The following is a 60,948-nucleotide window of genomic DNA, read 5'->3' as shown; positions in this document are numbered from 1 at the left end:
TTCAGAACTAAATCTCTGCAGCTTTGAGAGGAATCTGCACATTGATTCAAGCCTCCGTCCCAAACACTAGCTTACTGCTATGGACTTTATGTAAAGATGTACGGGGGCACCAAAGGAGCTTTTACAGCTCCTGCAAACTGCAGCATCCGCTCAGTAGGAGGAACAGTTGGATCTTTAGGATCCACCATGCATCACTTCAGATGCAGAGGTCTTACACAGCTGCAAATCCAGCTGTGACAAGGATTACTTATTAGCTGAAGCTTATTTCTTACCTTCAGCTGTGAATGGTGTCAGGGGATAGGAGAAGACAAGGCTGAGTCAAACCCTATTTTTGGTAAAATGAACTAAAGAACAAATGTGCTTTGTGGCTGTGCCATAAGTAGCAGAGACTGGCATGAAGAAGCAGCCCTTGGTCACGGAAGGATGACCAAGCTGAGGCTTTTCTCAACCCAATGGTGTCTCTCCTTGCCTAACCCTTGCATTTCCTGGAGCCTTGTTTGCACTTCCAGATGCTTTTTGCGTTTGTTGCCGGTTGAATTTCAAGAGCAGGAGGAATTGTGGTGTCTGAGTTGGTCAAACAGCTGCTGAGGATTGTTCTGGTCGAATGCCGTCATCCTGAGGAGAGTCATAAGCCCAATTTCTGTGGCCATCTTCATAAACCTCTTATGGGTAACTAATCAGCAAAGCAGCTTCTCTTTACAGACCATCGCACAGACTGAGACATCAGTGGGGTCCCCTTGGAAATGCTGAAGGTTCAGAGTTGTAACGCTGCATGTTAAAACTGGTTTTGGCAGAGGGAACGGGTTTTTCTTCATCTTGGCTTTAAGGAAAGGCTCTGCCTGTCTCAGGGGTACACATTTAAGAGTCAAATGCTGTGGGTTTGAATAAAAAGCATTTAGATGACAAAATACTTGAGCAAGTTCCTGAGAGAGCACCTGCTTACCTGTATGCGAGAGTAGGGATCACTTGACTTCTTAGTGCCCAAGCCTAAGGGATAATGGAATTAAAACAACTGTGTCGTGTTACTTAAACTTTCCCTTTAATCTACATCTGGAGAAATGTGACAAAATTCCCTGTGGACCTAAATAGTAGTTGGGGCTTTTCATTAACAAAACAAGAACTTTTTTATAGATCCTAGATAAGAAAATTAAAATGCTGCGCTCCTGTTTGTGTGGTTTCAGCAGTTCAGCTCTGAGCTGTGTTAAGGTTAATAACTCAGACACTTGATGCCTCCTGTTGTACATCAGGGTGAAGCAGCACAAACCAGACTTGCGTTTGCCAAAGCATAAAGGAATATTATTTAGAAGAATGGGTTTTGAGGCTGTGAAGGGCTGTTGTTAGTGCAGACTGGGAGGGATGGGTAGAACACGCAAGAGTTTTCTTTCCCCCTTCTATGTCCTTTATGCAAGTACTAATTACAATAACATTTGCAGCCGGAGGTTTTGATGTCTTAATTCAGGAGTAGATGCGCTGCTGGTGATGATCCAGAAAGCATCTGTGTGTCTGGAAGCTCAGGAACAGCTCCAAGGTGGATTTGACAGATAGGTCAGCAGCCAACATCTGGTAACGCGAAGTCCATGCTGCACGTGTTCTGGGGAGGATCCACACAGCCTCCAGGGTTTAACACAGTGTTGATGGGTTTTGTACTCCACTGCTACAGACAGTGATGGTCATGGAGTAGCCACCATCTGATATTGCAGCTTACTTCATTCCACTGCGTCTTTTGAGCTGAAGGCATCTCCCACCAGCCTTGTGTCTCTGCAGGTCGCTGGCTGCGTCTGTCCTCAACGGAACCAACCTCTGACACCACAGTGGCCTCATGCGAGCGCCTTCCACACCTCCGTGGGCTCTTTATTGTTCATCCATGGCTGTTGAGGGTGCACCATGATGCGTTCCGAGGCACCTTCACGGCTGGCACGGGCCGGGCCGCCTCCCAGCATGGTGGTGGGTGCGAGGAGCGTGGCGGTGGGTGCAAGGAGGGCGGCGGTGGGTGCGAGGGTGGCGGCGGTGGGTGCGAGGAGCGCGGCGGTGGGTGCGAGGGTGGCGGTGGGTGCGAGGGGGGCGGCGGTGGGTGCGAGGGTGGCGGTGGGTGCGAGGAGGGCGGCGGTGGGTGCGAGGGGGGCGGCGGTGGGTGTGAGGGCGGCGGTGGGTGCGAGGAGCGCGGCGGTGGGTGCGAGGGTGGTGTTGGGAGCCCGCTGGTACCGGGCAGTGCCGTGGGGCGGGCGCTGACCCGGCTCCCTCGCAGGGGCCGCGCCGCGCACACTTTTGTCTCGCCTCATGTGCGGATGAGCCAATCGCAGCCCACCTGAGATGAGCGACGGGGCTCCTGCCAATCACCAACAAAAGGCGCCGCCGCCCAGGCCCAGCCAATCACCGCAGAGCAGACGTAGTGCTTCACCAATGGGTTTTTCCCGGTGAGGCAAGGAGCCTCGGTAGAGACGGGGAGGCGGGCCATAGGGCAGAGTGGCAGGATGCTGTCGAATAGGAGCTCGGGAGTGCTTTTGAACCGTCCAATGAAGCGGCGGCTGGAGGGCGGGCCTTAACGCGGGGATAAAATGCGCGGCCGGTGCGGGCGGCGGCCGCAGTTGTCACCGGCAGCAGCAGGGTGAGGCCGGGCGGGGAAAGGAGGGGAGCTCCGTTCCCGGGACTGTCACCGCCCGCTGGCCGCTCCACGGAGCCCTTTCCTCGGCGTCCATCTCCAGCGTCCCCGCCGCCATGACCACCACCACCACCTTCTCGGGCATGGACCCCAGTGGCAGGAACAGCTCCAGGTCCGGCGGGGGCCTTTGGGACCGTTAGGGCGGCGGGGCTGAGGGCGTTCGCGGCGGGGCCGGCACTCCGCCTCCCCTCAGGGCCCGGCCCGCTGTGGAGGGGGCTCCATGGAGCGGCTCTGAGGGGCGCGGAGCCGGCCCGGGGGGGGGGGTGCAGCGGATGCCGGCCGGGTCGGGGGTCGGGGTGTGCGGTTCTTCCTCGCCGTTTCCCGGGTGGGAGGCGGCGGCCGCACCCACCCGGGTGCCTTGGGCTGCCGGTAGGCTCGGCTCGGCTCGGCTCGTCAGCTGCGCTGCCGGTGGCGGGGGGGGGGCCCAGGCCGGGACCGGAGCTGTGCCCTGCCGCAGCTGCTCGGGAGAGGTGGGTGTGGGAGCTGCGGGGAGGGAGCTGGCGAGACCCACCCCGGGTGCTCGGGCGTGCGCCCCTGCCTCTCCCGAACAAAGAAGGGAGGCGACTCCCTGCGCGGCCGCGCTCCGCACCGCGGGGGTTGGGATGGGGGGGGGCTCGGCACCCGGCTGCCCTCCGCTGCCTTCCTCTGCCCGCCGCTCTCCCCTCCGTGCGGCTGCCAGCGCCGTTCTTAGCCCTCGGCCTGGCGGAGCAGCCGCCTTCTGGGTGGGGCCGAGCGGGCTCCATTGTCTGCTTCCCCCGGCCTCCCCACCTGCCCGCTTCGGCGGGGGCCGGCCGGGGCCGCTCCTAGCGGCCGGAGGTGGCCGCTCCGTTGTTTGACCGTCGGCGGGCAGGGTCCGTGCTCGGGCCTGGGGGGGGGGTGCCTCTTCCCCGGCCCTGCGGTGGCAAACGGGGGCTGGGGAGCTGCGGGAAAGGGGGGGGGTCGGGGAGCTGTAGCCTGTCTGAAGACAAAGAAAACTTGACAGGTAGGTCTGGAAGAGATGCTCGGCACTGTGAGGCACCCGCGTTCCTGCAGCAGGAGCAGCTGGCGTGGGGAGGACCGTGTCGTGTGTTTCTATGAGGTTTTTGGCCTGATAAAGCAGCTGCTTCCTGTTTGCTTCTGGCTTTTTGGGGTGCGTTGTAAGACAAAGCAAACCCTGTATAAGAGTGTGCTTCCTGGATGGAGCTGCGGTGAATCTGCAGTAAACATCACTGGGTATCAGGTGCAATTTTAAGAGCGGCTCATTGCTTGAAGTGTTAGATGTGGCTTTGACCAAACGTGTTGCAATGTCTCGAGGCTGTGAGCGGCTCCTAATAAAACCTGTGAGCCTTTCGCTGAGGTTGGCAAGAGGGATTATTCCTTTTTAACAGCTTGAGTGATGGCTTTCTTCCTTCAATTGCCTCTTCTGTTAATTTCATTAAGGCTGTCAGTGGAAACTTGTGCTGTTAAGAGAGTACAGGTTTCACTGCTCTGGTAAAATAAAGGTGATCTGAGATGTGGAAACAATCCCTTTGAATAGTCTGTTCTTTGAATTACTACAACAGATGTCACTGAGAAAATAAACCTGCATGGGGACTTTTTCTTTGGGGAGAAAAAAAGATAAAGAAGCTTCAAGACCATTGCATTGTGTCTCTGCAGTCAGAAGGAAGACAAAGCAAGGCATAAAAACCCGTTCTGGATTCTCAATACATGCTCCACAATCTCCTGGGATCTTCCCATTAACAGCTGAGCATTACTGGACCTTTGGAGAAGAATTTTGTTAGGAACAGTAGCGTGCTGGTTAAGTAACACTAAATACCCACACCACACACCTGTGTCAATTGAGCTTTGTGATCTCTGTAGGCTGGAGAAGTGTTGCGTTGCATCTGGGATGCAATAGGCACTAAGTCTCAAAAGAGCTAAACCTTTTGACTGATGGTGATGACGTGGTGAAATCAGACATGTTCTTTGTGTGCAGTTCCTGGGTTTGGTGCATTGACAAACTCTGCACTGTTCTCTGCTGCAAAGTTCTAGCTTGATTTTATGTACGCCATCCCAAGTGTGTTCTGGGCTTCATTTCAGAGCACTGGGTGTCTTAAAGCCCAGTTCTGTTGATGTACTCACATCTGTCCGAGGCTTGTGGCAATTTTCCTTATGTGTTTTTATGCTCCTAGCTATTGTCTGGCTTCTCCAGCTAACACAACATCTCATGCTTAAGAAAATAAGATCTGAAGGAGTTTACATTTAAAGATGTGTTTTACTGCTCCTGTTGTTTGGGTTGATGTCTGCACGTTGAAAAGCAGACCACAGTATAGCTCACAAAGTACCAGGCAGGCTTCTTTTGTGTCTGTCTAATAGCAGGATTGCTAGATTTAGGTTATATACCTGGAGCTTCATATATGTGTGTCTCTTAATAATAGTTTAGCATAAGACTGTTTAATAGCCCCTTTTAAGTCTAGTCCAGCAGCGTACTGCAGACTTAAGGGTTTTTCCAATGGAACAAATGTGGATAAAGGCTGCAGCCCCCAGTTATCAGTGATACAACCAGTACTTTGGCTCCTGTCTTTGCTGTGCTGCCAGTTAGAAGATTAATGTTGGAGTTCTCAGGGCTCAAAGTGTTGCTGACGAGACAAGTAGTGGAGTTACAGTGTCTGGCTTGAGTGCTGGCAGGCAGCTTGCCTTTAGAGCTGAAATCCTGCACTGAAGACACGACACCCTGTGTCATTTGTTAAAAGGCAGTGCTTAATACAGTCATCTCGCACGGTTTCTGTCTGGACACAGTACTGTCTGGACAGTCTGACTGCCTGGTACAAGAGCCAACTATGATCTCTTGGCTTATGAGTCTTGTTTTACATGTTGGACTGCACTCAGTAATGGTCCCTGCAGGGTTGTAAAGCTGCCTCTTTCTCTCCCTAGAGTGCTGCGTCCTCCTGGAGGTGGGTCCAACTTTTCCCTGGGTTTTGATGAACCAAAAGAGCAACCTGTGAGAAGGAACAAAATGGAATCCCACATCTTTGGAACTCCTGAAGAAAATCCACCTTCCTGGGCTAAATCATCGGGTACGAACGTAGGGCTTTGTTCCCAGAGCTGCTGACATGTGCCAGTTCCAGTTTCTGAATGGGCCTGAAGCTGTTGGTGGCTTAGTGTAGAAACCAGAGTTTGCTTCCCACATGGGAGCTGAGGGCTATAAATGATGTCTGCTTGCATGAGACTCTTTATTTCTCATTTTGAATTGCTTCCAGAGTTTTGCTTGGCTGGGAATTCTTTTATGCAAGTCATGGGCATAGGTGTTGCAAGCAGGGAATTGTATTTGGGATGCAATTTCTCCAAGTCACAATAAGGTGAACTTGTGTCTTAGTGGCACTGGTTGGTCTTGGATATTCAGAGGAAGTGTAACTTTGTGGGATTAAGCTTCCATCTCTGCAGAGCACTGCCAGTATGGGCGGCTCTGGGACCCCAGTTTCCATCTGTTTAAAGAATACCCTTAACTGCGTAATGCTATTGTAAGACTGTGAGTTACTATTGAAAGGTCCAGGAAGGGTAAACCAACCCCCAGTGATGTACTTTCCCAGGAAGTTTATCTTGCAGCCTGATTAGCATCAATCTCTGCTTGTAGGGACTAAGCCAGGTGAAAGCGGAGAAAACTGTGAATCAGCTGGGCCACAAAGAAGAAACTCGACTGATGCAAACTGTGGAGACTCTGTAGATCCCAAGGTCAGTACGTTAACTAGGAGGGCCCTGATAACGGGACAATTCATGCTCTGTGTGGGATGGCTTTATCACTGTGTTCACACAGTTGGAAACATTGGAGGATGTGAAGCCTCAGATCTGTTCTGTTCCTGAAGGTTCACTTTTCCATGTGATAGTCTTACAGCATAAGCTGATGAAGGGCTGGATTTTTCTAACAGGACCACTTCCTACAGCTCTCAGCTCTCATTGATGAGCCAGTAATGAAGTGGAGTGAAATCAGCTTCAGACATGTGTAATGGTGTTTTTAATAGACTTTACAAACAGTAGTTACCTACAACAGGCTGGATCTGACAAAGGACTTGGTTTCACCTCCCAGCAAGCACTTAGCTCAGTAGCATGAATGCTTGTTTTATTTCTGTTACTGTCATCAGGTGTGTTCTTGGCTGAGATAAACTGTACTTGGTGGCAATATGGAGCATGATTTTAGTGTTAACATGGGATTCACTTGAGGTATGATTATATTTAATGGGAAAAACAAAACCAGGCTGAAGTGCAGCAATTCCTCCAAATTTAGGAAAACAGGAACCAGGATGGGCTGCACTTGCCTGAATAAATTCTAGAGGTGGGGAAAGAAGAAACCTTGTTCTTTACAGCTCTCCAGCTTTAGGTTTTCTGGAAAGAGCTGGGCAGGTAAATTGTGGATCTCAGCTGTTGCAGCAGAACCTTTACGCTCATGGATGCTAAAGAGCAAGTTTCAGTTTGATAACTGGCATCAATCACAACCCATTTCTTGTAGCTTTTTGTAACAATAAGCACTTTGAGCCACAAAACGGTTCTTGCAGGAAATAGATTGTTCCAGTTAGCAAATATAAGTAAGATTAAATTTATAGCTGCTAACCACTGAAAACACAAACTGTTGAGTGTATTTTCTATTTAATTGTATTCAGTACTGTGGTTCTCAGCTTTGCAGATAGTTCCAATGTGGGATACTTTAACTTTGTACAGTAGATACAGCTGCAAACAGCAGAAGCTGGAGCTAGTGCTTTGTAGCCCCATCTGAGATTTAACTTGGTATATTTCTATGAGTCTCTGCGTATTTTATATCCTGATGACTGCAGTTCTACTGTGTAATAAACAATGTTAAATCTATGGAAGTTGCTGAAACCTCCTGCTATTGGGGAGCCTTGGCCGCTGCTGGAAGACTTTTCTGTATCTTTGTGGCAAGTTGCAGCCTGTGAAGAGATGCAGCATGAAAGGAATGGGTTTAGCTGTAGTGAAGAGAACCTTATCAGTAACCTTGCAAAGAACTGATCTGTATTTCACAAAGGGATGGAAGAAATGCTCTTGGCCTTGCTAACAGATAAGTATTTGGTGTTGGAAAGAGTTGCTTAGTGGAAGGGAGGGGACACTGAACTGCTGTGAATTGCTTACCTTATTAATTCCTTGTCACTACTGCTCAGCAGTTACAGTGCCCTGGTTACTGTCTGCTGCCTCATGGAGGGTGATGTCTGTAATAAGTGTGTCCTTGCCCACCTATGTCCTTCACAGTGTGAGAACAAGTACAATGCCACATGTTAGAGGCAATCAGTAGTATCTTTCTGCTTAAACATTAAGAAGTATACCAGATAAATAAACAGCTGATGAAGTTCTATTAGTCATTCTGTAAGAATTGGGGCTTACAAACCCATAATATCTGCAGAAATACGTATGCAGAACCCACCACTCTGGTATCTGTCCCTAAGAGCCTATTGTTGGTCTGCAAGTGCTTCACTGAGTCTGTCACTTGGAAGGTGTTGCCCAACCACCATGGTCATAATGTGGGGTACTGAGTTACCCTCTTTGATGGAAGGGGAAAACACATTGTGAAGTGTGAGATTTAATATGTTTCTCTCTCTTCTAGGGAGAAATTGGTGGTGGTGAAACTTCTGGTGAGTAACTCCTTCAGACTCCTCTAGTAAAAGCCTTTTGCAGTTGGGGACTTCTGAAACAGAAGAGGACATAGGATATATAAATGGTCATGTGTTAGGATTGTTCCTGGAATCCATCAAATCGGTAAAGTCAGCTGGCTGCTTTAGTGGCTGTGGGATGAAATGCTGGAGTGCCTGGTAGCCATCAGGTTAACAGTGAGAACAGTCCTGTGCATTTCTTTTGCCAGCAGCAGTTGGTGTCCAGATTTGTACAGGCACTAGAAGGTGAGGTGGGTACCATCCTGCAGAGAGCTCAGTGATTGAGACTCCACTGCTCTTCTAGTAGTTTATAATTCAATAGTACAGTCAACCAGTTTTAGTTTAACAGTGCAGTTTCCTGTTGTCTCCTGCAGCAAACACTACATTCACATAAATAATCAAACCCAGCACCTGCATCTGGAAGTGTCTGCACTTACTGGCTTTTAAGGTGCTGTGCTTTTTAAATGCTGATTTCTGTCAGGGAAGTTCATATGCATACTGCAAACGTGGTGTAAACGGCCATTTCCCCTTGCAGCATGCGTGGTAACCTTGAAGTGTTTTCTCTAGCTCTGAGGCTGGAAATCTCTCTTTTTGTAAGTCTGACCTTAAGAATAGCTTACTTCCTGACCAGAGGAATGCGCATGTTGACTGTTGCTTTCCAAGTGCTGCTTTCAACACCTAGGAGTTGTGGGAGATCACTAAAGCCATTAGCAGCTCCCTGTCCTGAAAAGACTTCTGCTGGGAGGGGGAAGAGTATTCTCTGAATGTTTTACCTACCTCTAAGTGGTATCTGTGCCCAAAATTAGTCTTGCTGCTTCTAATCAAACTGTACAGGCTTCTTTAGTGTTTCTTTCCCATGTCTGTCCTATCTTAATTAGCACTGTAGGCAGCTGGAGTTTCTGTTTCAAGTAGGAGGATGTGGTTTGCTAATAGAAGTAAACTGATCTGAGGGCTCTGCTGCTTCTCCTGGTATTTAATGAGCTCACATGGGGTCGGATGAGAGCCCGCGAGCAGTGGTAAGGCAAGTAGAGAAGGGAAGGGAGGAAGCAGACGCAGGGCTGCGTTACTGGCCAGTGACTGGGGTGTTTGCTGTTGTAGCCATGGCTCAAATTGCATTTCTGTAGATGTGTAAGATGAAATAAAAATGACAGGCAGAGGTTTGAATGTTAAACTTCCACAGATGGTGCTTAGGAAGGAGTAGAAAGTGGAAACGGTGACTGGCAGATACCTGAGAACCTTGGTGGATTGTGAAGTTAATTTCTACCGTTGATAGCTTCAGGTATCAAGAGCTTAATGGAGCGCAGCATCTTGCTGAGCTGGCTGTGTCACTGCACTTGATGTTCCTGCTGTGTGAGATGGCAAGCATGAGCTGGTGAACATCCCACCTGTGGCACTTGTCTCTGGGCTGAATGAATACACCTCCAAGGCAAGACAGTTCAGTGCATAACCAGATTCTTAATGGGTTCCCATCATTAAAACAAAGTGGTTATTCTGTTGAATTTGGAAATGATTTTCTGTGTGTAACTGATTGTAAAACCCCAAGTAGGTGTCAGGTGTGTGCATCTTTATTAATCATGCCTGTCTAGGGGAAGAAAACCTGTTCCTTTTTGCATCAGTGTTCTTGCTGCTTGTTCCTTTCTGTGCATCAGTTTCCGATGGTTTGCAGTATACTCAGGAGGAAGCTGTTTGAGAGCTCATACCTTTTCTGATAAGGGAGGAACTTCAACATTTGATCTGATCCTGTTGCATTTACTACTCTAGTTATTAGGTTGAACTGATCTACACCTCGATTATGTGGGAAGCACTAATGTGTACCTCAGCTGGCCAAGTGAGCCTCTAAATGCTGTAGAAACTTCCCCCAAAGCCTCCTGTGACAGTAGTTCTGGTTTCTTTTGTGATTCAGTTAGCACTGTGTGCCTAATGAACGTGACTAGCTAAGGAGAACCAGCCAGCCCTCGATTGACTGTCACCAATGACTGACTCTACATGATGATACACAGGAAGGTGGAGTCTGGCATTTGGTGGACAGATCATCATTGGGAGTGCTGCACAGTACTTGGACTGTCTGCTGAAGGTGCAGACAATGGAGCATTCAGCTTTAAGTGAGCAGTGGGGATAGCCTGAGCTGTTCTCAGCTTGCTGAGTAAGCAGGCAGTGGTACACATGAGCTGCAGAGCTTCAAGCTTCATAGTAACTGTGGTGTTCAGATGTGGGTTAATGAATACAGCAGAGAATCTGTCTTGGAGATTGGTTCTGATTCATGGAGACTATACTAAGCTGCAGGAGCTCTTTGAGATTATTAGAAGCATGGATACAGGGGGGTCAGTGCTGCTGGTAAAATTCTGCATCAGAGATGCCATAGGATTGAAGGAAAACGGCTCCTTTAGATAGGAAGGCAGCTAAAGCTTAGGGGGCAAAGGGTAGTAAGGCTTAGTGCTTCCTTTTCATGTTGGAAAAATGAGCCATGGGAAGTGATGCTGGGGCTGGTTTTATTCAGTGCCTTCTTCTGTGACCTGGAAAAGGTAATGAACTGTGAAGTCTCCAATCCTGTTGGTGACATGAGTTCTTTCAAGTAGCCAAATTGTGCTGACAGTGAGAAAATCTCACTGTCAGGAGAACTCAACTCAATAAGGCAGGTAGTTTAAAAGGTGGCAGGATAGTTTTTGTGTAAGTAAGTATAAAGTAATGCATTGGGGGGGAGAACCCAACACCTAAATGATGCCAGCCTTGGGTTCAGCTCTGCAGCAGTTAACTCCCAGGATCTGCCTTGAGTCCTGTTCCTGAACTTCTGTGACACTCTGAAATGCTCTCAAGGAGAGGATGGGGAACAAGCCGTCGTTTTGCCTCTGTAAACAATGATATACCCACGTCTTGAATCATGTGTGCAGTTCTGGACATATAAAGAGCAGAGTGGAGTGGAGGTAAAAAAGGGGCAGAGGAATGTAAGGGGAAATGTAAAGGGATGCAGCAGCTGCTTTGTAAGAGGAGACTAAAATGGCTTCAGTTGCAAAAGGGAGAGGGAATAGGATCAAGATTTACTGAATCGTGAAGGTGAATCCTCCAAACCAAGAACTAGTGATACGATGAAACTAAAAGGGGTCTCTTAAATTCATCTTGACAGAGCTGATGGTGAAACTGCATTCCCTTCATCCCCCCCGAGTATCAGGGGCTGCTTGGTGCTGATTTGGGCCTTTGGCTCATACCTGATTGTGTTCATTTATGAAAACATGAGCTGCTGATGTGTTTGATGTGTTCCTTAATGAATTGTCAGTGGAGCAGATCCATTAGTTACTTGCTACAGTATCTAAAGTGCTTCCTATGAAGATTCCTCCTGTGTCCTGTCTTCACCTGTGGTCGTTCAGAAGCATTTAAATAGATTAAAGCTATTGTGTGCTTCCCAGGGGGTGTACAACTGGAGCCTCCCCATGCATGGCTGTTCCCTGGTCTGTCTCTGTGAAGCCTCAGAAGTGTGTGGCAGATGCTCTTCCCTCTAGTTCATGATATTGGGAATGTAGTTTGAGCTCTTGCTTCCAAGTCCTGGTGCCTCCGTGACTTGGTTTCCAGCACCTGCTCGGATTTGGGTTACAATTGGCACAGTCATACACTAATAACATGGACAAGACTTAAGCTGCTTGTCTTTAAAATATATATATATATGAAAAATTGATGGGTTCCTTAATAGCAGCCGTCTGAATGTGGCTCTTGAATGCCTGAAGCCGAACCTTAAGGCATCAGAGTACATCTGAAACACCTCAGAGGGCTGCAGCCTGTCCTGCCAGCAGGTTCCAGCAGCGCTCTGTGTGTCAGCCTGAAGCAGACTTAGAGGAGTTGATCTTCTGTCTAAGTCACGAACCATGGTTTCATCATCCACATCAGACACTTTAAAAGCTTCTTTTCTTCTAGAAATCACTGAGGCTGATGTAGAAGCTGCCCCAGGTCAGAGTGAAGAGAAATCCCTGCCTGCTGCACCTGTTCCTAGCCCAGTAGCACCAGCACCATCCAGGAGAAATCCACCCGGTGGCAAGTCCAGCCTAGTCCTCGGTTAAACCTTTCCCTTCCTGACTGTTTTGAACTCGTGTCTTGTTTCTTTCTCCACCCCCCACCCCCCCCATGCTTGTGAACTGCACAACTTGAGCCTGACTGTACATCTCCAATTCCTTTCATTAAAAAGAAGCACTTTATGTACTCCCATCTTTTGTTGAGATCAAGGGTTGGTTTTATTTTCTCCCCACTTCTGTCCTGTGTTTTCCCCTCCCCAGATCTACTGGAAGTGACATGAGTGTTTTCTAGTGATAGACTTGAGGGAAAGCTTTATGAAGTATTGTCATTGTAACTCAAAGGAGAGTAGATTGGTTCCAAGTGTGCTTAGAGGGTTTTTGTACCGAGGTTTTTTTAGAACCCCTTTAGCTTTACAAGGGTCTAGAATCCTGGTTAAAGAGGCCAGCAACCAATCAGCAAGAGCAGTCCCTTCCTCCACCCGCAGGATTTGGGGACCCTAAAGGGCTTCATTGACTGCATGGGGTTAAATGCCTTGAGCCCTGCTGTGCCATATGAACCCTGAAGTGGTTAGTGTACACCGTGCTGCCTTTAAAATATACTATAGAATCAAACACTTGATACTGGACTACTATGAAGCAGGGTATGTGCCAAATAGGGCTGACGAGCAGAGCCGCCTGGCCTGATGCTAGGAGGGGAATTCAGACTTGATTCAGTGAAGTGGAGTGGATCAGTGAAATCAATACAAATGACAGGGCCTTTTTTTTTTTACAACTGACTCAATGCTGTGCATGATCATGCTGGTGCTTGACCATGAGGTGGAAAAAACTCATCCTTTCAAGTGTGTGTTGTTATCTCACAAAGCTGGACTGTTGCTTACGAGTAAATAATATAGAAGTTTTGAAGCAGCGTTTCCTGTGTGGGTTTTATTTCAACTCTGGTCTCAGTCGGCCTTGGCTCAGCCTCTGACAGAGGTGGGATGCAGCGGAGGAGGAGTGTTTGTGTACCTCGTTTGGAGTTGCCATCTTCCTCTAAAGGCTGTGTCTGACTTGCCTCTATCTTCTAGGTCAGAGAAGTGTGGGGTATGGCGTGTTCTCTGTAACCTGCTTTATCCAAATGCTTGCTTCTATCAAGAAAATAGAGGGAAGTTTATTCTCACCATGAAAATTAGACCCTAACAGGGGAGGGGAGACCAAGCCATGGAGGTCTCTGTTGTCCTGGAAGGGGATCTGCTGCACAATAAGCCAAAGCAGTGGATCTGCACAGAGCTGGTGTGTGTGCTCCATTTCCACCCTTCCCCGTGAAGAACCAGTGCTCAAAAATACCCTGGCTTTCCAGTTCACTTCCTGGGAAGGCCCAGCCATGGGTGCTTAACCTATAAAACCGGATTTGCTCTAACCCGCTCCTCCCCTGCTGCAGCTGGGGGTGCTGTTCCTCGGGGCTGCTTAAACGCGGTGTGGCTCGCAATGTAAATCGTGCCCCCTTGTTTTCTGCCCTGGGAGGAGGAAAACAACCAAACCCCATTTCCTCTGCGAGCCCCACAACCTGCAGAACGCGTTAACGCTCCTTTGAGCAGTTGCTGAGCCTTCAGCCGAGCGGGGCTGCTCCTCCATCCGCTGCCCTCTTTGTCTCGGTTGGAGCCTGGCAATGGGGGCCGAGAAGCCCGGAGCGGCTCTCGCTCTGCTTTGCACCCTCAGCGAGCAACCCCAGACACCGGTGTGGGGCCAGGGGCTCCCTTAATGCGCGCCTTCCCCGCCCCATTGCTCATGCATATTCGGGCCGCGCCGCCCCGCACGGCTCTCGCCGGGTAGCACGGGGCGCCATGGCCGGCGCGCTGCGGGTGCTGGTGGACATGGACGGCGTCGTGGCCGACTTCGAGGGCGCGGTGCTGCGAGGCTTCAGCGCCCGCTTCCCCGCGGAGCCACGCGTGGAGCTGGCGGCGAGGAGCGGCTTCTCGGTGCGGGAGCAGTACCGCGGCCTGCGCCCGGAGCTGGCGGTGAGCGGCGGGCGGGGGGAGCAGCGCCTCTTCCCTTGTATCCTGCTGAGAGCAGGGGGAATCTCTTCCTACCCGCTGTGGGTATGCAAAGCAGGGGGGGGGGGCTGTCACAGTGCTACAAAGGGTTGTTTCTGCCTTCATTTGCATGGAAATAATTAGCGAGTTCTTCCAGGAGGATTTCCTGCCCTTCACAGGGATGTGTGTGTGGGAATCGGTTGGCAAAGCCCGATTCTCTCTTCGAAGTAACTGCATGAAGCTGTTTGCTGAGGCATCGGCTTGTTCTGTACCTACTCGTGAACCCCTCGGTGGTATGCAGTAATAACTTAATAATATTAGTATTATTAAAAAGTAATATTAACATTATTGAGATAATAATAAGGTGAGTAATAACTGAAAGCTGAGCGCTCTGTAAGTACTAATGCACCTCTAGCAGGATGAGAAACAGGAATACTCTCTATGTGTTTGCATAGTTAATGAAACCCCACACCTAGATCATGCCCTCTGACAAGCAAAGTGTGTGGTATTTAAACCATGGAGAGCCATGTAAAATGCTGGTGGTACCCCCCCATCCCTGCAAATGGTTTCTGTTTTGAGTGTTTGCTAATGAGTGAGTGAACATCAGAGACATTTGCAAGGCAAAGTTAGTGTGAATGCAGACTTCAGGCTTCCTACTGGGTACCTCAGGACACTCGGGGACTGTAAGAAGATGGAACGGATGCGGATCCAGGCTGCGGATCCAGGCTGTGCTTTCATTGCTCATTTTAAGATGCTGTCCTGGGCCTTTAGAGGTTTTTTTACTGCTGAAAAATGACAACTCACAATCAATTCCTTCCCGTTCCATGGCAAGGTTCAGGCCCCTGCACCTACAGGAGTGCTGGCTCCAAAGTGACCGAGCTCTAATGGATGACTATTGATGCTCAAAACTTCCTGACCCTGGAATTTGTATAGATGGGGAATGGGCATGAATTGTTTATCATTTATAGAACCAAACATGATTTATTGCTTACGTAAGGATTCCTTAAGTGAATCCCATTACAGGGACCCAAAAAAGAGGCAGGTAATTTAAGGGATCGTGGCTTTTTATTTGCTCTTGTTTGGAAGGGCTACAATCTGATCTGTCCTGAAAGGCACATCCTGTTCTATTTCTGGCATTCCCATTCCCTAATTTGGTTCATGCTCATCCTGTTCCTTCCCAGACCTTTAGGTGTGTCAATGAAATAACCACGTAGCTGGTTTGAATCCCATGCAGATCAGCAGTGGCACAAAGCTCTTACCTGCCTTCCTAAGGAAATGAGGTGTATGTGGTGGTGTCCGGCTCCTTCAGTCACCTCCGCATCTCTGGGCTGGTTTAGGTGCATTTGGCACAACTATACAGTTTTAAAGCTCCTTTATGTGAATCCTGTGGCTGTAAATAGAGACCTCAGTTCTGCCAGGCTGGTGCAGGAGCATCCCTGCAGAGCATCGCTCTGTTAGGAGGAAACCTACAGCAACGATGGCATGAGAAAGAGTTGTCGCATTTTTGGGTGGGTAAAACGGTTTTTTGGTTCTAAAATTCATCAGTTCCAGTTTTGTTCTCCAGCAAAGCCAGACTTGCTGGTGACACGCTGGAAACTGGCCCGTTTCTGGTGCCTTGTGTTGTGTAAAAGAGCTTTCAGATACAAGCCCTGGTCCTGTAATTGAGTCTCCTCGGGAAGAGCTCCAGGGAATTGTTGCTGAAATCAATGAGGCCCTGCCTGGAAGCAGGGATCGGAGCAGGTCTGATCCCCACGTCTTCACCTTCGCTCTTCTGCTCTGCATGAGGAATCAGGCAGCGCTTTCACGTGTCTGCCTGTTGAGTTATGAGTAGTGGTAAATTATGATAGCTGAGGGAGCACCCTGGTCCAGGAGACTTGTTTAATGCTGACTCCTCATTGCTGCTTAATTGAAATGGGCTTTATGTCTACGCTCCACTGGTGAAATAGAGCAAGGAGCCCATCAGCTGGACTATAAAGCAGCCTGGTACAGTTCCTAAGCGAAGCTGCCAGGTTGAAGAATACTCACAGAGAACTAAGATTTCCAAACTGGGGGAATGTCTGACTTGAAGCTAATGGAAAATGCTGCCTTGACACCGCTGGAGCTCACCGTGACCCCAGGGAAGGCGAGATTCACATGTTTTAGGGTTCTCTGTTTGAGAATGAAGCTTAGGTCTGGATTCAGCCCTTTTCACGCTGCTGGGATGTGGCTGCTGCCCACTCAGCCCTGCCAGATTCCTGAGCCACCAGCACATTCCAGTCAGATGGGACAGAGGAGCAGGAACCTTGAACTGGTTCCTTTGATGCCTCACAAGAGGCAGTAGAGACCTGCTGGGAAGGGGTGAGCCGTGAGCTCCCCTGTACCAGGCATCAGCCAGCCGAGCTGTAGGTCAGAGCTGGGTCTGTGGTGCTGTGCAAGGTCGGGACCAGCTCTGCCTCCTCACTCCAGACAAGCCACCAGAGAGGAACTTCTCCTTCTTGTGTGCCTGAGCCGGAACCTGGAAGGTGAGAAACGCTATAATGGCCTCTTGTTGTGCAGCATTACTGCCCTTTGATGGCTGTTACACCCGGGGTAAGGGGACAACTGTGATGCTCAGAGCTCGGACACAGGCACGGGTGGGCTTTGCTGACTGTCCTCCTGTCTCTTGCAGGCTAAGGTAGCCAGTGTCTATGAATCACCTGGCTTCTTTCTAGGGTTGGATCCCATTCCAGGAGCCCTGGAAGCTCTGCAGGAGATGATCCGCATGCAGGAGTAAGGATGCTTTGCACTCCGTAGCCCTTTTCCATTATCTTATGCACCTTCCCCTGCCTGCTAAGGAATGTATAATGTATAATAAATAATGCTGTTTCTTTTCAGCACTGAAGTCTTTATTTGCACAAGTCCTCTCCGGAATTACGAGCACTGCGTCCTGGAAAAGGTGGGAGAGAACTTGGTTTAGTGGGGTTTATTTTGCTGCTTTTGCAAGGCATCGCCCAAGTCAGAATAATTCATTTACAAAGGCAGTGGCTGGCTCAAGCTCCCAGGCTTCCCTGGATCTCTCTGTCTGAGGGGCAGCTTCCCAGCCCCAGGACGGTAGCACAGGAATCTCGGAGTGCCACATGGTGCCAGTGTCCTTACTGTGGGGCACGTGCGCCCTGTGCTCGCAGAGCTGGCATGATGTGAGCCTGCTGCTCCAGCTGTGCTGGCAGGTGATAGCGGAGGAACCGTTGTAGAATGGCCCCTAGGGGTGGGATATTCCCAGGGGATTCCACACTGGAGAATCCTCTACCCAGCCTCAATCCTTATTCTGTCTAAATGCAGAGCCTGAGACACCCCATGTCCTGAAGGAGGCCAGTGCTGAGTTAAGAGGAGGCTTCAGCATTGGAATTGGTCCTGTTTGCCACTGCATTAGAACAGAGAGGGGGACCTTAATCACTGGAATGACTTGGATGGGCACAGCCCACGTGCTCTGGTGAGCAGCCAGTGCTGCTTGCAAACTCGATAGTGATTAGGTATGGGAAGGCCAGTGCTGCTGATAGAAAACAGGTTGAATCAGTGTCCTGGGCCATGGCCAGTCTCTGCGGTGAGGATTCACGGACACAGATGTCGGTCTGCAGGGGAGAAGCTGCTCTGCTGGGGCTGATGTGACTGGAGCTGAAGCACAGCAGCGTCTTCTCTCATTTCTTACCTCTGCAGTATAAGTGGGTAGAGAAACACCTGGGACCCGAGTTTGTGGAGCGGATTATTCTAACCCGCGATAAGACCGTCGTGTCTGCGGACTTGCTGTTTGACGACAAGGACACCATTACAGGTTAGGAAAGCGCTTCCATTGCTGTTAGCCAGGAAGGAAACCCCTGCCTGAGCCCAGCTCTCCTCCGTTGCCCACAGGCGCAGAGCCGAACCCGAGCTGGGAGCACATCCTCTTTACCTGCTGCCACAACAGGCACATCCAGCTGCAGGCCCCGCGCAGGCGGCTGCTGTCCTGGGCGGATGACTGGAAGGGCATCTTGGAAAGCAAGCGCAGGCAGTAGTGCGCAGAAGGGGTGCTCTTCCCACTGCCAGGAACGCATCCATGGGCAGGGAATCCCATTCCCAGGAGGCAGTGAGTGCCCTCATCCAGGCAGAGGCACTCGGGGAGCAGTTGTAACAAGAGCTGCCTTTGTTAGACACGCTGCAGAGCTGCTGCTGCTGCTGCTCCACGTGTCTGGAAGATCGCTCTGCAGTTATGTCTGTAGGGTTTGGGGTGTTTGCTGCTGGTGAAACGATAAAATACAAGCAGCTGTGGGTTGTATTTGTGTGTGCGTGTTCTTAACCTCAGTCCTGTTTGGTTTGGGCCCATTGGGGGTGGAATGGAACTAAAAAGAGGAAGCTCTGAAACTTGAGCAGACACAGCAAGGATGCCCATCAGTGAACACTGCAACAGCCAGAGCCTGCTGATGTTATGGATTTAGCCACCCTGGCTTTCGGGTTACCTTTTGCAGCGCTGGCTGATGAAGAAAGGACACGAAGCTGGCTTCCATTTCTGGCCCATGTGCGTGAGTAAGAGTGGGCGAAGGCTGGGCTGCAAGTGCTGGAGAGAAGTATTTATGAGCTTATACCACACTGTTTACACAGCGTTGAAGTTAATGTTTTATTAGGAGAAGGTTTTACAGGACAGCTGCTCTCATGAGCCAGGCTGCCATGGGCCCTCCTTTTAATCTTCTCCTTTCTCACCAGTGCTAATGAAAGAAAATCAGCTTTTCACTTCCCCATTTACAGGATACACACTGTCCCGTGTAGTGATTTACCAGTCTGTGCCACGATGACATATGGCACAGTTACTACCAAAGGCAGGCATACAGATTGCAAACTGCCAGGGCAGGGAAACACCTTTCTTCTGCAGGAGGAACAATGTTTATGAGACATTTAAAGTCCTTTGAGTTGACACTGGAGAGCTGCAGCCCCACCAGGCAGGAACTGGGATATAAGGCACCCAGTAACCCAAGCAGAACCCCCCCCCGTCATTGCTGGGAAGGGTTCTTTGTGCAGGCTGGGTGCTGGGCTGCACGTGGCACCCTGCTCTCCAACGGCCATGACCTGTGCTATTATAAGTATCTGCTTTCCGTTTTAGCTGTGTGCTTGGCCTCCCTGTCGGGGCAGTACTATCCATCCTCTTTAGTAACTAAATCCAGTGCTACTGCGACCAGTTTCACTCTTTGATGTTCTTGACACAATTCTGCTGAGCAGAAAGCGTCTCCCTCTTTTTTCCCCAAGAAAGAGGTGGAATCACCCTCAAAAAACCATGCAGACGAAGCCCTCAGTGCCATGGGTTAGTGGTGGCCTGGGCAGTGCTGGGGAATGGGTGGACTGGCTGAGCTGAAAGGTCTCTTCCAGCCTGGCTGATGCTATGATCTGCACTGTCCTGCCTACACAGGATCAGTCCTTGGGGAGAGGAATGCCCACGGCAGTGTGTTTGCTCAGGCTCCGGGCCTCCTCCACCTGCAGAGGGGTGCAGTAATCCTGCAGGAACACGGTGGCCAGGTTGCTCAGCCTTCTGCTGGCCGAGAGGGAGAAGCGGAGCATGCACTCCACCACGGGCAGCGCCGTGGTCTGCTGCCGCGACTGCGGTGTCGTCAGGTACATGAGCGTCGTGACCGCCGACATGACGGTCTCCTCGTTGGCACTGGAGAGGCAGTTGATGATGGGCTCTACCCCGTTCGCCTCCAGGATGTAGTCTTTGTTCGTTTTATCCAGGCACAGGTTGCACAGACCCCCTGCAACACCAAGAGAAAGCATCTGACACGTGCAAGACAAGCGCTTCACCCCTTCATGCTGTGATGCAGGTTCATTGATGAGCCTGGTTTCTAACACAGGAATAAGAATCCAGATTCTCTGTGAGGTTTGGATGGCTCCTGGGCAACGTTTTCCACACGTTTTCCAGCAGAACGTTCCTTCTCCTTTATGTCATTAGAGGGCACTGTTACTGCTGGGCATAACCTCTACCGCAGAACTCCAGGATTACTTAACCCTAACAGAGGCTAAAGCCTGGAGTTCACTGCAGGTGTTACAGGAAAACAGAATGGAGGCAACAGCACAAGGCAAGAGGTGCAGAATGCTCGAACGTGGCTCTTTAAGAGGCAGCCATGTCCCGGTGTAGCTCAGCCACAAACCTTAAACATCAGATATATTTACTGTCAGCTCATGGCAGCACTCACAATCGGGATCTGGCCCTTTAGTTTCTGTTTGGACCACACTGAGTCAGTGTAAGGCAGTTGCTTAGAGGACTTATTACAAGATTTCAGGTAAGTGCTGGAATTTGGTTGTCACCAATTTCACTAAAATGTCATTAAAATTCACTAAAATTTCACTAAATTTCACTAAAATTCACTAAAATTTCACTAAATTTCACTAAAATTCACTAAAATTTCACTAAAATTTCACTAAAATTGAGAGCAGTTTCAGTAGAAACTCACTCACCCGGTGTTCAGTTCGAGTTTGGGGCTAACGAACCCATCCTGCCGCACAGCAGCCCTACGAGGATGAAGGGGCGATGCTTCCATCCCCGCTCTCCCCCATTCCGCTCATCCCCACCAAACCCGGCAGTACCCGAGGGGCCGTTCACGCCTCACGCTCCTCTCTGCCCCTCGGGAGGGACAGGAGCCCCAGTCCGCAGCATCACCCCCGCTGTGCCCTGCCCCGTCAGCCGCTCTCGGGGATGCTGCTGGCCCCGTCCCTCACCCATGGCGAACTCCACGAGGGTGTCGCTGCTCTCGCCGAGCATGTCGAGGAACAGGTCCAGGACCTGGAGCCGCCGCAGGTGCTCGTAGTTGCGAGGGTCGTAGGCGAAGTTGGCCAGGTTGGCCAGCACCTGCTCCTTGGCCTCTGCAACACGGAAACGGCGCTGAGCGCGGGGCGGCTCCGCACGGGGCTGCGGGGCGGCCGCGGCCGCGGTACCTGCGCTCTCCGTCGCCTGGAACTCGGTGACCAGGGCCTGCAGGTACTCCAGCCGGCCCAGCTCCATCCCGCGCCGGGTCCCGGCAGCTCACGGTGCCCGGGAGAGCCTTCCCCTGAGCGCCGGGAGGGCCGTGCTCAGGGCCGGGCAACGGCGTGGAGCCGAGCCGCCGGCGGAGGGGCCTCCTCAGCACCGAGCCAGGCCCGGCGCGGCCGCCGCCATCTTCGGGGCGTGGAGAGGAGGCTCCTCCTCCTGCGTTCCTTTCCCTTCTCTTTCCCTTCTTTTTCCCTTCCTTTTCCCTTTTTTTTCCCTTCTTTTCCTTTTTTTTCTTTTTTTTTTTCTTTTTTCCTTCTTTTTTTCCTTCTCTTTCTCTTCTCTTTCTCTTCTCTTCCTTTCTCTTCCTTTCTCTCCTCTTTCTCTTCCTTTCTCTCCTCTTTCTCTTCTTCTCTTCTCTTCTCTTCTCTTCTCTTCTCTTCTCTTCTCTTCTCTTCTCTTCTCTTCCTCTTCCTCTTCCTCTTCCTCTTCCTCTTCCTCTTCTCTTTTTTCTTTTCTCTTCCTTTCTCTTTTCTCTTCCTTTCTCTTTCTCTTCCTTTCTCTTTCTCTTCCTTTCTCTTCCCTTCTCTCCCCCTTCTCTTTCTTTCCCTTCTCTTTCCTTTCTTCCCCTCTATTCATTTTTTCCCCTTTCCCCATTTTTTCTCTGTATTTCTTTTTCCCTCTTTCTCCTTTCCCCCCTTTTTCTCCTTTTTTCTTCCATTTTCCCATTTCTCCTCTTTTCCGTTTCCTTTTTTCCCCTTTCCCTTTTTCCCTCTTCTTCTTTCCCCCCTATATTTCTTTTTCCCTCTTTTCCAACTTTTTTTCCTTTTTTCCCTTTCCCCCCATTCCTTCCCCCCTTTCCCTCCTCTCTTTCCCCATGGACCCTGTAACCTGTTCACCACCACAATAAACGAGCGTGCCCGAGGTTCTTGTATCTCGGTGTACGGCCAAGCCCTGCTGTTTAAACACCCTGCTCCGGTAAGCAGCTTAACCTTGCCTCCCTCACTGTTCCCTATCCGCTAAACTTCCCTGTGCGCCATAGGATACACTAAAGGGAAAGAAATCCGGAGGCAAGGAATGAATGAAGGCAGCAGCGGGTAACGCCATCCTGGTTGTGCGATGCCCTGGTCTAGGCACGGAGCAGAGCGGTTCCATGAGCCTGAGCCAGCCCAGCGCCAGTGACACCGCGAGTGGATTTGTGTGGTTCATGTGCTATAAATAGGTAAGGTAAAGGTACCCAAACTCAGCAGAAATCAGTGCTGCTTTTATTGGAGCAGTTAAACACATGGAGGTTCTTGGGCAGATAAGGAGGGAACAGGTTGTCTTTTGTGTTATCTCATAGGAAGCAAATTGAAGCTGGCAGAATACACTGATTACGTGGCGCCGGTGGCAAGTGTGTTGGGCTGCTAATCCCCTGTTATACAGCTGGGTGCAGTCACCCATGCCCATGTGCAATAGAAGGATGAGCAGAGGACCTACGGTGAGTGCAGGGTTGCTAAAGCTTGTAACACTGCAGTGCTGTGGGAAGGCAGAGAATGGGAAAGGGAAGGTGTTTGTTTATAACTGGTATAAAGATTTAAGCCAGGCCTGTGCAAGCAACTTCAACTCTCTCAAGTTGGTGTGTGTGTATATATATATATGTGTGTGTATATATATATATGCATATAGAATCATAGAATGGTTTGGGTTGGAAAGGACCTTAAGATCATCCAGTTCCAACCCCCTGCCATGGGCAGGGACACCTCACACTAAACCAGGGCACCCAAGGCTCTGTCCAGCCTGGCCTTGAACACTGCCAGGGATGGAGCATCCACAACCTGCCTGGGCAACCCATTCCAGTGCCTCACCACCCTCACAGTAAAGAACTTCTTCCTTAGATCCAATCTAAACTTCCCCTGTTTAAGTTTGAACCCATTCCCCCTTGTCCTTTCACTACAGTCCCTAATAAAGAGTCCCTCCCCAGCATCCTTATAGGCCCATGTGTATATTTATCTGTATGTGTATATATATATATGTATGGGTATATATAGGTATGTCTATATATGTGTGTATATATGTGTGTGTATATCTATCTGTGTGTGTATATCTGTGTGTGTATATACATGTATGTGTATATATAGGTATGTCTATATATGTGTGTATATATATGTGTGTGTATATCTATCTGTATGTGTGCATATATATAGGTATGTGTATATATAGGTATGTCTATACATGTGTTTGTATGTGTGTATATGCGTATATACATGAAAGCAGCCACAAAGGTGCTCCAGACAGCTCCTATATCAGAATGCTTTGCTAGTGTATTAACAACCCCTTAATGTATGCCTGTGTAAGTGGCAGGTGTTGACACACTTTAGAGCCACATCCGTCATTACACGGAAAGCGAATGACTAATGGGAGAAAGCAGGGGAAGAGAAAGCAAACACAGCACAAAGAGAGGCGATTAAGGATGCTGTGCTTGACTAATAAGGGGTGAAACCCTGTGTTTAAAGAAGGAAAATGCAATGACTCGTGTCTGTCAGGATTATTTTGCATGCACAGGAGGAACTTTGTCCCCTGGCATGGTTTCACAGGCAGTGGTGCTTAGGAAAGGCTGGTGTCTGTCTGTTCCAGGTGACACATCTCCAGGTCACACTATTCGGTGCATGGCAAGAGGTAACCAGGAGAGAGGAACATCCTGGGGACTGCGAGCTGAGCTCCTTCCAGCCTTTGTCTGGCATTGGGGTTCACCAAGGCTGGCTGGGAGATGGGAGGGATGCTTTATGTTTCCTTTGCTGTGTCGCAGCTGCCTCCGGGAGGAGAGGTTGACAGCAGAGGCTCTGCAGAGCCAACAGCTCACGCTAGTCCTCACCACCCAACCTGCTCTGCTGCTGGCACTGTGCTGCTTGTCTTTGTGCTGACTTACTATGGGGAGTCTGGCCAGATCATCCAGACAGGTCACTTGGCAGTAGCAGGAGTTGGCCGTTCACTCACCCAATACTGTCCCATATGTCTAATGGACATGGAACTGCTGGAACAAGTCCAGAGGAGGCCACGAGGATGATCAGGGACTGGAGCACCTCCTGTATGGAGACAGGCTGAGAAAGTTGGGGCTGTTCAGCCTGGAGAAGGAGCGTGGAGACCTCATAGCAGCCTTCCAGTGTCTGAAGGGGGCCTATAGGGATGCTGGGGAGGGACTCTTCATTAGGGACTGCAGTGACAGGGCAAGGGGTAATGGGTTCAAACTTAAAGGGGAAGTTTAGATTGGATATAAGGAGGAAATTCTTTCCTGTTAGGGTGGTGAGGCACTGGAATGGGTTGCCCAGGGAGGTTGTGAATGCTCCATCCCTGGCAGTGTTCAAGGCCAGGTTGGACAGAGCCTTGGGTGCCCTGGTTTAGTGTGAGGTGTCCCTGCCCATGGCAGGGGGTTGGAACTTGATGATCTTAAGGTCCTTTCCAACCCAACCCAAACCATTCTATGATTCTCTTCTATGTTTAATCCTCTGAGTGCTCCAAGCACTTGCTATTTGCCAGAAGAGTTAGTGCAGAATGACTGCTATAGCTCCAGGGGCTGATCTACAGTGACATTGCAAGGTAGGATTCAATAGAAGCACTACTGCTCCTAGTAGTTATGTTTCCCTTCTTGCAGCCACTAACCAGGTCTGCAGGCAGGATGCCAAGCTCTTCATTTCGGGGCTTTTGCCCTTCTGAGGTGTTTCAGAGCGTGTAAGTTCACCGTGACCTTCCTTTGGGTTTGTATTAAACTTTTCCGAGCCCTACTTTGGCTCTGAAGGACCATGATCCTGCACCAGTTCGGTGTGAGCTTCCTGGTGAATGTTTCATTGCAGTAAGGAAAGGTGCTCGGTGCAGAAATGCTTACCTTGCAAGGTTAATGATACCTTAAATGATAAAGGGAGCAAGAGGGGACGTGGGGAGCTTGGGACATTTAATTCTGGCCAAGTTGTGTTGTTCTCAGAGGTTTATAACCTGGTTGAGGTATAAGTGCTTGTCCATTCTTAGAGCCGGGGTTATTTTGCTGTCTATAGGTGTTAAACAAACCCTGCTTCAGGGGGCTTTGGCTTTGCATAATGGGACAACCTTAAACTAACGAAAGGAGCTTTTATTGCTTTCTTTTCCTTTTGGGCCTCGAGATTCTGAAGGACTGAGCATTATTGCTCCTGTGTGATAGCTCTGAGGGGTGTTGTTATTCTAGTGTGCATGTTTGTTATGCACGGCCCCTTCAGTTATGCTTCACAAGCTCCTGCTCAAGGCAGCTTGGAGTTGAGGTTGAAAAGGGAGCTAGGAGAGGTGGGCAGATGGAGGAGGGGGGTAATTTCCTCTATCGTGGGAGCTCAGACATCTGATTTGCCTGTGGAAACACAGCCTCAAGTGTTCCCTCTTCCCTCTGCAAGCTTTATTCCCAACCTGTGGGTTGTGGATGACTTCTAAAGGGTCTGTGGGATGGAACCAGCCCTCTTTGGAGGCAGCTCACGTTCTGTAAGGCCGGTAGAAAGTTTACAGTAAACGAGTTGAGGACATTACAGTAGTGGATTTCCTTTGGTTTGCTTCCCAGAAACATCCCTGCTTTACCTGCAGCTAAACCCCAGTGACCCCGGTATTGAGTCTGGGAGCATTGGATCTACAAAGCACTCTCCTAACTTCCCATCCTAAATTATCCTCCAGTGCTGCGCACAGCTAGGAAACAATGAGAGCACATCTCTGGGCCGTGCTGCAGGAGGAGCTGGTCTCCGTGTGCCAGCTTCAGCGGGTGAGTACTTCTTTTCCTTCCTTATATCTCACAAGCATGCATTAGACAACACATTACCTTGCTTGTGAACCAGCTCTAGGACTAAAGCATTGCAGATGGAGTGGTTGGCTCCACAAAGATGTGTTCCGTTGCGCCTCCAACTAACCTTTGTTTTGCTGGGATAAACTGATGGGTTGGGGCTTACACCATCTTTTACCTGTTTTGCCCATGGTATCTGTAGGACATAGGAGATGTGGGACAATATAACCCCATATTTCTGGAAGAAAACGGGGTGTAGAAAGGTGAACAGAACTTAAAACGTAAGAATTACACACAGGAGAGCAGCAATCTGTTCAGCAGCGTGGCTCTTTTATTTGCAATAGCCAGGAAAGGTTTGGGACTTCACCCTTGTCATTGCTCTTTTGGGGAGGAAGGAAGAAAGCCCTGTCTTTATCCTAGGAATGTACAGCAGGTATTGTTTCCGTAAGCTGAGAAGCACCAGTCGCTCTTTGCTTTGCACTTACGGACCATGTAAGCATTACACAAGTTAATAAACACATGTGACAAGAGATTAGATGTGTATGGTCTCCCACTGGTTGTTTTATGTAAGTATATGTTTGATCAGGAAGTGCAAAGCCTGCTGGTTCAGTAATCCCAGAGCGGCACTGAAGAGGATGCTGAGCGGTGGGAGCAGTGACCCCTCTGAAGGGCTGATACCTCTTCCATCTCACCCCTGTGTTACACTTCTGTCTCTCTGCTGGTTCTGATGTGTTGAGCAGTCTTCATCCGCAGTGCTTTGTGAGCTGTATGAGCAGTGTGTGCACAGGCAGCCAAGAAGCCCCCTGGCCTGTACCAGCAGCAGTGTGGCAGCAGGAGCAGGGCAGGGATTGTGCCCCTGCACTGGGCACTGGTGAAGCTGCACCTCCAATCCTGTGTTCAGCTCTGGGCCCCTCACTGCAAGAGAGACATTGAGGTGCTGGAGCGGGGCCAGAGAAGGGAATGGAGCTGGTGCAGGGCCTGGAGCACAAGTGTGATGGGGAAGGGCTGAGGGACCTGGGGGGTTCAGTGTGGAGAAGAGAAGGCTCAGGAGGGACCTGATGGCTCCCTACAAGTGCCTGACAGGAGGATGGAGCCAGGAGGGGCTGGGCTCTGCTCCCAAGGAACAAGGGATGGGACAAGAGGAAATGGCCTCAAGTTGCTCCAGGGGAGGTTTAGGTTGGAAAGGGTTGTTAAGCATTGGAACAGGCTGCCAGGGCAGCGATGGAGCCACCATCCCTGGAGGGATTTGAAAGCTGTGGCACTGAGAGATGTGGTTTAGTGGTGGACTGGGCAGCGCTGGGTTAACAGTTGGACTCAAATGATCTTAAAGGTCTTTTCCAACCTAATCAATTTTGTGATTGTATTATCTGTTCCTGTCAGATAAGGAATGATAGAGAATATAAACATTGTGCAACCCAAGCTGGTGCTGAGGGAGGTTAGAGGCTGATGCAGCTCTCGGTTATAATTCCCAGCAGTGCAGCAAGAAGAGCTATTACAGTCAATGCTGTATGGGTATGGAAGTCAGTGACATTGACTTTTCCCAATATACTTTTACCAACAGATTCCTTTGTAAGTTATGCTTGTGCTTACAAGAAATGTAGTTACGCTTGTGCAAGCACTCTGTAATATAGAGAATGCTGGTGTCATGAGTCTAAGCTAAATTCATTTACACAAAGGCTTTGTGCACTACAAATTCACTTACTGCAGTGGCTTTGAATCTGTCCCTCTCTAAGGATGCATACACTTGTTCTAGTGACACCTTTGCTACCACTCCCCCCCTGCAATGGGTCCCAGTTCACCCTGAAAAGAAGTGTATACACACCAGCCCCAAATCCTGTTTCTGGTATATCAAGAAGCACTCGAGATGTCACTGGTTACACAGAGCAGGCGCTCTAAGGTTGGTTGGGTTGTTTCTTTTGGATGCTCTGGAGCTGAACCTTGAAGGCTTTGGAAACATCCTTGGCATGAAGCCCTTGTGTATGCGCCTTGTAGGAGAAAATATTTGCCCTTACTAGAGGCTTGGCTGAGTTCTGCAGCAGCTTCCATGTAATATTTAGAGATGTGGAAAACAGCAACAGCCTTCCTGGGGAAGCTGCCACCCACAACATGGGAAGCAACCAGGAAACTCTATATTCTGCACCACATCATGTGTTCGGATGAGGCAATAATACTTCTTTGTGGAAGAATGACCGTTGTGCATAGCCATCAATGCGTATTATCCAGTGTTACCCACTGGAATGTGCATGTGAGATTCCAGTGACTTAAAGGCACTGACTTACACCAATTGAACTGACACGGCTTTTGTATCTCGGCGCTGGTTACCATGGCTGTTATCCCAGGGTTTGCTTTGGGGAAGCACAGTTCTCTTTGTCCTTCATCTCTTTGGCTGGCGCTGGGTTCTGGGCTCAGCCCGTGGTCCAGAGCACTCACTTGGAGTCTGACACGGCCCCATAGAGAAGGGGGATGGCAGTTGTGGAAAGCAGCCACTTGTTTTCTCATCTGCCATCAGCGCTGGGCCGTGTGGAGCTTTGTACAGGCCACATAATCCTTTGTGTTCCTCTTTATTTGTCCTCTTGCTTTTCATATGCTTGTGATGTACACGACTGCTGGAGGGGGCTGACTCTCAGGCTGTGATTCAGTTGGCATTTCACTGTACTGATACCTGGAAGGATTATCCCCCGGGGCTTTGGAGGCCTCTTTCAATTTGGCTTTCTTCTCCAGAGCACAGAAGGTGAGTGCCATGAACAACGCAGCCGAGATGAGGAAGAAGCTGGAGTTGTAGAAGACGTAGTGGAAGTCATTAGTTACATCTACCAGGAGACCTGAAATGGAAGCCACAGCTTAGTCAAAGAGAAGATGGACACCAAAGGCAACAGGGTGACGTTAGCACAGATGTTAAACCTGAATCAGTCAGCAAACTGCCATATATGAAAGATGAGCATTCACAGATGAGTTGAATTCTCTCCTCTAGCTCGCAGGGGTTGGCTGTGTTTTATAGTCACGACTCAAGTGATGGTTCTGCTTTCGTACCAGGTATATCATAACACACAGGGGAGCCAAGGGAAGAAAGGAAACTGAGTTTTCCCCAGTGTGCTGATTCATTTTGTTCACTCAGCAGAAGACCCTGTGCCAAGCACTGGATTTTGGACCGAGGGACCCTGTTATATACCAGGTCAGAAAACAGAACAAGTAAATAGAGAAACCTCTCCTGGATGGACGGGTTAGAGCCTCTATTAGTGTGTAACCAGGGAGAAGAACATTCACAGCACAGCAAGGATTATGCCTAACATTAAGTGCCTTCAGTATAAAACATTTAATGTGAGACATACCAAATGAGTAACTTTACACTAATGTTGGAGACGGAAAGGTGATACCCAGGTCAAGCAGATGATGCTTTCTGTAGGCTACTTATTTAAATGGAAGTACTGGAATGTATTACAACAACTGCTGTTTGCTTGCTTGTATTCTTCAGTAAAGATTGGTGATGTTTCTTTTCCTGGTGCACTTTTCCTTAGCAGATTTTCAGGCTACAAATGGAACTGGTGCTGCTGTTACTGGCCTTTGTTTTGCCCATCTGCCGTTCCTTTGAGAGATGTCAAGGAAAGATCTTTTTGGCCCCCTCAGAAAAGTGGCTGACCCACTAACACCAGGGAATACCATGCAGTATGGTGCATGGTATCATCTGTCCTTAGAACAGACAGTACTTTCCTACTGGGTGGCACACAGCTCATTGTCTGGAGAACACAACTAAAGCCTGCTTCATGCTCAGGCTTATGTTTCTTGTTTGTTAGCCTTTTGGATTCGCTGCTGTGCTGCAGGAACAGGTACGTGCAGGAGTGAACTGTGACATCTGTGAATCATTGATTGGCTTTGGGTTCATATCTAGCTCCTTTCTTGTCCCCAGAGTAAAATTAATACCCTCTAGAGCTTGGAAAGCAGAGTGAACGGAAGCTGTTGCTGTGCGGCTCTTGAGTTGTGTAGGGCTGGTGTGAATTGTGATAGGAGTTTGTTTGTTTAATGTGATATGCACAAGTCCTTGAGACTTCACAGATGAAACAGTGCGAACTGGCAAAGCAGTGAAAGAGTTCAGAGACAGCAGGATCCTACCACAGTAACTCCTCTCTGTGTATTGCTGCTCACTGGAACAAAGCTCTTATCAATCACACCCGTGCCTATCAAACTGCTGCAGTGACACTTGGGCAGCCGCAGAAAGGACCCTCCTTCAGCTCTGAGAAAGGGTTTGTCCTTCCTCTCCGATTCTCCCTTTTATACCACTCCCTTTGCGTAACTCACCTCCCTGCATGGGTTTGGAATCTCCCTTCTTTCTCTTCTTAAGCTCCCAAACACTTCCCACCGGTGTCTAAACAACCCAGCCTGTTTAACAGCCTCTCACCTGTGAGAGGGGGTCCGATGAGGAGCGTGATGCTCTCCAGGATGGTGAAGAGCCCCAGAGCGCTCGAGAACCGGTCCATCTCCACCACGTCCATCAGCACCTGGAAGGTGAGTGCCCCGATGCCGCTCATGGCTATGCTGAGGATGACGCAGTAGACGATGAGCACGCTGAACTCAGCCGAGACCACGCAGATGAAGTTGCTCAGCCCGCAGAGGAGCACGGCCAGGCTGAACAGGTAGATTCGTCTCCCTGAGAAGAGTCTGTGTCCCGAGAGCAGCCCCGTGAAGGGCCGTATGAAGATGTTGATGAACCCAATGACAGAGATGAGGAGGGCTGCCCTGCGCTCCTCCACCCCATTCTGGATGGCGTAAGGCACAAGGTAGATGTGGGGTAACGCAAACCCCATCATCATCCAGGTCACGCCAATAGTGTAAATCTGGTAACCTTTGTTTTGACAGAAGATGTCAAAAGCCAGGTACTTCTGCAGCACACGGAAGCATGCAGTCCTTCTGCTTTGCTTCTGGAGCTCGTGGTGGGGAGAAGATGCTCCATTGGACAGCTGTGTCTCTTCTGCTCTTCTCCTCAGCTCCTCTCCAGGCTGGGGCAACTGTAGTAGTGACCCTGAAGTGAGCTGAACTGGTCTCATGATGGCTCCGCAGACACAGCAGTTCAATAGTATTCCTCCAAAGATAAGGAAAGTGTTTCTCCAGCCCATCTCATCCAGCAGGTATTGAGAAAGCAGTGGCCACAGAGTGAAACCCAGAGAGACGCCAGTGGATGCCATGGCATTGGCCAGTGTTCGCCACCGTACAAAGTAATATCCCAGTGCAGTCACTCCTGCCTGGAAGCTGAAACACGACCCCAGGCCTAAAGGTAAGAATAAAAGAGCAAATGACAGCACATGATCCATCTGTGTTGCCTTAAAGAGCCTAAATCCAGGGTTTACACACAGGTGAGGGAGGCCAAGGGGAATGCCTTGAACCTGCCAGGAGACTGAGATGAGCTCTTAGGCAGAAGCTCTTCCCTGTGAGGGTGCTGAGGCGCTGGCACAGGGTGCCCAGAGAAGCTGTGGCTGCCCCATCCCTGGCAGTGTTCAAGGGCAGGTTGGACACAGGGGCTTGGAGCAAGCTGCTCTAGTGGAAGGTGTCCCTGCCCGTGGCAGGGGTTGGAGCTGGATGAGCTTTAAGGTCCCTTCCAACCCAAACCAGGCTGTGAGCCTCACGACCCGCTGTGATTCACACTCACAAACCCCACAGAAGTGATTTTTTGCATAAATTAAACTACCTGTGTTCTATACGAAGTAAACTGATCCAAGCTGACATTTGCCTGGGGCAGGCTGCTATTCCTAAAATTGTCATGGAATTGTTCCTTAGAAACTGTTTATACTGACTGCTTTCCTGACACTTCCATCAGGGCTCAGGGAGTTACCTGGTTTTTCTCTCTGTGCAATGGACACCATTTAGTTTGCAAGATCCAATGGGATTAGTCCCAGAGCAGCCTGGCTGAAGAAATGAATCTCTTTGTGTTAGAAAAACCCAAAGAGCTGATCAGTCACAGAGGAGAAATATTTGGAAAGGAGAAGCTCCCATCCGTTGCTTCTGTTCAAAACCAACATGTTCTTTTGTTAGGAAAAGATGTCTGCGCATTGCCCCCGATTGGGAGTGGTGAAATACAAGCCCAGGGAACTTGGGAGGGACGTTATCATAGGTCACATTATCCCAACATTACATTCCAAGGTTGAAAACCCCCTCCCTTCTTCACAGCCAAAAGGCTGAGGTGCTACTGAACAGACCAGGCATCCTTGCTCTCCGTTTTGCCCGCTGGAGACCTGAAGGTTTCTCCAGAGAGAAGCACTTTGCAGGGAGCTTGGCTGCATGAGGTGCGTGTGGAAGGGGTGTGAAGGGCAAGTCTGGCTGCTCCCGATTTATCCCATTTCCTGGATGAATGGGAAACACGAGTCGGGAATCACCATTCCCCTCTCTCAGGTCAAGCTCAGCAGCAGGGTTTGCGGTGGTACTTACCCGTGATGAAGCCAGCGGTGATGTAGAGCTGGCTGATGGACCTGCAGAAGGAGCTGGACACCATGCCCACGCCGCTGAGCAGGCCCCCCAGCATCACCGTGAACCTGCAGCCAAAGCGCTTCACCAGGAGGCTGCAGAGGGGCCCTGGCACCAAAGAGTAAAAGGGAAGCAGTTAGGGAGGAAGGGAACTCTCTGGACCTGCTGGATTGCTGCACTTATCCCGGTGGTTTGGTCTAGAGACCCTGAGGGTTGTCCCAGCAGTAGTAAGGGAGCCAGGGAGGGAATATGTATTTCCTGATCCTCCCAAGGGCTTGCTTGCTATGGGGAAGGCTCCTGTGATCTGCTTGGCTTTTGGCCATCAAGTGGGATTTTTAAGCTTCCCTGTGCTGAATTTCAGTTACAATGGTTGGAAATGGAAGAGAAGAAGGACTTTCAAATGTAATTCTGTTCTTGCATGATATAAAGTCAGGGAATGAATTGAGAAAGGGAAGGATTTGATTTCTGTGCCTCCGAGTAAGAGATGCTAAGCAGGATGATGTTTCTTTTTGTGCACTTGCACTCATTTCACTGTGTGTTTCAAACACCCTGCCACAAAATCTCCTACATTGCCTGTGCTGCGCTGCTACCTTGGTGAAACTCCTTGCAAGAGGAGACAGACTGACCCTGAATAAGAGCAAGAATGGGAGAAAACAGACATCACTGAGGAGGATCGTTTGAGTACAACTGGAGAGGTGTATTCATGCCCACATGGGAACTGATCTAAGCTCCAGGCAGTAGCATCCAGGCTGCAGCTTGTGGGGTCCTGCAGCTGCCCTGCAGGTCGTCTTCTCCAGGGAAATCCCATGTTATTGTCACACAGCTCTTTGCTCATTCCTGTCCTGGGATACCCGGCAGGGTGGGGAGGTTTCACTGCGTCCACTTCCAACAGGATAAGCCTAGGAGCAGACCATGCGCATCCCGCTTCCTGCTTCTACTCCAGCACAAGCAGTGCAGAGGTGGGAGTGAGACCTGGGTTGTTCTAGTGGACCAGAGCCCCCCTCTGCCCTTCTTGAGCCCAAACCTGTGTTCTGTTGTGCACCGACATTGCTGGCAGGCTTTATAGCAGAGAGCTGTGTTATTTCATCAGGAAAACAACAAACAGCCATGGGGAGGGGGTGTTTAAGGTCAGTTAATTCTTTACTTTTCATGGAGTTTTGGTGAATTCCCTGGGAGTGTGGTAAACTCCCAGGTTGTGAATGTCATTGAGCATCCTTTGTTTTAGGGTAGGAAAAAGTGAGCTCAGACCTGCAGCCCACTGCTGGGAAACAAGGCTCTGCCTGCACGAGAGGAGGATCTGGGTTTCTTTTTCCCGTTCCTTTGAGGATGTTCAGGTTTTCCCAGGGTTTGTTGGTTTTCCCCTCCTCTGAACACTTCAGGTTATATGAGCAAAGGCCAAATGACTCTGAGTTTCAGAATTAGGAGTCGGGCAGTGCAGGGAAAAGAACCCGTGGCATATTTGTGATCCAAAGCAACGTCTGGTTTGAAATAGAGCCCACATAATGGAGCGAGCAGGGGAACGTGATTAAAATGAGGAGAGCAGCTGCCTGTATCTTGATCTGCTTGGGAGATTTCCACCTCAGACTTTGAAGCAAATGGTGACTGCGTTATTTGCCTCCTGCTAAAGGCATCAAGGATGGTTCTGCAGTTTAAGCAGCCCCAGTAGCCAGAAGTCAAAAGGAGCATGACCAGCAGGTCATGGGAGGTGATCCTGCCCCTCTACTTTGCTCTCGTGAGACCTCACTTGCAGCACTGTGTGCAGTTCTGGTGTCCTCAACATAAAAGGACATGGAACTGTTGGAACAAGTCCAGAAGAGGGCCACGAGGATGATCAGGGGACTGGAGCACCTCCTGTATGGAGACAGGCTGAGGAAGTTGGGGCTGTTCAGCCTGGAGAAGAGAAGGCTGCGTGGAGACCTCATAGCAGCCTTCCAGTGTCTGAAGGGGGGCTATAGGGATGCTGGGGAGGGACTCTTCATTAGGGACTGTAGTGACAGGACAAGGGGTAACAGGTTAAAACTTAAACAGGGGAAGTTTAGGTTGGATATTAGGAAGAAGTTCTTTACTGTGAGGGTGGTGAGGCACTGGAATGGGTTGCCCAGGGAAGTTGTGACTGCTCCATTCCTGGCAGTGTTCAAGGCCAGATTGGACGAAGCCTTGGGTGCCCTGGTTTAGTGTGAGGTGTCCCTGCCCATGGCAGGGGGGTTGGAACTTGATGATCTTAAGCTCCTTTCCAACCCAAACCAGTCTGGGATTCTATGATTCTAAGTCATGGATTGAACGTTCCAAAGCAATGAGAATGGCTCTAAAAGCAGAAGGGATTTTCATTACTTATTCCTGTTAACTTGCTTCCCAGGTTTCAAACGTTCTTTCTCACTTGCCTGAGGCTTTTGTGCTTTCCTTTGCAAAAACATTAGCAACAGAAGCGCTGTGTTTGTGTGAGTTGAGAGTTGCATGTGTGTGAATATCGAGGAGCAGGAACCCGTGGGGCCTGAACTCCCCTTTTGGCGATGGCCACAGGATCCTGAGGTCTCTCAAATGATTCTTATAACAAAACAACCATTAATTGCCTTTACCTAATGAGATAGGTTTGGCTTCCTAACTGATGAGTTATAGTTTGCACTGGGTCCTTCCCTGCTCCCTTCCACAGCTCTCATAGAATAAAGGAGAAGAAAAGAGAGCCGCATCTTCAAGAGGCACCGTCGACACTGCAGAATGCGGTTTAGGATGATGGATGTAACTGGGGAACCTGAACCAAGCAGAGCCTGGCCCAGCACAAAGGAGCTAGAAGCTGCAGCAAAATTGAAGTCTTTTATGTCTGGTTTTTGTTGGTTTTCTCCTGGTTGTGCTACTCCTGCCTTACTCCTGGGGGACAAGAATGAGCACTTCCCTGCTGCAATAGGAGACATAACTGGCAAGCAAAGTAGTAACTCTTGTAACTCACTGGCTGTGCCCAGGCAAATTCTGTTCCTGGATGTCATTAGCATGAGGCTGTTCTTTCCTTGCCTAAGTTATAACTTTTAGATCTATTTCTTGGCTGTCTTTATAGCACCTTTTAGTGTGGTCCCAGCCTCCTACAGAACAATTACTTCATTAGAAAAGAGAGGTCAATAGATGTTTTATTGCATGTCCCATCACCTCCCACATCTTCTCTGGGGGAAAACACAGTGATTCCCTCCACTACGCACAAGGCACAACCCTCCTTCCACCCCCTTCACCCAGAGGCTGCCTCCTGACCTGTATCCTGCATCAATCCAGCTCACATCCACCCTGCCCGGGTGTGCACCCAATGCCACCGCCCAGGGAGCTGGTGTAATGCTCAGCCAGCAGCCTGGAGGAGCTTGGCTTGAGGCGTGTGTCAGCCACCAAGAGCACACTTGTCATGGGGAATATAAGAGATGTGTTCTCACGGTTGGGAGATGAACCAAGGAGGCACCCAAGCTTCAGTGCTACCTGCTGGCCTGTTCAAAGAGCTGCTATGGGAAACAACTAAGTTCTCGGTGGTGTGAAAAAGCTGGGAGAGAAAGGGATTCACCTCCTTTGACCAAAGGGCTTGGGTGTCTCTTAGAGTGGCAAAAGGGAGCCTGGTATCTGTGGAAACTGAGGTGACGGAGGGCATCCCCATCACTTACCGCCTCCGTGCAGCACGGCCACCATGATGGATGGGAACCACGATGTCTCACTGTTGCTGGCCTGGAAGTCTCGCTGCAGGTCCGTGAAGAAGATGCCAATGCAGGGGGGGAAGCCCAGCGTCATCCCCTGCAGCACCACCGCAGCCAGCAGCACCATCCATGCCCAGCCCTGGTCCTGGGGCTTGGCAGCTTTGCGTTCCCCTGCTCCTCCTTGGGACATGACAGCTTCTTTCTCCTCCCAGGCCAGCCTGCTGGGGAAGGAAGGGCAGCTACCACGCAACCCTCAGCCCAGCCTAGGGGCCTATGGGGCAGAGCTGATGGTATTCCCAAGGCTCGGAGGCACTGGAGCGTCCCGCACCTTTGCGGCTGGCTCCTTAGACCTCTTGCTCTGCATTTCTCCTAGCACCTCCCTTCATTCTCGCCACGGGATCCTGGCAACGGATTGCTTCAGAAACAACTGCCTTCCCCTTTTATATTTCACAAGCCTGTGACCACAGGCAGGTACAGGGCAGGACCACACCTCCTTGGAGGAATGAATCGGCCTTACCTAATTCCCGCCCTTATTTTCCCTTTCACCTGCTTTCATCATATGGAGTCCCCTTGCTGACAATGGCTAAGGTCACCCAGTGCTGTGCCCAGAAGAGGAGGAAAAACCCCGCCGGTGCCAAGAACAACAGAACCACATAAAGCCTGCGTGTGGCAGCAGGGCTGGTGCGGAGCTGGCAGGGAGGCTGCACCTCCCCACACAGTGCTAGTGGGGAAAAACCAGTTTGAAAGCCATTAGTTCATTAGGATGCGGTGATCGCAGAGAGGATCTTGCTTTGCCTCTGGTTAAAGCTTCTTCAGAGACATCCCAGCCTTGATTTCTCTGAGGCTGGCTGCACGAAACGCATCGCAATAGCATTCCCCATCCACACGAATAAACATGCATAAGAAAAAACCACCTTTGGCAGCTGGATGAGCTCAGAGGAATGCCCATAAGGTCAGAGCATAGTGCAATATTGATCTAGCTCTCCAATACTGATTTTTCCTAGAAGAAATAGCCACGTCTGGGCTTTGTGTGCAGCTTTAAAGGCGAGCAGCAGTTTGACTCTACTCGTTAGTTCATATATGCCATGGGGCAGAAAGTTCCATACCTCGGGTTGAGACAAGGATGGGTCAAGCGGAGGGTGGCGAGCGTGTGGCTGCGCGGGCAGCTCATCCCCTGTGTGCGCAGCCCAGGGCCAGCACTTCTGCTTCAGTAGCCACTGAAAGCCTTGATGCAGCCTTTTGCAGTGTTAACCTCGGCATCACTCCTGTGAGCAGGGCTCTGGGGCTGGCTCCCAGCCCAAAGGACAGAAAACAAGGCTGGGAGCAGGGGAGGGGGGCCCGTGGGAAGGGGCTCTGAGATGCAAATCACGGTGCTGGTGCTCAGCACACTTTAATCCTTTGTCCACTTTAGCCGGGCGCAGATAATGCAGCTAATTCAAGCGCTTGTCTCTCTGGTGCGAATTAGCTGGAGGACAGCCTAAAGCCTCTCCCCGGCAACAGCGAACCTGCAATAAAAGGCAGAAGCACACAGCTCCTCTCTGTTCCCACACCGCTCCGTTGCTCCAGCACATTTCTGGCTCCCCACACCTCTCAAAGCACGCCCGCTCCCATGGAAGGGCTCCCCAGCGGGGCCGCACATCCCACGGCTCTCATCCACCTTCTGCCCCTGGCTTCAGGACACCCTTTTCCCCGGGGCAGCCCAACCTGGATGGACCCTGGCGCTGGGGTGCCAAGAGCACGGTGAGCTCCTCGCTGCCTCCCCGCTGCCTGCACAGAGGTAAAGGAAGGAGCTGGCTCCAGCGCTGGCTCAGCCGGATGTGCCACACGGAACACCAGCAGCGCCGCAGAACCGTGCTTTAACCCTTCCCAGGGTAACCACATCGGATGGACGGGGCAGCCGGGGGGGAGGGACGGGGGACGTGTGTTTTAGTGCTCCTATGGGCTCGGTGGTCCTCAAAGCCTGCTCCTGGGGTGGAGCAGGGACATCTGCGGGACGCGGTTTCCCCATGCATGTGACCGCCTCGTGCTGATGGTGTTGGGGACGGGACTGAAGTTCACTGCAATAACCACGCCTGGGTGCCTACTGCAAACACTGCTGCGCTGGGAGCGCATGGATGTGCAAAGGTGCTGCCCTCTACCAGCCCACGCGGCGCCCGGGATGCAGGGGTGCCATGGACAGGACACGGGGGAGCGCGCTGCTGGTTCCAAGTCTTTCTCCCTCGCCAGTCACTGGTGATAGCTCCCCCTCATTCAGGGCTGGATGCTGTTTCTTCTTCCTCCAGCGGCCCCCAAGACCTGGGGTTTCCCGAGCTGTGATGGAGCAGCCCTAGTAGTTGTTTACGGCAGCAGACCAGGGATGCTCACACGGTGTCTTTCCCTCCTTCTTCCATGCCTCAGTTTCCCTCAGCTGTGATGGGGACTGGGATGAGGGTTGCGGGATGCTGCTCCCCCACAGGGACAAGCAGCTCTTTATGCTGAGAAACACAAGGGCCTGGGGCATTTATGTAGCTCACTTCCGAGGAAGAGGTTTATAATGAGCCTGAAAATGGTGATGATGATGTCCATATACCATCCTCAGTGAGGGCCTGCAGCTTGGTGGGTACCTCCATGGGGAGAAGAGCGGCCCAGTTCACCGTTACAGCCACCCAGGAGGGATGCTCCAGTGGGGAAACCAGAAGTGTGGCTGGTGGGGGGGCGGGACGGGACACAGGACCCCTGCCCCACTGATGGGCTTGGAGGGGTGCTCAGAGACCAGGCGATGCCAGTGGCTTGGGATGGAGATGGAGAGGAAAGTTTCTCGTTCATGGTACATTAGGTCTCTGTCCTGCTGCCCAGCAGCATCCTCCTGCCGGCCCAGCTCAGCCCGGCGTGTGCTGGACATGGGGTTTATGAATGTGTAAAGTAAGCTGCATGCACACAAGGGAGATGTTTACTGTAAACAGAGAGGGGTGGTTTTAAACCGCTTTCTGGGGTCACCCGGGGTCTGCTGGGGGGAGGAAAGCCAAGCACATCTCTTGTAAATACCTTTATAAGTGACTTTTTAAGTACCTTTTCATCCTGACCCCTGGCTTGCTTTGCCATCCTCTCCCAGCTGTGTTCTAGCCCAGATGACTTTTCCAAGGTCACCCACTGAGCTGACAGCAGAGAATCCACATCTGGCTCTGATTAAAGCAATGGCCCAAGTGCTGCAGCACAGCCTGATGCTATGGGCTTGTGTCTTTGGGATGTCACTTGTCAGTAGCCCTGAAGGGTCAGGCTGTGCCCAGGGCCATAGGTCCTGTGCTCTCTGCATGCCCTTACTGGGATGTTAGAGATCTATAAGCTGGTCCCCAGCTCAGCAGCTCTTTTGGGGCAGATCATGTGGAAACCGAAGCGCAAATACCCCAGAGACTGCAAATCGCTTTGAGAAATGCTCACTGCATCTGCTCCTGAGATCCAGGTTAGCGAACAGCCTGACACAGGTTGAATCTTGGGGAGGAAGCTGGCTGCTGTTTGGGTTTGGGTTTTAAGCAAGAGGAACTAAGTGATGTTTCAGCAGTGGGATTGCAGAGTGATAGCTGGGGGCTATTCCTGTTCCACGCTGAATTAACCTCCTGCTCTGGTGCTGCCCTTGAACCCCACCAGACCCAGCAGAAACCAAGCTCTCAGAGCACCCCAAAACACATTCCTGGCCTGAGACCGAGGCAGGATCTGAACAACCCTGGCAAACCCCCTGCGGAGCAGCTCTGCTGGTGCTGAGCGGATGGGGCTGTGCCAAGGGTGGGGAAGTGCTGGTTTATCAGGAGCTTCCCAAGCAGTTCCCATAGCATCACTCCCAAGTCCTCTGCCTGCAAAGGGCATCAGGGTCCTGCTTGCACTGATGGGTCCTGATCAGTTTGATCAGCCCCATCTGCGGCCTCCTCCCACACCCCTTCCACCCCATTAGCTCTCCAGCTGCATTTAAGTCCAGATCTTTGCCTTAGATCAGGCTTTGCTCTGTCTCACTGCTGGTTTCTGCTCTCACTTTGGCTCTGCCTGGCTGCTCTGTGCTCATTCGTCACCGTAACGTGGGTGTAACAACACCAGGTGAGACATTCCCCCTCTGGGACCGTGCTTAATGACCAGTAGTGGGGATAACGCTGCTTGGCATGGAGATGGGAAGCGAGGGTTGAGGAGGCAGCTGGCACCAGGGCATGCACTGACAGCTCCCATTGGCTCGCAGGAATCCAGCAAGACGGGGCTTGTCGCTGTGTTTTACCCTGGTGGGTGACTGCAGGTGGTTTGGGTGTGATCCGGCCCTTGCTGCTGTCCCCATGGTCACTGGCTCATGTGTGGCACCCTGACCTGCCACACTGCCCTGTGCTGCCCTTGGAGTGGGACTGATGCTGGCACAGCGCTGCCCCTGTGGCTGGGGCTCAGCTAGAACCTGGTCACTGAGGCTCCCTGGAAGCTGCTGGTGCTGTTCTGGCAGCTGTTTCCTTGTGAGGATGAGGAAGGTGTCCTGAAAAGTGGGGCTTTTGAAGAGATGCAGTTACCTGATTGCTGGCTGCATGCAGTAGATAAGGATGTGGCACAAGAAGGGGGCAATGGGCTGTGCTGCAGCTGCGGGTGAGTCTAACCCTGCTGCTGCCCATCTCCCCCATGGGTTGACATGTAGGGATGCTGTGCTGTGGTGTGTGGTGTTCCCTCTAGTAGGTCTTGTCTATCAGGCTCTTAATTCTTGTTTACCTTGGCTTGTATTAATGAGGAATAAGGGGTTTAATGGGTGAAAGGTTCAGAAGTGTTTTCCTTGGTGGATGCTGGATCCTTGGAGCAGGTGGAGGTTGTTGGGGGTTAAGGTGTGAAGCCACAACTTGGGTTTTTAGGATCCCAGCAGGTTTTGGGCTCCAGTCACCCAAGAGAAGCAGCTTTGGCTGTGCTGCTCCCAGCAGACGCTGTTATCCCAGCCAGGTCCTGCTCTCCTTTGTCTTTTGTCCAAGCACAGTCGCTCCAAGCAATGTGCAGGTGATACCTGGAAGTCACAACAGGGCAGGAGAGGAGATCCAGCACCTTAGCACCAACAAAGGGGGATCATGATGGTTCAGCTTTGTGATTCCTTGAAAAGAAAGGCAGGAGCTCTTCCTCCTGCTGGGAAGCTGCGTGCCTCAGGGACATGTTATCGCATGGAAACAGCTAAATGTGTCCTTTAGCCTTTGTTTCATGGGTAAACCCCCTTTGGTTTGGCAAACACAACCACCCCCTTCCTTTTTCCATGTTTCTCTGCATTTGGTTTTAGATGACACCCCACTGAACCGTTAGGATGAGGATGACTGTTCAGTGCTTCAGTGAGTCATCTGCTTCTCCCCAACACCCTGAACTCAGTGCCTGGGTTAAGGGCCTGACCCTTTGCTTGGTTGCCCCCAGTTTTCCTCATCTTCAGCCCCTGCCATTTGAATGCATTAGGCCCACGTGTGTGTGTTCCTGCCTGTGCTGCTGGAGCTGCTGCCCTGATCGAAGTCACGGGTGGAAGGTGCTCACCTTCCCCAAGGGTTTTCTTGGTGCTGCAGACCCCTGCGGAGCTCAGCTCAGGGAGGGTCTGATGGAGACCCATGGCACTTGATGTCAACTCACACTTCTGGCCAATGATGGGCTTGTATGGGGCTCCCACCTCCTGAAGTCTGGGGAGTTCTTAGGAAGGATGGAGGCTTCTGATAGGGGATATTGCCACAGGGTCAAACGTTGATGCCTTTGCCTGTGTTACACCACAATCTGAAGACAGTTGCTGGGGTTTGTAGCCCCTCTTTACTGTGGGTTGGAGAAAAGCCCATACTTCTCAAACCCTGGAAGGGAGAGGGTACCTGTGGGTTATTTGGCCATGTGAAAGTTGGGTTTTGGCTGCCTCAAACCCAGATCAAGGTGAATGGCGATGGCCAAGGTCCTTGTTTCCCAAACAAGGTAGTGAGCTGGGCTGAAAACATCTGCAGGCTTTCTGGCTGCAAATAGATCTGGCTTGTGATGGCTTTGTTCTGGGTGAAGGGGGTGGGTAAGTGACAAACTGACCTTGTCCCTAAGTGAGAGCCTGAGGCAGAGCAGAAGAGCATGCATGTGTGCAAGATGCCCTTATGGCTGTGGCCAGACCCCTGCACCACTGGGTTTCCCCCTCTCATATGTGTGTAACGAGGGCAGATGCAGCAGCAGCAGCTTCCATTGCTTTTGCTGGCGCCTCACGCTGAGCAGTGGGATGCTGATAAGCATCTCCGTGCTGCTAAACCCCTTTGCTATCTTGGATGTCAGCTTGGGTTTCCTGTGCCCACAGACAAGAGCAGGCAGGCCAGGAAAACAAGGGAAGGGTGCTGCAGGCAAAGCTTGGCAGCGGCTCCAGTGACTAATGGCAGGTTTGCTGTGCTGCACTGAGCTGAGCCCCAGCCACAGGGAGCCAAGCGGCCCTAACCCAGCGTGGGAGGAGGGCTCAGAGCCTGAGCCTTTCCTTGAGATGTGAGGTTGCTCCTTTTATGCCCCTTCTGGTGCGGAATAGGCTGATAAAGGGGTACTGAAGCCCTCTGCCGCAGCTGGGATGTGCGTGCTATTGACTGTGGCTATCGGAAAATCTCAGCCAGGGTTTGTTACTCATCTTCCTCCCAAGCACCTGGAGAAGGCACCTGGGGAACTCATTTCCCTCAGTTGCCCCTCAGGGGTAGGATGGGCCGAATGCTGCCATGGGCAGGTATGGAGTTCACTGGGTGTTCTTGGGCCGCCATCCACCTCCTGCCTTGGTCGTGGCACAGCTCCATGGATGGAGCTGCTTGTCCATGGGGAGGTGCCTGCACTGGGTATCCCACAGCTTGGGGCAGCCTGGGGTGCTCGGGCAAACCCAGCCAAGAGCCTTAACCCGCTGCTGAGGCCAGTTCTGCAGCAAACCACCCCTCTCTTTCCCTTCCAGAGCAGCCTGGGTTTGGCAATAGGGAGAGCTGAGCTTTGGCCCTGGCAACAGCAGGATCCGCTTGTTGAGAGCTGGTGATAGGGTTACTTTGTGCAGGGTAAAAATGACCACCCGGGATGCTGCTGCCTATGCTGCAGAGCCTCTCAGTGCTTGGTAACACTGGGGCATCACCTGTGTGCTCTGCAGTGAGAAGGAATGGTTTCTAAGAGGAGTTAAACGCATTGCACGGGCTTTGATGGGAAAGGGAGGGATGGTGCAAAGCTCTGGCAGCTCCAGCCTGTGGTTTCAGCAGAAACCTCTGAGTGACACTTGTGTCTTCTGCCCGGTGATGTGGCATTGGGTGTCCTTATGTGGCTGTATAGGACAGCCCTACGGTGGAGAGCAGGGAGGCCTGGTGTGCCAGCTGTGATTTGGATGTGATATGTGATCCCATCTGCTGACAAGTCCTGCCTTGTGAATGCGAATGAATGCGCAGGTGGTGCCAGCAGGACCAGCCCTGCAGCTCCTGCCTCTGCCCAAGATGCTGCCAACCCTGGGCAAGTTCACTGCAGCCCAGACCTGCGGTCAGAGACATGGGGATGGGGCAGGGAGGCTCTTAGATGAGCCCATGCTATGTGGTGACTTGGCTCAGCCGTGGTTTCTGCCCCTGTGATGGGAAGAGCCTCGTCATCTTCCGCTGTGTTGGTGTTAAACCCGGGTTTGGGGTTGTCTCAACCCCCTCCAGCTCTGTTTTGAGGCTCCTGTTGCAGTGGGGATGGAGGCAGCACAGTGCCTGCAGGGCAGCTTCAGAGCAGCCACAGCAGCAACAGCCACTTGTAGGCAAAGGACTGAGTTAATCCCTGTTTTCCCATCTGTATGTCTTTGTTCCTCCTCCTCTCCCCACATTGGGCCTCAACTGCCGATGTTATCCACCTTTTGGCATCACCAGAGCTTGACTCTGTGGTTTGCCTCTGCCTCCCTGCTGCCTGTCCGTCTGTTGGTGCCTCTGTTTCAGGCATTCGAGCTGCAATGCTGTGTAAACAGGGAAGAACTAAATCTCTGCTAATCCCCAGTCACACTAAGGACACAGACCCAAGGAAAGCTGGCAGCTCTGTGTGTGGTAATAGAGGTGGGGGTGATAGAGCAGTGATTTAAACCATCCTCCAGGGTTTCTGGGCTATTGCCTCTTGCCCGCAGTTGGTGCAGGCTCAGGATGCCAGAGGAAGTTGCCTTGAAGAAACTGCAGTTGCTTTTCCCATGTTCACTCCCTTTTTGCCTTGGTGATGGCAAGAACCATGTGTGTTTGGTCTTGTGGGGTATGTGGAGAGCTGTTTGCAGGCTGCTGCGGGTGTTCAGTGTTGGTCTCTTGTGGCCATCCCAGCCTGGTTTGGGTCGGAAGGGACCTTAAAGCTCACCCAGTTCCAACCCCTGCCACAGGCAGGGACACCTTCCACTAGAGCAGCTTGCTCCAAGCCCCTGTGTCCAACCTGGCCTTGAACACTGCCAGGGATGGGGCAGCCACAGCTTCTCTGGGCACCCTGTGCCAGCGCCTCAGCACCCTCACAGGGAAGAGCTTCTGCCTAAGAGCTCATCTCAGTCTCCCCTCTGGCAGGTTAACGCCATTCCCCTTGGCCTGTCCCTACAGGCCCTTGTCCCAAGCCCCTCTCCAGCTTTCCTGCAGCCCCTTCAGGCACTGGAGCTGCTCTCAGGTCTCCCCTTCAGGAGCCTTCTCTCCTCCAGGCTGACCCAGCCCAGCTCTCTCAGCCTGGCTCCATAGCACAGCTGCTCCAGCCCTTGCAGCATCTCCACGGCCTCCTCTGGCCTCGCCCCAAAACGCCCATATCCTTGTGTTGGAGACCCCAGCATTCAACACAAGAAATGCAGGGGAGGGTATGTGTGTGCCTCATGAGAGCAGAGGGGGAGAATCCCCTCCCTTCACCTGCTGGTCATGCTCCTTTTGAAGGGATGAAGCTGTCTGAACAGCCAGACCTTTGCCCTGTGTGCTGGTCCAGCACTGAGTAAGGGTTTAGCGAACAAAAGCTGACAAAAAAAGGCATTTTCCTTTCTTAGTTACTCACATTTAATGCTGGTATTAACATTCTGCTTGCTTGGGGTTGTCAGTGGAAATGATAGAATGTGGAAGCTGAGATTCTTTTCTATAATGGAAAACCAGAAACACGCTGCAGTTTGCCTTTAGAGAATCGCAGAATGGTTGGGGTTGGAAAGGACCTTAAGACCACCCAGTTCCAACCCCCTGCCATGGGCAGGGACACCTCACACTGGGCCATGTCACCCAAGGCTCTGTCCAGCCTGGCCTCTGAAAGTAACCAAGGACTCCCAACTCTAATTACATCCACCTCTTAGCAAATCACTGCTGTAAATGGAGGCAGAAGCACGTTTCCTTCCCCACATGGATCCACCTCTGTGTGGATGCAGAGAAAGCCGCAGACCCCTCAGCTCAACCGGTTCAAACCCATCTCAGACTCTTTATTGGAAAGCCAAGAACTCGCTCAATCACTCACAGCATCTCGCCTGTTATTCAAACACATTTAATAACCAAAGAGAACCGGTAGCAAAGGGCACTGACACAAACTGTACAAAACCTCCGGGTTCGCAGGTAAAGGTGAGGAGCCCACGGCCCAGCGCCCCGCAGCCCCCCCCCGCCTCAGCCCACTCAGTCACCCCTGAGTAAAACCCCTTTGTGTTTAAAAATGTGCAGAGACAAAGACACTTGGAGAGGTTCTTTCCAGTCTTGCCATAATGGGACAATTTTAGGCCACTGGGAATGTGTTTAAAACCCAAAGCGTCGAACTCGCCATTGCCAGGGTTCATACTCGACCGTGAACCTTCCCAAGAGGCACAAGCGCTCTGAGATATCCAGTAGATCTACCCCTGCTCGCCTACCCTACTCGCCACAACACACTACCTGGAGTGAACGGGACAGATTTCATCCTGATTCGGTGCTAGTTTTGATGTAGTTGTGACTGAGTGATAGGCAATGGAAGGAAAAGCCCTGTCTTGAGCACAGAAGGGATGCAACTGGTGCATAATGCAGAGACCAGCCTTGGTCTCTGGGTAAAGGTGACCAAGCACAGTTGGGAAAGGAGAAATCCTCCTGGGAATGTACCTGCTCTGGATGGAATTCAGACCTGGTCCTAAATATCACCCAAGAGCTCCAGTGTCCAGTACCGATTGGTCTCCTACCATCAACTTGGTTTGCTGAGTTTAAAGACCCTGCAATTGAACCCAGAGTCTTCAATCCCCTGGCACATCCTCACTGCAGAAAGCAGCATGGAAGGGAAAAGCAAGATGCAACTCTGAAAGTCTTTCTTGTGCACGTGAGTTAAACAGCTCCTCTGTTAGCTGGCAATGGGAACTTTTAGGCTCTCTGTGGCTCAGAACAGGGAGTGAGGGCATCACTCCTGTATCAGGCAGTCCTCTGGTGGGCTTCCCCATGGATGGCATTTCTGGTGATGCAAACAAACAAGGATGTGTCATTGTTATCTACTTGAGCTGTACTGGACAGAAAGCCTCCCTCTGCTTTGAGCTCCATGGCTTGAACAGCAAGGTGTTCAACTGGCATTGATGTGACAAAAGCAGCCCAACCAGTTCCTGTTGCCTTTAGTTTGGGATTTCCTGACCTGTTTCCAGAAACCCCCTCCTCTAAGGAAGGGAAAGAAGACAGATGAGAGTGTTCAAGGGCTTTTTTAGGCTGCTAACTTGCTTACATGTGCTTCTTGACCTCTTGGCTGTGAGCACAGACGGACAATGAGCAAGGCTACAAGATACTGATAGAGGAGAGATCTCTACACACATCACAGTGTTATTTAGGCCCAGCCAAGGCATACGGTCTAATCACACCAGCACTATCGCACCACGTTATAAACAGGGAAGATGGAGAGCAGAAGAGGAGCTGGGTTCTTCAGCATGATGGCAAGCCAGCTGCGCTTCACCAGCCTGTAACTGACACAGGGTGCATTCAAAGACATTTGGCACAGTCTGTTGTTACCAGGATTAAACTAGCACAGATAATCAACCTTTCTCGAGAATGAGGCAAAGCCTCCACTGGAGGAGGTACACTGGCAAAGCAGGATGGGAGGGGATAGGCAAGATGGCATACAGAAGCAGTGGGAAGAGGCAGAGTGCAGTGGTGTCACTTGGTGTCCTCACTGCATGTCTTGTCTGCCACACTGGTTGTTGGACCGTCACAACAAGTGATAAGATGGGAAACCTGCCTAATTCTATCTCAAAGCTTTAAGGAGACCACAGGTAGCTGAAGTCCTCCAAAAAGGAGCCCAACCCCTCAGTCCAGGTGAGGAATCTTCTGATACCTTACGGAGAACCAACTGCTCTGAGCTTATCCACGTCTGTGAATTCCAGCATCTCTGAAGCTTTGCGCTTTAATGTCAGTTTGGGACTTGACTCAAAGAGACCCAAGTGCCTGGACCCTTGGGCTACAGAGAACAAAGCCAGGATGAAGGGGGGAAAAAACATGCAGCAAATTGCTAAGTAATTCCATTTACCAGACTAGGAGGGACATGCCCTTGGTAAGGGATGGCACAGGTTAACAGAGGGGAACCAGTGACTGCAGTTTGGCTAAGATCAGAATCCAAGAGAGGCACAAAACGAACATTTTGCACATCCATCCAAGGCATTCAGAACAAAATAAGGAAAGAAAAGTCACAGAAGTTGACACATCACTTTGGACAAGAAACATTACAACAGTTTGGCAACTTTTCCCCAACCCCCCTCCCCCCCTCCACCCCAACTCTGTGCTGCCCCTCTATAATTTGAGGTGATCTCCTAAAGGTGGGGACATGAGGGGGCTGCAGGTAAACCACTGCGTGTAAATAAGGGGATCTCCTCCGCAAAGGATCTCGGGGGTTAAAACAAACCTACCTGCTTGCTACAGTACAAAAGAGATTCTGCCTGAAGCCTTCCCTTGGGGAGAAGGAAGGAGACAGAGAGCCCACGCTGCTGGAGACAAACAAGGCAAAGCTGAACTTGGCAGCAACAAGTCCCTAACCTTGTGACTTTACACCAGGCTAAGATATGGCCATGGCAGGGTGCTGGAGGGGAAGATGTCACTGCTCCTCTTCAGCAGAGAAGCGTGAAGGACAACTATCACTCTATCACTACTCTGGGTGAACACAGGTCTCTGTTTATGCATGCGAAGTGATGGGCTTTGGGAAACACCAGGAGCCCGTATGTAATAGTGTTAACAGCGAGACCCACGTAAGGTGTACACACAACTCCCCTCAGTATCTAAACTTAGCTCTTAGGAACTGAACAAGGAACAAATACAAAGCAAGAATGGAGAAGTCTGTGTGGTTTTTTTTACGAGTGGTTGTTTTGTTCCTCCTTTCAAAGCCCTGTTCTGATCGGGGGGGGATGTGGCTGATCAGGAGGGGGAGCACTGCAAGGTCCCTGCGCTTTCCTGGTGGCAGCCCTGGGTGCAAGAAATGGCACTGCTCAAATACAGATCCTCCCACCTGCACCAGCCTGTGGAAGGTGGGACTGATCCCAAGGGCCTGTGGACCTGAGCAACCTTCACAAAGGCTCCGACTGGGAATGCGGCCCAGCTGCTGGTGGAGAAACTCAATACAGCGCTGGCCAAGAAAAGAAACTAAATACTTGTGGAAAGGACCATCCCACTGGAAAAGTCTCTTCCTTCCCAGGTTTCCAGGGTAAGAGGGAAGCCTTTGGTTATGACCAGAATTATTCACCATTGGCAGGACAGGCTCGGCTTTGCTTTGCATTAGCTTGGTTACTGTACAAGGGCAAGGTTGCACTGCGGAGAGGCGCTCTGCCCGGCTGGGCTGCCCTTTGACATCTGGGAGTGTTAACGGAGTGGACACTGGAATTACATCCGGGATCCTCGCTCCTGAAGAATCTGGAAAAGAAGAGGGTTTCTATAAACACCTTGGACAAGTTTAGATGCAGAAGTTCACGTTCAGAGTCCTTTGTTTTCGCAGAGAAAGGAGACAGAGTGATGTGAGTGTATCTTGCTGGCTTCTATGCTACAAGCCTAACAAATGACAGGCTGCTTAAAGCAGACTGAGCCCCTTCTCTAGAAATCCTGCTTAGCTGCTTCCCAGGAGTTAAAAATGATGTTTTCTGTTGGCATCACAGGGGAAAAAAAAGAGGGGCTTGAAGAGAGAAACAGTTTGTCTCTCCCTGCAACATCCTTCAAGCACAAAATGTGACCAGTCCCAAAGGTCCTTGCAATGCTGGCTGCCTTTTCCAAGCCTCTCTCCTGTTTGTCTTGGTTTGAAACATACAGACTTGGCTCTTGTTGTCAGTAACATGTAACATCTTCCAAGAGGGAAAGATCATGCACAGAGGACATAGGAAAGCTGGTACACAGAACTGCTACTGCAACTTGTGGATCTGCTACTGTAAGTACAGCTTTTTCTTTGCAAAGGGGAATTCAAGCCAATACCTCTGAGCAGATGCCTCACCTTTGCCTTCTCGCTCGGCTCCTTGACAATGCCATTGGTAGAATTGTTGAGCTCCCTGGACACAACGCAGAGGAATTCTGCCTGGTCTTCGTTTCCGTAGTTATAGGAAGATCCAATGCTGATGAGCTGTGCAACGGGAGATCACCAAGGGAATATCAGTAAGTCTTGACTTCTGCTTTATTCCCACTATTGCTCTGTGAGCTACAAGTGCCCAGGGGAACCTATTCTGGATCTCAAGTGTCTTCCCATGGCCTTCTGCGTCACAGGCTTTGCTCTGTGTGTGTAAGGCAGGGACACAGCTGAGCTCCGGAGCCCTCTGCTGGCACCTGGAGCCCAGGAGGAAATTCCAGCCTGAAACTCTAATGCTGAACACAACAGAACATGTCCCAGTTAATCACCGAGGGCACAAAAAGACACGTCATGTAGATTTTCCTATATATATATATTTTGCTACACATAATATCCAGCTAATTCAGACATGGGGTGGGCAATGCAGGCTTCATGGTCCAGACTCCACTGAGCTCTCTGCTCTCAACTTGCCCTGTGACTCTCATGTGTAAAAGCTGGAAAGGCAATTCTTTACCATAGACAGGTGTTAGATTAACCAGGGGACATGTGGCAAACTGGCACCATTCTTTATGTAGATGCTGTCAAGATGGAGTTGATATCTGTATAAATGGGATTATATTCTATTACTGTTGTGATGAGGGGTCTGGACTGGATCCAAGAAATCCCATATGTCTCATTTATCATTATTACATTAAAAGGACATCCTGGAGTGCAGAACTAATTTATCATTTACTGCTCAGTTCTGCTTTCTAGATAACAAATCTAAGTAATCTGAAGAAAGCAACAGGAATTGTATCAATCATGTATACCAGGAAACTTTAATATGCAGCATGCACCCTAACTTCCATGTCCTAATGGATTTTAGAAGAGACAGCTCCATCTTTGAGACAGATGACTATGTGGTTACAGTGCAGCTGCAGGAACACTTGGGGGGCTGGTGTACTGCCTGACCTCCAGTACTGTTTAAACAGGCTTTGATGTTTGTGCTGATGCCAAAAGATAGCCACAGATTATAAAAGGTTTTCATCTTTTTGCTTTTGCTTCCCTGCTCCTGTTTTTAGAGTTGAATCTCTTTGATACTTCAATACCACACATGACTATTTACTCAACAAAGCCTCTTCTGATAAAGACAGCAGTTTTCCAGACTATGGGACTGTATGGGGGCACAAGAATGGATTTCTGTTTAAAATAGCAAATTTCTGTTCCATCCAAATTTAAGCAGGACTGAATAGAACAAGGCAGAGAACCTGAAAGGCCATGTGCTCCTTGGAGAGCCCAATCCTGACAAACGATGCTGCAACAGCTTTTACTGCTTCTGGCTTTCCTGCAGGTTTCTGAACCAGTCTTTTTGGTGTTACAGTGACTGCATCCAAAGAGCCCAGAAAGGGAATATCTGCTCTGTTCAACCACTGGCATCCAGGCTAAGATTTAGCAATGGGCTCTCTTTGTTCCCAATATGTAGATCTGTTACTGTCTTTCCTAACACATCTCAGCATGCCAAGTGGTGTGATTTGGGGTAGGGTAGAAGCCATGCAGGGCTACACAACAGAGCAAGACCTTGGCAACAGGCTGCAGCTACAATGGGCTTCCCAGCAGCAGACACATCCTATGCTGCACCATTGCCATGTCCCCACTTGGTGACCTAGTCTGGGCCACCTCAAAGTTGCAGAGAAGCTGTGTTGCTGTGTGAGGTCTAGTCCTGACCAAGGCATTGTATCTGTCTGTCCTGTTCATTCCTGCCCTTGGGGGTGTCTGAAAAGTGAGTCCTGTGGAGGGCAAAACCAGCTCCTGAGGGTGGGAGTGTGCTGGAGCACGACATGCAGGAAATGCTCCTGGTGCCTGCAGTGTGCAGGAAGGAAGCTGGTGTGGATTTCTGCAAAGGTTGTGGATGGTGGAGGGAGGGAACTGGAAGGGAACCCAGTAACATTTGCTTACAATTGGTATCTTGACCCTGTCATTACAGATTTGAAAAGCAGGGCCAGAAAAGATGTAAGGGTGCAGATTCCTGTGTAGGGTCTTCTACTTTTGGGGTAGTACACATGCATGTGTGAAAGGCAAATTCTGCTGAGCCAATTTCTGGACAGCAAAACCTGGCTGTTGGAGGACTGCACTTCCATAAAGCAGCTACTGGCTCTTGCTCACAACATGTCACCACCAGCTCCCAGGGGCAAGAGATTTTGGCTAACTCTCCCCAGTGCAATAGGAATTTTCAGGCATTACAGAACAGATACATATGAACAAGTGATGCAAAGTGCTGTTGCTCATCCTCTGCCTCACTTTGTGGCAGCACACATTTCCCATAGCATCCACCTGTACTGAAGCTGGATTAACTGAGGAGACAGAGCTGTAATTCACAGCCTATTTTGCAATTTAATAGAGCACTAACATGCAGGCCAGCTGGTTTCCAGTTCTCCATCCTCTTAAATGAAAGGACTGTATTTGATTCCAGAAACCAAATGTGGAACTAATGCCATATGCAACTTCAGTGACACTTAGCCCCAAAGCCAGCTGCATTAGAAAGTGCATTTCTCCTGTCACTCAGTGCCTCTTTAGGAAATACAGGAGTCGTGGCTTTGAGCTTCCAGAAAAGTTGAGCTGTATTTTTATATGACTCTATTAATTTTCCTGTATTAAACTGTTGCACCAGGGCCTGGTCTATGTGATGAAATGCAGGAGAAGGGAAGTCCTGCCCTGGGATTTGACAAGGATACAGAAAACACTGGGAGAAAATTACCTCTCTCTGCAGTTTGAGTGTATTCTGCCTTTCCCTGACAGTTATCTTACAAAGCAGACTGCTGCTCTCTTCAGGCTGTTTATCCAGAAGAGCAGAGCAGTGTGAAGTGCAATTCAGTAGCAAACTCTGCTTATTCCACATGCAGCTTTCAAAGGGGTTCTGCAGTTCTTTGGTAGCAGTACCTGTTCGAACTTCCACCCATCGGACATAGTGGACACCATCTGTGTGAGCTCTTCCTCTTGGCACTGCAGGACTCTGTACACATGCTTCACAGGTCCCTAAGGCAGGGAGAAGAAAAATAAGTGTGAGGTTAGTAATTGTTATACTAGTATCCAGCTAGAAAATGAATAAGCATCTCCTGCTCTGTTGTCTTGTCATTTGAGGAAGTCTGAGCCCTGAGGGTCTGTCCTGACCATCCAACTGATCCTAAAACAGGTACATATGGTTTGCACGGTTCTCTTAAAAGCCTTCTAGGCATCTAAGGGTTACAAAAAGCAAAACCTCTTTGGCTTCCAAAGCCATTTACTGCATTTTGAAAACATTTCCCTTCTGCAATGCAATCTACTGGATGTGTTATCAGCTGAGCAGCAATGGGGAACATTGCCTCAGATGGATATAAAGGGAAGAAAACGGTTTAGGGAAGGAAGAGTTTTAACTACTTGTTACCTACCAAAGCAGCACGTTTTGCTTTACAGCTACCCAGCTTTGCTCCTGGCCCTTCTTGTTTTAACTCGTCCTTCCCTACAACACCAACAAGATGGCTCAGTATTCTGTGCTTATGGAACCATAATGGATGCTTTCTCCTGGCTGTGCCCTGGATCTGCTTGAAAGTACTCATTCTTCCAGTTAAAGATAACTGCTAAACCAAAGGACTGCTACTAGAAGTGCTGAGAGCCACACTTGTCCTCCTGCTGCGCTACAGACACACAAATATCCCTGTGCTCACTTGAGAGGTTCTGTTCTCGTTGTCCCGTATCCGCTCCTTCACCAGCCGCACGAGAGATGCAATGTTGTAAAACTCAGCTTCTTCCAGTACCCCTAAGGAAGGAAGCAAAAGCAGACATAGATTCTGTTACTTTACACAGGGTACAATAGAGATGATACTGCTATGAGGATGGAACAGCTGCTCCTGGCTCCAAATCCATCCCAGAGAAAATCCCACATGCTGAATGGGCTGTGCCACACATTCCATGCTCCCAGGCTGGAAGAAAACCACCGGTCAGTTCTTCCCCAGTGTTCTTCTCTTACCTTCCTCTGCAAGCTCCTTGTTTATGATGAGCTTCCCGTGTCGGAGGTAGTTCAGTATTGGACCAAAATAGGTGGGGTCTCTATCGATGAGATACGCCCCTGTCTCGTCCTGTTGAAGAGGGGATGGGTAAGTGGTACCAGGCAAAGAATCCTTTCAGTTGAAAACAATAAATACAACAGTTTTCCTTTTGAGCACCAGGATTCCTTGGCCTATGAAAGCTGTGTTAGTGACCCCACATGGAAACCAACATTTATGTTTTCAATATCTGAACTCTGCTACAAGTGCTGCCGCTTCAGAATGTTTGTAGATGCTTCAAATTAACCAATTCTACACACAGAGTTTATTATCTGGAGAGAAAAGCAGGGCTTAACATAGGTTTTCTTCACTGGAATAATAAGAACCAAAAGCTGGCAGCTGTCTTCTGCCTAAATTTGTTTTCCAGACTCATTTAATTGGGGGACTCTGGAGGAAAACTGGATCTCCAGCTCCAACGAATAGAATGCAACCATTAAAGTCACTCTTTTTTACTCCTTTCTGCTACTGGAAGCACACGCCGCAATGCACCAGCCATGTCTCCAGCAACACAATAACTGTTAAACAACCAACAATTCACAACCAAAAGCATCTCTTGAGCCAGCTTTGGAGCACTGAAAACCCTGTGCAGAACTCTTCCATATCACTCCCTTACCCCACTTTAATGCATCATTTCTCCTGGCAGTCAACCTGCTCTAAAGCAATGAAGACCAAAAGAGACATTCTGAAACGTCACCTCCTCTACTCACTGAAGCAGTGACTCCGATTTTGATCCCAACTTCCATTCGGCTCTGAACAGAGTGCCCAAAGACCAGCCTCAGTCTACCCTACCCGCAAACCAGGTACAAAACCTGGTGCTGCAGCTCCTACAGCACACCTGCAAGTACAAGGGTAACTGTCTGCAAAACCCTTATAACAAACGGCAGTGAGTTCCAAGCTGTGCACTCAGAAGGAACAAGTGCTGCGGTCTTTATGACAGCAAAGTGGAATACAGGATTACAAAACCACGTTCTTATTTCTAGGAAAGCTTCTTCCTTGTTCCCTCCCTGCTGCAACCACCATGGGAGCGCTGCGGGTTTGCTCCTTGAGGGGGACCTGTGTCCTGGCAGGAGATGGAGGGCACGGTGCCCGCAGCACCCGGCTGTGACCGGCACTGGGCAGACCCTAAGCCCAGGTGTAACGGTGGGGCAGGCCATGGGACGAGGAGACGGCGTGTGCCCTGCGGAACACGGCAGTGCGGCTGCTGTGGAGATGGGCCTCGCCACACCGCGAGGCCAGGGCCGTGCATGGGGATGAAGGGGTTGGCGGCCCTGCGGACACCGAACCCATACACCGGGCTCGGGGCGCTGCTCCCCGGCGGCACCGGCTGCCGGGGCCGGTCCCCGCCGCGGCCTCACCTTGTCGGAGCCGAGCTCGGGCCCGTCCTGGCAGCAGAGGCGGCACAGGAAGGACTTGGGCTCCCGGCACAGCGTCTGCCTGGTGCTCACGAAGTACGTGCCGCCCACGTTCAGCCGAACCCACTTGGAGGCGGCGGCGGGCGGCCGGGCCGCTCCGGGCGGGGACAGCGCCGCACCGGAGCCCGCCGCCGCTCCGGCCGCACGGGGACTGGGCGGCCCCGGCGCTCCCCCGGGGCCCGGGCTGGGCGTGCGGCCCCGCGGCGGCCCCTCCGCTGCCGCCGCCAGCTCGGCCATGGCGGAGCCGCTCAGAGCCGCCGCACCGCCATCACCGCCCCGCTTCCGGCGCGGGGAGCGCTTCCGGGCGGCGGCGGCGGCGGCGGCGGGCACGGACGGGAGCGACGCTTTCCGGTGGGGCTGAGGCCTGGTTGGGCAGCGGGGCCGGGACTTCCGGGGGTGCTCGGTGGCGGTCAGTGAAGGTGAGAGCGGGGCTGGGGAGCGTGGAACGGGGAGGGGGCCCTGGGGGTTCCGGGACGGGACGGGTCTGGGGGGGGACGACGACGACCAGGGACATGGAGGGGGAGCGAGGCTGGGATGGGCTGGGAGCGGTGTCCCCGCGGCCCGGTGCCCCGTTAGCCCCGTGTCCCATTGTCCCGGTGCCCCCTTAGCCCCGTGTCGCAGTGTCCCGTTACCCCCGTGTCCCCTTGTCCCGGTGCCCCCGTGTCCCGTTGCCCAATTAGCCCCATGTCCAGTTACCCCCGTGTCGCGGTACCCCGTTACCCCCGTGTCCCCTTGTCCCGGTGCCCCCGTGTCCCGTTAGCCCCGTGTCCCATTGTCCCGTTGCCCAGTTAGCCCCGTGTCCAGTTACCCCCGTGTCGCGGTGCCCCGTTACCCCCGTGTCCCTTTGTCGCGGTGCCCCCGTGTCCTGTTGGCCCTGTACCGCATTGTCCCCGTGTCCCTGGTGCTTCCGTGTCCCGTTGTCCCCGTGTCCCGGTGCCGCGTCCCCGCACTGTAACCCGCCTGGTGCTGTCTCTCCGTGGCGCAGCCGGAAGCATGGCGGGGCGCAGAGCTGCCATCAAGGCCATTGACTGGGCGGCCTTCGCCGAGAGGGTGCCCCCGAACCAGAGGGCCATGTTCAACGCCCTGAAGACCCGCAGCGATGCGCTGTCGGCCCGGTGAGTGCCTGCCCCGCTCCTGCCCGTGGGGCGGCTCAGCCCCTCAGCTGAGCCCTCTGTGTGCTGGGTTAAGCCGGGGTTGGTAGCTATGGTCTTACAGGAGTGTCCTCACGGGCTTTAAACAGGTCACCTTCAAGGCTGCCGGTGGCTTTTTGCGGCAAATCATCTTTACGTAATCCTCCTTGGAGTAAAACAATGGCTGAAGTGTAAAAACGGGCTCTGTGCAAGCAGCTTGGTGTTCAGAACCAAACCCGTGCCTTGTTGCCTGTTAAATGCTGTACAGATTCATGACGCTTTAAATCCTTCACCAGCCACTGCTGGACGCAAGTCCCTTTAATGTTGCTGATCGCCTCTAGCCCAGTGCTGTGAGAACTGCCTGCTCCTTTTACAAGGGTGCTCACAGAGATGCTGCACAGTGGTTTCCAATGGAGCAGGGCTGCAGGCTGGGCTCTTCTCTGTATAGAGAAGCCTGTTTCCTTGGTGGTTCATTGCTGCTTGCTAATGAGGGAGGTGAAAAGATCTAAACTAAACTTAGCAGGCTCTAAGTAACTGTGGCAGAGCTGGAATGATGACGCCAGCGCTGGTTGTGACTGCTGCCATCTCTCCCTTTAGGCTGGCTGCCCTGCCAGAGAAGCCCCCGGCCATTGACTGGGCCTACTACAAGTCTGCTGTTGCTAAAGCTGGCATGGTGGATGAGTTTCAGAAGAAGGTCAGTCTTTGTCAGCAGCGTGTTGCTTTATGGAAGTTTAAATGGGAAATGTCTTTGGTGGTGGGAGGAAAACACCAGGATTGGCAGAGGAGATTGGTTTTGGCTACAAGGGGCCCTGGCTTTACATCCTGCAAGTCAGCATCACTAACCCCGAGGCGCTCACTTCAGTGCCATCTTTCAGGAGGGAGCCTGTGGCACTGTGCACTGAGAAGGCTGGTGAAAGAAAACCTGATAAGTTCTTTTGGCTGCAGCAGTGTATTCGGGCAGTGCCTCTCCTGAAGCAAACATCTGACCTATTTCTCTAACTCACTGAATGGATGGAGGTAGCAAAACACTGGAATGCGTTGCCTGCAGGGCTCGTCACCCTGTTTGCAAGCAGGAATTGAAAGGCAGGAGCAAGGCTATTGCTGACAGGCAGGTGGTGTCACTGGCACTATGAAAACTGACCTCCTGGCACTGGGAGGACTCACTGGCCTCAGATGGAGCTGGAAGCTTTGTCCTGGCTGAAAACAGTCTGCAGTATGTCAACTCTTTGCTATTAGACTTTCTTGCTTCCTTCCATTGCTCTTTGCAGTGAATGTGTGTAGCACTGTGTGCCCTGGTAGTGGTATTCAGTACAGACTAATGGCTTTAAGCTCACAGTCACACTGATCAGTTTTAGAAAGCCTATTAACTGACATGGTGGTGAGTATATCCTGGGAAGAAAGGAGGGAATGCTCCCCTGCTGCCAGGGGGAATGAGCTCAGTGTGAAGGATTATTTAATCAAACTGCGTAACTAAGATGTTCTTTTAATTGACAGTTCAGTGAACTAAAGATTCCTGAGCCAGTGGATACACAGACTTCCAAAATCAATGCCCAAGAGCAGGAGGCTGTAAGTATTTGAAGTATTCCTTAACGCCAGGGTTGTCTGTGGAGATGGAAAAGGGTGAGAGGGAAGGGATGTTCTCTGTGTGCATCTGCACAGGCAGGGCAGCCTGAGCTGGAGCATGCTCTGGTCTTTATACGTGTCTCTGGCTTTTGGATGAGCAGGAGGATCTCTGCACATGGAATGGTTTGGCTGCTTGGGGTTTGGTCAACTTAACCTAGTGTAATGATGATGAGTTTTAATGCCAGCTTCAAGCACGGGGTTGCAGGTTCGCTCTAGGTCGCTGTCTTTATCATAACCATGTCCATGGTGTCCTCTTCTTTCCTGCAGGCAAAGAATGCTGCGGAATATGTGCAGGCTTCCAAAGCTCGTATTGCCCAGTACGAGCAAGAGGTAAGTCTGGGCTTTGCTTAGAGAATATTGCCTTTAACCCAGCCTGGCACACACCTTGCTCTTACTTGGGGGTGTGCTTTGCTCTTTCTTGCTGATAAGTGATTTATAACACGTTTTATCTCTGCTCCCACTTCAAGCTCCAGAAGCTCAAAAGCATGATCCCCTTTGAACAGATGACATTTGAAGACTTGCATGAAGCCTTCCCTGAAACCAGACTGGACAAGGAGAAATACCCGTACTGGCCCCACAAACCAATTGCTGATCTGTAAACTTGTCCAGAAGCAGTTTGTTTAACGACTGTCAGACTCTGTGGTCATCTAAATAAAGTACTCCTCCTCCTGTCTGTGCCTTAGATCTTGGACATGAGGTTGCAAGGTCTTGAGGCACAATACATGAGCTTGCAAACAGCACACTGGATTTTGTCTTTTCTACCTGTGAGCTTGGTTTTGTAGCAAGGACAGGATCCTTTCTTGATCAAACTGAGTCTTGTTGTAATGAAATCAAACTGTCTCCTCATGTGTGTAACTGCGTGGTGCAGGGAATGTAGTTCTGCCATTGCAGGCAACTGGCTGCATAGGAGTTGAAGGTATAAAGCCATTTATGATGTTGGGGTGTATTTAGTAGTGATGTGCGGTGCAGTGGGAGACATGTCTCAGTAGTTCTACAGGAAGAAGGTCTGGGGTTGGTTTCTAGGTTGGTTGTGATGTGCAGCCAATTGCAAAAGGAGTTGAAGGAATGTGGATGTGTTGAGATACATTAAAAAAGAGCTTTTATCTGTTTGAAACATCCCAGCTATCACCTCTTTAACCTTGGTGATCCTGTTCTCTCTGTCCCTGGTTTTTGGATGGTGCAGAGCTCACTGAAACTCACAGAAACAAATGCTTCAGACTTGCACTGGTTTATTTCATTATCTGAGGTGGGATTCTTCAACACCTTTCCCCAAAATGGAAACATCTCCGTAAGAGATGGGCATTAAATCCCTTTCCATTGGTCATGCGTGGTGAGAATTCCAGATGAATAGGATGAAGGTGTTAGCCCTAGATTTCACAACTGCTTTATTGACACACCTTGCTGGCCACACAGTGCTTTAAGAACAGATGTAGTTCTGCTGAACAGAGCATGAAGTGCTAAGCATGCAGATCTCACAGCCTGTGGATTTGTCTTTGTAATGGTATTTAGGAAGCAACTGCGGCTCAGTGAGTGAAGCTGGATAAAAGCTGCACAGGAGGAGTTAGAAGCGAAACAGGGGAGAGCAACTGACCCAGAGCTGGGCTTCAGCTGCTCCATTTAACAGAAATAATAGCAAAGAAAACCAGGGACAGGAAGAAGTGGCTGTAGAGAAGCACCTTCTCCAGAACAGGCAGAAACAGGTCCTGCTCCTGTGGTTGCCAGTGGCGCTTGGCTTGTTGCCCCTTTTCCTGGGCCTTCTTGGGAAGGTTCTGCTGTTGGGCACTGTCCTTGGCTGGGTGTTTCGTGCTCTGGTTGGCCATGGTTCTCATTGTCAGCTTGGTGTGCACATCTGTGAAGAGCAGATGTCAGTGTTGGTGGGTGACTGCCACAACTGAAACCCACCCTCGCCCAAAGGAACCTGCAGTAAAATGCACCAAACCGACTGGTGTAAGAGGCTGTGGGTTTCTTTACCTTGCTGGAAGCTTTTGAGAACCTTGTCTAAGTAGAGGGATTTGTGCTGCTGGTGCAACAGGAGGAAGGTGTCTAACACAGCCATGATCATGAGGAGGAAGGTGCCCAGGAAAAACACCACTGCAGGACAATAGGGAAACAAAGAAAACAGCCTTCCAGTGCCTAAAGGGGCTACAAGAAAGCTGGAGCGGAGCCTTGGGCAAGGTCCTGTGGGAATAAGACAAGGGGGAATGGCTTTAAACTGACAGAGGGGAGAATTAGATTAGATCTAAGGCAGAAGCTCTTCCCTGTGAGGGTGCTGAGGCGCTGGCACAGGGTGCCCAGGGAAGCTGTGGCTGCCCCATCCCTGGCAACGTTCAAGGGTGAGGCTCAGGCTTAGGTCCCAACTTCAGGGTTGGTACCTGTGTAAAACCCAGCTAGTTTCTATTCAGATGAGTACCTATTACAGGGGGCCTGTTGGACGACGTTGGGAGGATGTTGTTGAGAATCACAGCTAACATGGAGCTGCCGAGGATGATGGCAATCTGGAAATTGATTTTCTCCTCGAGAGAGCTGGGTCCAAACAGCACAGTCATGTCCAGCAGATACAGGGCGCATGTTGGCAGGATCAGGTTCAAAATATACAGAGTGGGTCGTCTCTCCATGGAAATCTGTTGGAGAAGATGGACAAAATTTGGGTGAGCAGGAGATAACTTACTGCCTTCGGCAAATGCTTGTTCTCTAATGTAGAAAATCATCGTTTCATGCTTTTTCACCCTTTTGGTGGTGTATCAGTGCAATCTAACATGAAAGTACTGCCATACCATGTAGGTGACCACAGAAAACTGTCCATCATCCAGGTCTTCCATGTATTCAATGATGCTCAGGTTGGTGAACTTCCATTCTCCGTCAGTTAGGAAGTAACTCTGGCTGTCTCTCATCATATCTGCTGGTGTCCGCTTCGTCTTCATAACCAGGTCTGTTACTGTTGGGCAGGAGGCAAAGGAGGAGAGAAGTTGTAGAACTGAGGTTATTTATTAGGGGTCAGTGATTTCCTTTCCATTTCCCTCCCAACCAAGGGTGCCTGCAGATGGGGAAGGCAGCTTTCCTTGCACTCCTGGGGTTTCTTTGCCCATCAGTTGACTTCAGGGAAGAGACTTGACTGGGCCTTTGGGAATGCAGATCAGAGGGTAAATCTCTGCTGAATTAGGACAGTTGTGCTGGAGCTGGAGGGTTTTGTGTTATTTCTGCTTATTTTTCACCCCTTCCT

General features: G+C 50.8%; 7 protein-coding genes and 1 long non-coding RNA gene across 20 annotated transcripts in view; 4 read left to right on the top strand and 4 right to left on the bottom strand.

The window, feature by feature from the left end:
* The first annotated feature begins 2,574 nt into the window (after positions 1-2,574).
* On the top strand, positions 2,575-13,172 carry JPT1 (Jupiter microtubule associated homolog 1). Its single transcript, XM_062639861.1, has 5 exons — positions 2,575-2,771; positions 5,552-5,694; positions 6,252-6,349; positions 8,226-8,253; positions 12,175-13,172. The coding sequence occupies exons 1-5, from the start codon at positions 2,716-2,718 to the stop codon at positions 12,315-12,317; spliced, it is 468 nt and encodes a 155-aa protein (XP_062495845.1). The 5' UTR covers positions 2,575-2,715; the 3' UTR covers positions 12,318-13,172.
* Positions 8,356-9,442, top strand: LOC134174670 (uncharacterized). Its single transcript, XR_009968742.1, has 2 exons — positions 8,356-8,522; positions 8,646-9,442. It is a non-coding gene; the product is annotated as an uncharacterized LOC134174670 (long non-coding RNA).
* An 865-nt stretch (positions 13,173-14,037) lies between the features above and the next one.
* Positions 14,038-18,545, top strand: NT5C (5', 3'-nucleotidase, cytosolic). Its single transcript, XM_062639735.1, has 5 exons — positions 14,038-14,263; positions 16,926-17,026; positions 17,132-17,192; positions 17,951-18,065; positions 18,143-18,545. The coding sequence occupies exons 1-5, from the start codon at positions 14,090-14,092 to the stop codon at positions 18,283-18,285; spliced, it is 594 nt and encodes a 197-aa protein (XP_062495719.1). The 5' UTR covers positions 14,038-14,089; the 3' UTR covers positions 18,286-18,545.
* Positions 18,546-19,492: 947 nt separating this feature from the next.
* On the bottom strand, positions 19,493-21,307 carry ARMC7 (armadillo repeat containing 7). 2 transcript variants are annotated; one of them, XM_062639734.1, is made up of 3 exons: positions 21,188-21,307; positions 20,972-21,115; positions 19,495-20,007 (listed from the first exon to the last, which is right to left on the bottom strand). In XM_062639734.1, the coding sequence occupies exons 1-3, from the start codon at positions 21,252-21,254 to the stop codon at positions 19,670-19,672; spliced, it is 549 nt and encodes a 182-aa protein (XP_062495718.1). In that variant the 5' UTR covers positions 21,255-21,307; the 3' UTR covers positions 19,495-19,669. The 2 variants fall into 2 exon arrangements, with proteins under 2 accessions (XP_062495717.1, XP_062495718.1); XM_062639733.1 differs by having other exon boundaries at positions 19,493-20,007; positions 20,972-21,284.
* Positions 21,308-26,295: 4,988 nt separating this feature from the next.
* SLC16A5 (solute carrier family 16 member 5) lies at positions 26,296-37,914 on the bottom strand. 9 transcript variants are annotated; one of them, XM_062639739.1, is made up of 6 exons: positions 37,803-37,914; positions 37,205-37,603; positions 36,069-36,319; positions 32,401-32,544; positions 30,380-31,246; positions 26,296-28,808 (listed from the first exon to the last, which is right to left on the bottom strand). In XM_062639739.1, exons 2-6 carry the CDS (start codon positions 37,267-37,269, stop codon positions 28,567-28,569), a joined length of 1,569 nt encoding a protein of 522 aa, XP_062495723.1. In that variant the 5' UTR covers positions 37,270-37,603; positions 37,803-37,914; the 3' UTR covers positions 26,296-28,566. The 9 variants fall into 9 exon arrangements, with proteins under 9 accessions (XP_062495723.1, XP_062495726.1, XP_062495724.1 ...); XM_062639742.1 differs by having other exon boundaries at positions 36,069-36,316; XM_062639740.1 differs by having other exon boundaries at positions 37,813-37,891.
* A 9,445-nt stretch (positions 37,915-47,359) lies between these two features.
* KCTD2 (potassium channel tetramerization domain containing 2) lies at positions 47,360-55,227 on the bottom strand. Its single transcript, XM_062639843.1, has 6 exons — positions 54,919-55,227; positions 53,488-53,596; positions 53,186-53,277; positions 52,422-52,517; positions 49,437-49,562; positions 47,360-48,868 (listed from the first exon to the last, which is right to left on the bottom strand). Exons 1-6 carry the CDS (start codon positions 55,210-55,212, stop codon positions 48,839-48,841), a joined length of 747 nt encoding a protein of 248 aa, XP_062495827.1. The 5' UTR covers positions 55,213-55,227; the 3' UTR covers positions 47,360-48,838.
* Positions 55,228-55,229: 2 nt separating this feature from the next.
* Positions 55,230-58,399, top strand: ATP5PD (ATP synthase peripheral stalk subunit d). Its single transcript, XM_062639851.1, has 6 exons — positions 55,230-55,394; positions 55,961-56,090; positions 56,703-56,799; positions 57,600-57,671; positions 57,996-58,058; positions 58,196-58,399. The coding sequence occupies exons 2-6, from the start codon at positions 55,969-55,971 to the stop codon at positions 58,325-58,327; spliced, it is 486 nt and encodes a 161-aa protein (XP_062495835.1). The 5' UTR covers positions 55,230-55,394; positions 55,961-55,968; the 3' UTR covers positions 58,328-58,399.
* A 697-nt stretch (positions 58,400-59,096) lies between these two features.
* The window catches only part of LOC134174653 (5-hydroxytryptamine receptor 3A-like), a 4,213-nt gene continuing 2,361 nt past the window's right edge, over positions 59,097-60,948 (bottom strand). For all 4 annotated transcript variants that reach the window (XM_062639839.1, XM_062639838.1, XM_062639840.1 and 1 more), the window contains 4 exons: positions 60,503-60,663; positions 60,139-60,349; positions 59,700-59,819; positions 59,097-59,577 (listed from right to left, as the gene is read on the bottom strand). In XM_062639839.1, coding sequence (XP_062495823.1) covers positions 59,333-59,577; positions 59,700-59,819; positions 60,139-60,349; positions 60,503-60,663 — 737 coding nt within the window. In that variant the 3' untranslated portion in view covers positions 59,097-59,332. The remainder of the gene's footprint in view (positions 59,578-59,699; positions 59,820-60,138; positions 60,350-60,502; positions 60,664-60,948) is intronic.

The sequence above is a fragment of the Pezoporus occidentalis genome, unplaced genomic scaffold (genome assembly GCF_034315485.1).
Source record: "Pezoporus occidentalis ecotype Australia unplaced genomic scaffold, CSIRO_AGI_Poc_V1 ctg62, whole genome shotgun sequence".
Classification (NCBI taxonomy): domain Eukaryota; kingdom Metazoa; phylum Chordata; class Aves; order Psittaciformes; family Psittacidae; genus Pezoporus; species Pezoporus occidentalis.
The sequence above is the reverse complement of the archived record's forward strand: the minus strand, read 5'-3'. Positions and strand labels throughout refer to the sequence as shown.

What these genes read in the sequence shown, in the direction of transcription:
- JPT1 (XM_062639861.1), top strand. Translation starts at nt 2,716, where the DNA reads ATGACCACCACCACCACCTTCTCGGGCATGGACCCCAGTGGCAGGAAC. An exon ending in GAGACTCTGTAGATCCCAAG is followed by an intron (nt 6,350 to 8,225) that starts GTCAGTACGTTA and finishes TCTCTCTTCTAG; the next exon opens with GGAGAAATTGGTGGTGGTGA. An exon ending in TGGTGGTGGTGAAACTTCTG is followed by an intron (nt 8,254 to 12,174) that starts GTGAGTAACTCC and finishes CTTTTCTTCTAG; the next exon opens with AAATCACTGAGGCTGATGTA.
- NT5C (XM_062639735.1), top strand. Translation starts at nt 14,090, where the DNA reads ATGGCCGGCGCGCTGCGGGTGCTGGTGGACATGGACGGCGTCGTGGCC. An exon ending in AGCACTGCGTCCTGGAAAAG is followed by an intron (nt 17,193 to 17,950) that starts GTGGGAGAGAAC and finishes TTACCTCTGCAG; the next exon opens with TATAAGTGGGTAGAGAAACA. An exon ending in CGACAAGGACACCATTACAG is followed by an intron (nt 18,066 to 18,142) that starts GTTAGGAAAGCG and finishes CGTTGCCCACAG; the next exon opens with GCGCAGAGCCGAACCCGAGC.
- ARMC7 (XM_062639733.1), bottom strand. Translation starts at nt 21,254, where the DNA reads ATGGAGCTGGGCCGGCTGGAGTACCTGCAGGCCCTGGTCACCGAGTTC. An exon ending in CCTCGTGGAGTTCGCCATGG is followed by an intron (nt 20,008 to 20,971) that starts GTGAGGGACGGG and finishes TTGGTGTTGCAG; the next exon opens with GGGGTCTGTGCAACCTGTGC.
- SLC16A5 (XM_062639739.1), bottom strand. Translation starts at nt 37,269, where the DNA reads ATGAGCTGCCCGCGCAGCCACACGCTCGCCACCCTCCGCTTGACCCAT. An exon ending in GGCCGTGCTGCACGGAGGCG is followed by an intron (nt 32,545 to 36,068) that starts GTAAGTGATGGG and finishes CTTTGGTGCCAG; the next exon opens with GGCCCCTCTGCAGCCTCCTG. An exon ending in CATCGGACCCCCTCTCACAG is followed by an intron (nt 28,809 to 30,379) that starts GTGAGAGGCTGT and finishes CTTCCATTTCAG; the next exon opens with GTCTCCTGGTAGATGTAACT.
- KCTD2 (XM_062639843.1), bottom strand. Translation starts at nt 55,212, where the DNA reads ATGGCCGAGCTGGCGGCGGCAGCGGAGGGGCCGCCGCGGGGCCGCACG. An exon ending in CAAGGAGCTTGCAGAGGAAG is followed by an intron (nt 53,278 to 53,487) that starts GTAAGAGAAGAA and finishes TTCCTTCCTTAG; the next exon opens with GGGTACTGGAAGAAGCTGAG. An exon ending in ATGGGTGGAAGTTCGAACAG is followed by an intron (nt 49,563 to 52,421) that starts GTACTGCTACCA and finishes CCCGTTGCACAG; the next exon opens with CTCATCAGCATTGGATCTTC.
- ATP5PD (XM_062639851.1), top strand. Translation starts at nt 55,969, where the DNA reads ATGGCGGGGCGCAGAGCTGCCATCAAGGCCATTGACTGGGCGGCCTTC. An exon ending in ATGCCCAAGAGCAGGAGGCT is followed by an intron (nt 57,672 to 57,995) that starts GTAAGTATTTGA and finishes TCTTTCCTGCAG; the next exon opens with GCAAAGAATGCTGCGGAATA. An exon ending in TTGCCCAGTACGAGCAAGAG is followed by an intron (nt 58,059 to 58,195) that starts GTAAGTCTGGGC and finishes TCCCACTTCAAG; the next exon opens with CTCCAGAAGCTCAAAAGCAT.